The sequence below is a fragment of the Uloborus diversus genome, chromosome 10, assembly GCF_026930045.1.
Source record: "Uloborus diversus isolate 005 chromosome 10, Udiv.v.3.1, whole genome shotgun sequence".
NCBI classification, from domain to species: domain Eukaryota; kingdom Metazoa; phylum Arthropoda; class Arachnida; order Araneae; family Uloboridae; genus Uloborus; species Uloborus diversus.
The window spans coordinates 86,425,644-86,497,732 of NC_072740.1; the positions used below are offsets into that span (position 1 = coordinate 86,425,644).

Below are 72,089 nucleotides of genomic sequence, written 5' to 3' on the forward strand. Positions count from 1 at the left end.
TAAAATTTTGTTTTTGAATACCGACGCGACCTAGAAAGAGTCGTCATAAAATGAACCAATCATATTTTAAAGAGAGGGAGAATGAGAAAAATAGTTCATGGACAGGCTTGATCTTAATCCTTTTTACTTTTTAAAATAATAGTTTTCAATTGATAGCACAAGACACTTAAATTTTACCTTTCAACTTATCTAAGTACGTTGTTTTCTTAACTATATGTATTGTCGAATATTTTGCAATATCATTTATTTGTCGTTTCGCAGCTCATAGATCATATTACAGATATCATAGATCGTAATTCTATAATTTAAGATTATACATGAAGGAAAATATTTTCGCAATAAAAAGAAAAAGAAAACTGAAACGAGTAACCTATTGTTGAAAAGATCCTTGACTAAATGTATCCAATTTTGCTGCCGCTTCAAAATTACTTGTTCACTAATGCTAAAATCTGCTCCAAATGACTCTTCGATTCATGTAACAGCAGTCGAACCTCTGCCTCTGTCATCTAACTGAATAAAATTTATGATAGTTGTCCTCCTTTGTCTAGTAGAAATCCGTTGCTACGAATCCCCAAGCATCGCAGATCCTTATCACTTAAAAAGCATCTTAAAAGGCGTCATTTAAAGCCATAAAACAAGTGTGTGGTCTAATACATGTATGCTCCCTTTTTTCTGCTCACCATAAGATAGTTAGTTAAAAGTTCTTGTACAGTACAAGAATGCTTCGAAAGACCCCCCATAAAATGCTTTAATGGTTAGAATTTTTAGCTTTTATTCAGTGAAAAAAAAAGTGCTCTTTGTTTTTTAGGCTTTATACTATCCTGATATGTGAAAAACTAACTTCACAGAGAAAACGAATAAGGTTACTTTGATATTTCAAACAGATTTCTAATGTAGTCTTTCTTGATTCTCATTAATATTTGTAATACCAGTGGCGTACCTAGCATGGGCGACACTCGGAGCGGTAATTAGTGATGTTTCACTCTTTCCCTCCCTCTAAACGCAAAAAAAAAAAAAAAAAAAAAAGTTTTTAAATTCTATGTAAACATAAAAATCTTACAATTTTCAGAAACAACTGTATTTGTGAAAAACAAAATTTTATGTGGGATAATAGACAAAAGGCAAATAAAAACTATGAATGCGTTATGTAACTTGCTCTATTGACACATGTGTACGTCGAGAGATCAAAAAAGTAAGGGGGTCTGTGAAATTGTTGGCCCCGTAATTACTTTAAACGTATCTCACACACAGAGAAGTATGATGGGTTTTCAGTTTTTTGTTATAAGAGGACACTACTAAGTCTAAGTATTGACAATATGAACCAAATTCTAAGTATAGTAGTATGTATTGACTCCATGGTGAGGGGTGGGAAATATTGGGATCCAGGCGGTTCCACCCCCTGTAAAATTTTCAAATTAGAAGTCTTAAAAATGCATTTCAGTTTCTTTCTTTTTTTTTTTTTTTCTAAAACTTGCAATTCCACTTTGGGTATCACCCCCCAGACAGTCAAACCCGAGGCGGACAACACCCCCCCCCCCTCCCTCGCGACGTCACTAGTAATAGTTTTTTGAGTTTTACTTATTAACAACATCGATATACATTCCTTCTTCAAACTCAATCTTCGTTTCACTCATAATGAATTGTATTGTTTCATTGATGCAAAGTTTATTAATGATAACTTTCCCAAGTCAGCAGGATAGCGAGGGGGGGGGGGGGGGGCGGTATCGAGCTTCATCTGAGAGAAAACACAGATTTAAAAAATTCTCAAAATGATATAAAGGCAGCATAAAATGTAATAATATTATGATTTTACGCAGGAATTCAAATATTAATATTTTTAAGGTAGTATTGTAGCTTTTTTACATAAGGGCGACAACCCCCCACCGCCAGGTCAATGACGAACCTCCTCCAAATGCTACGCAGTCCCCCCCCCCCCCTCCCGAGAACGTGACCCCTAAAATGAGATTTAAAAAATCTCTTAAGTTAACCCCTAACAATTTCAATGCCGAAAGTTATGCCATGACCCCCTTCCATTGTGCACACCTCTGGCTAAAAAGACAGTGAAGGAATTAATTCCAGTTAAAATAACTGGAATATGTTTTGAACACAAAGCTTGCCAACGGCAAAGATCTTGAACTTTTGTTATAATTTTAATTGACAAAGCTTAGTTTAAAATCGAAAAATGTTTTATCTTTAAAACTGTTCGGCATTTTTGTTGGATTTAGTCCAGTGATTCCCCAAATGTGCCCCGGGGAGCCCCGAAGACCATATCGAAAATTAACTATTTTTTCTGAACTAATTTAGACTTATTATTTATGAAAGTTTTTTCTATTTTTTACAGAGCCTCTGCAGGATAAATAAGGGCTATTTAATGCAGATACACGACTCGTATTTATTTTTGACTGTCAGTTACAATACATACTTTTATTTTAGGAAGGGCGCCATGCGAAAATCTTAGTTCCAAAAAGGGCGCCTTGACACAAAAAATCTAGGAATCACCGTACAGTCCTGTCCTAATAGTTTTTTTGTGAAGCGACAAAAACTGGGACATCTGTCATCGTGTTCACCCATCCACTAAAATATTGCTTTTATGCCGCTTATTTCGACTTACACTATTTTTAATGCGCAGATTTCAAAAATTAACATTATTTGTCTTCTTACTTGCTTCTATTACACTCATGATTGTTAAGAACAAGGAGTCATATCCCTGGTCATATCCGCTCTTTTACAGCAACTTAAGTAGAGTCAATAAATCAAACCATTCTCGTATTCTTGACCATAGATAAATGCTGTCACTTTCACCCTCACGTCCCTCTTTTACTGGAAAACACCATTGGTCCGCTTTTGTCCTCAGAACTGAAACTTGGAGCAAAAGATAGTAACAAACAGTGGTAACAAAAGATGCCCTGGGAGCAGACCGTTTACGAAACGAGAGGGGATTAATTGCTTTTATGAGGGTAATAAAAGGGAACGTTTATATAAATAAGAAGAACACTGCTTTTGCATGTAAAAATATTCACATGCAAAATCACTTCTTGGTTCAACATAATTTATTTCCATTTTGCTAAAACATTGTTTTGGAAAATAAAAAAAGAACAGAAGGGCGCCTTTCGAGAGGGCGCACCGGGAAAAGTCCCGGTCAAGTATATGGCCAGTCCGGGCCTGGGAGGGGCCTGTGCCCCTCATGCCCCTGTGGTAATCAGGCTCTGCTCTCACCATCAACATTCAAGTTCGTCTTAAATTTTGGCTTCAATTTTTGAAATCTCCGAGGTAGAACCCCCGAAAACTCCTCAAACTAACACCATTGGAGGTCGGCTAAAACTACGTTTTTGGAGCTTCAATTTCTAAATGTTTCCAGAAAGAGCCTCGAAATGCGTTTGGGAAGAATAAGGGACCACCCTCCCCTCTCTCATATACAGTCACTCACCAGTCGTGAAGTTCTGCATGAAAGAGCCCCTAGTAAAGTTTAAATTTTTCTTTCACATTTTCTTCCTTAGTTTCTTTTTCGTTCTTTTCGTAAATGTACAAATCAAGTTTATTGTACACAGATTCTTCTGATGTTTCTAAACAATAATTTCAAAATTGTTTTCTTTTTTTTTTGGGGGGGGGGGGGGGGGAGCACTGTGTCTAGTTCTAGAATGAGTACTATTAATGTTTTATGAAGAATTGATAATGTTGTTGATCTTATTGAATTTTTCTGAACGGGCATGTAGGGGGAGAGTAGCATTAAAGTTCACCAGGGGCGTAGACCCTGTAGGTACGCCACTGGCAAAGGTGATGCTTCTTGGGGGATTCAACGGAGGGGAATATATCCCAGTAACCGCAAAAGGTTTAATATTTTGACCATACCATACGACTAAGACTAGCCATATCCCTCCCTCGAAATTTTTTTCTGTCTACGCTACTGGGGTAAAAGTTATTTTCTCAAAGAAAAACAAATTGAAAAAAAAAACAACAAAAACCACTCTTTCGTCTCTTTTTAGAAATGCATTGATATCGCCATGCCAGAGAAAGAGGGCCAATTGTCTTCGTGATTCTAGTAACGCGAAGGATATTTATGCAGATCAGAGGAAAATATTTTTATGACCTCAGTCAGTGGTCTTAAATGAATAGCGAAGGTATTTTTATCTTTAGTTTTTCTGGAGACGAAAAAACGCGATAAATCCTAGTGAGCGTTATAACGAGGGGTTACAGTACTGGGAACATCTTATCCTAAGCAGTGGCGGATCTAGCCGATCATTTTGGAAGGGGCCATCCAAAATTTTTGAACAAACTCTCGAGAAACTTTATTAAAATGAATGATTCTAAAGGGAGAGTGTGTGTGTGTGTTTGGAATTCCCCCCTTCCTAGAAATATTTTACCTAAGAGGCTCTAAAAATCTAATTTTAAGCTTTTTTTGTGCGTATTAGAGAAAGCGATGGAGGATTCGTGAGCTCTCCCTCCGAAAAATTTCGAAATTAAAGTCATAAATACGCAAATTTAGGCTCTCTTTGGTCTCGTGAGCAATAGGTGACTCTGAGGACAACAGCATTTAGAGAACGTCCAAGTGTCTAAAGTTGGAACCAAGATATGATGTAAACGAAGGAGCAAAATTTTGGGAATGATAGTTCTTTTTCAAGGAGAGGGATATAATTTCTCTCCCAAATAAGGCCAAAATTTCTTTTAATGTAAAAAAAAACATGTCTTAAATTTTGTTATTTTCTCATAATAGTTTCGTTTTTTTATTTTTCTTTTTAAAAAAATCCTACAATCACAAGGCTTTGGGAGGGGCCATGGCCCCCATGGCCCCCCTCTAGATCCGCCCCTGATCCTAAGTTAGCTTTAAATCGGGAAAGAACACTTTTTTTGATTAAAATTTAAAAAAAAGCAAAAAGAAAATGCATAATATTCGCCAAAAAAAAAAAGAATTTTTTCCCAATAAAAACTTTTCAGCCTTTTTCCCTCCCACGAAAAAAAAAAAAAAAACAGCTATTAGAAAAAGCCATTATGAAAAAAAAAAAAAAAAAAAACTCTAACCTCAACTAAGAAAATTAAACATAGCTAACTTTCAATCACATTTCTGTTTTAAAAAGTCGCACTAGATGGCGGTAGTGTTATTCACCATCCTTGCTTCCTCGAGGTTTATGACATCTCTCAATCCACGATCCAACATCCAGATTCTCGCAGTATTCCTCCAGGAAAATCACAAACTTGATTGACGTTCACGCTCCATCTACGCCCCCCATTGGATATTTTCGAGTCAGCTGTGCAGTCAAAGCTCCGCCCCCTAGAGCGCGCATGCGTTTCTCCCGCCCCTCTCCAGTTGATATGAAATGAAACTTACCGGCAAGCGGCCACCCAACTCAGTGTTCTTCATCTGCTTCAGCCGCGAAGTAGCCGTTAGTTTCTCCGTGCATCATCATCATCCCTGATCACCGCGTTTATCAACCACCATGCCTGTCAATGCCAAAACAACCAAATCCAAATCGGGCAAGAATAAACGAGCGAAAGAGATAGACAATGAAGAAATTCAGTCGCTGTTGATCAAGCTGAAGGAAATAGTTCCAAACATGCCCAGAAATCGACGGCTTTCAAAATTGGAAATTATTCAATACGTAATCGACTACATAGTAGACTTACAAATTGCCTTGGAAAGTCATCCCCCAGCATCAAGCAGACCCCTGTCAAATCCCCAGGCTCCTCGTCAGCCCCTTGGAGTTATTTCTACAGAATCAAACTCCGTCAACACCTTTATTAATGTAAGTACTTTTGGTTTTTATTTGATCCAATCATGTTGTGTCACGTCCTAAAATGCAAATCTGTTCCCTTTCAAAACACAAGTCACTGTGTTAAATTCAAGATTTTTTTTCATTTTCTGGAGGGCATACAGTAAGGCTTATATTTTTACAGAGGCATTATTTTTGATAAAATGTAGTCTTATGTTTACAACAATGTGTTGTGGTTGTCGGAACAGGGCCGCCGAGAGCCGAGTCGGGCCACTTGTCAGTTTGTCGCCAGGCTCCCGGGCCTACATGAAGGCAGGGAGTGCCCTCGTATAACTTCTCAAATGTATACTAATCCAACTCCGAGCTGGGCCCTTTCAAGGGACAGGTTCCTAGTTTCTAACCTAGGCTGACATGACCTCGTTGCCCTGAGTCAGAATCTTAAGAAATTTTTTAACAGAATTAAAATGTAACGGAAAAAGATGTGGCTTATGATTAATTGAAGAAACCAGGAAAAGTAAGCTAATGCTGAATTTACTGCATCTATCTATCTATATATTTTTTACTTGTTTTTGCGTTACAGATTTGCATTGGACGTGCACTAATTTTCAGTAGTTGAAAAAACCTATGCTTATGTACAGGGATGCACAACCTTTTTGAAACAGCGGGCTACAAAGACCAGAATTGATAATGTTGAGGGCCGCTTCAAAAAGTGTGTGGGGTAAAGGGGGGGGGGGAATCATAAAAACTTATGCTTGACATGTTAATCCCTGCATTTGAAGAAAATATGTTTAATATCACAATAAATAGCTATTTTCTGCACTCATGCAGAGATAGTGCAATCAATAAAAATTTGCACATAAAAATAAACAATAAGTACAAAATTAGCAATGTATAACTTAATATATATATATATTTCTCTAAGCACAGCAGCTAACTAAAATTAGTAATAGCATTAAAAAAAAAAAAAACTTATATATCTGAGAATGCAAAATAATTCATTGATATTATATTTAAAATTGTGGCAAATTTTCATTAAAGTTTGTATAGTGCTTCAAAAATGCAGTCGTAGCAAGGTGCATTCAAATTATATTCCTAGTTTTGGACTTATTCAAATTCATGACACAAATGTGTTTGTAGATGTACGCGCTACCAAACACAGTGGCATAAGCAACTGCATTCAAAGAAGCAAGTGTTTAGGCTACAAATAAATAAAGGGACCAATCTAAGATTTTTATCTTATTGACAAGTTTTGTGAAAATTTAACATCAGCATTTTATTTCTGTGAATTTTTTTTTCAGATCAGTATTACAGTATTCGAAGGGAAAAAAAAGTGCAAGCTCATTTTAGAAAAACACAGTTGTGTCTAATAATTGAACTATGTCAATAAGTTTTTTTTTTTTTAATCAGTTATACAAATCTTATTTAAGGATAATACCAATACGCAACAAAAAAGGAATGAAAAAAAAATTTTTACAGTAGAAAATTTTACTGAGAAATTTCAAACAGGAAGATTGCTGCACAATCACTAGCAATACGCCAAAATTAGCTAAGCCTAATTTCCACGTGCAAACGAAAAACGGACTGTAACAGAACGAAAATGTCGTACTCATACTATGTTCATTACTCAGTTCAACATTCTATTTCATTAATAATTTTTGTTTTGGTGAAAGTGTCTTTTTTTATCTCTTAATTTTTGTTAACGTTTCAAATTTTGCAAGTGCAATTAAAAAAAAATATTAGTTATAAATGGCAGTAAAATCGACCTGTATTGGACCTTGAAATTTTAAACCAGAACGATAAATGAGCAAACATTTCGGAAATGAGTTTTTAAAATATTAAAATATATAAATATATATATATATATATATATATATATATATTTTTTTTTTTTTTTGACTATCTTTTTTGCATTTTTCAGAATTTGCCGCTCTCAATTCAACATGCTTCGTGGGCCACTTTTTGCCCTTCGGTCATAGGTTGTGCACCCCTGCATGTCAATGATATTTCTGAAAGCTAGTGTTTAAAAGCAAATGCGCAAAAATAATATTTCAGATGATATTTGGAATTTGTGTGGGGGGGGGGGTACTTTTTTAAATATTATATATATACCAAAAGTTCTGCTTTCAACCTTCTGATTTAATTTTTTAAAGATTCTAGATATCTCATTTGGGAAAAACTTGTGTTTGCTTTTCCAGATCATGTCACGTGCCGCATTCGCTTTTTAAAAATTGGTATATGCAAAGATCAGTTTCATGCTTAGGTTTTTCATCCTGGGCTTCTTTTGAAGTCCGGCTCCGTAGGCGGTTCGTAAGGGCCGCAAGGAGGCTTCTGCCCCCTCATTTTCGAAAGTAAAGGGCCTGTCCCCCTCCTTTTTTATAAGTTCAAAATTGACGATCTGTCGAATAATGATGTAATTGATTGAACCATATGTTTAAAGAAAGAATTGATTTGAGTGAATAAATGTGCGTTTAACATTTATCTCATTTATTTATTTCATTAAAATTAGAATTTTAAATAGGAAGGAAGGAGTCGACTGTGGCCTTCTTTCCTGATTTTTGAGGCCATGTCCTGAATTGTTTTAGAGAATGACATTCAATTAATAATGACTAATTTTCGATTGCTCATTAAAAAAAAAGTCTGCTTTAGGAGCACTGCCCCCCTTTCCCGCACTTTCTTGACCTATACTCTTTTGTTTCACAACCACCTGTTCTGGTTCTATTGCTGTGACCTGCCCCATTGGGGGGGGGGGGGGTGATCTCTTAAATGAAACTTCTCCCCCACCTCAACTGCACAGTAAAGACTGGAAAAATGTGTCATGGTGTTATAAGAACCCAGAATATAAGAGGGTTTTTTTAAATCAACCTTAGATACATTACTGTAAGCAACCTTTTCTTGGTAATGATTTATTTTTAAACATAATCTATGGTTTATATATTATTACCCTATTGCATTGAATCTATTTATGCATAATTTATTGAATAGAAGTGTTTCATTCTTTTAACTATTCATGGAAGAATGCTTAAACTAGATTGTTTGTTTTTTTATGCAAAACTTGCCCTCAGGTCCTAATCAAACCCAAGTGATACCCAGGCCTCTGAGCCACATCACAAAAAAAAAAAAAAAGTTATATTTTCAATGTAGTTATGTATTTCAAAACTAAGCTACCATTCATACTATGAAATGATTAAATATATCTGTGTAACAGAATAATAATATTAAAATACGTAACATGTAGGGGAGAAAGAGGGTACATGGTGTATGTGTTTTTGTTTTGTACGAAAGTCTATTTTAATTTCATTTTCCCATTTTTTTTACTAACCATGATTTTACACCCAATCTCTTTAAACGTGCATACTCAAATATTTGGAGATGACAAAAAAAAAAAAAAAAAAAAAAAATTGCCCACATGTGCCGCTAAACGGGGTACATTTGTACATGCTTGGAGCACATTTGAATACCATAAATAAAACAATATCAATAATTTAAAATAGCAAAGACAAATGGCTTGAATTCACATTAATTAAATTGTTCTTTGTCACTTGCAGAAGTTACTATTAGACTGGGTAGGAAAATTTAATTCCATGTCAAAATTTAGAAGTTTGCTTGGAATGAACTTATACCATGCCATAATATCTAAACAATTTTTTGAAAATGCATCAAGATTTTTCGCTGGCCAAATTTTCATTCTTTAGTCGTGAAAAAGAAAGGTTTGGACCTTGCTTTATATAGCTATTTGTTTTCCTTCATCAGTTGATACCAGCCATTCTATTATTTTTCCAAGCATTGGAATATGTTTTGTTTATAGCTTCTGCACAGTTATGTGCAAGCATCCTGGCTCAAACATAGGACAGGGACAGGTCATATTGTAACCTATTTGAAAAGATTTAATTTGGTGTAATAACTTACAGGTATAAAACATTAGAGGCACATTTAATCTGTTCATAAGTGCCCCTAGTGTCCAAATGGGCCCCATAACTGGATGTTCATAATTTTGTTTAACCTAGCCAGGTAGATTTTTTTTTGATACATTTTGGGGGGGGGGGGGGGTCATTTAACATATGTCTACAATCAGTTTGCTAATTTGTGCTTGATATATATAAAGTTGTTTGCTATTGGTTACATTCATACTTATATTTATTGTACACCAATCCTGGTACATATTGGTGCCCCCCCCCCTTTTTCTTTGTCCTTCCTGACAAGTAGGTTCACATGAAAATATATAATTTTGTAAACTAGTTGTATGCTAGAAAAACAATAAAAATCCTAGAAATATTTCTATAAAATATTACATTACAGAAAAATTGGGTGAAATTGGATGTATGTCTATTAAACAGAATTAAATAGAAGAAAGTGGATGCTCTGGAACACTTAATTAATATTGGATGAAATACATTGTTATAATTTCAGACTTAAAATGTTAGATTTCATTTTCAGCATTGGATAATCGTTTTCAAAACTATTTGAGAAATGAACTGAGTTAAATGCAAATGAAATATGCATTTAGTTTTTAATACAAATATGGCACTTTAAAGAATAATAAAAAAATCTCATAGTTTGAGTTATAAAATGTTTGCACAAAATTTTAAGGAAGTTTAATTCATCTATTCCACTAACTTTGCTTTTATGTACATTAAATTTTGTAGGAAACTGAGAATTGAGTAAAAACTACTTAAGAGTAACTATTAGTTAAGTTTTGTAACAATTTTGTTATAATGATAGAATAAAAGCCTTATCTTTATTTATAACTTACAATGGGTATATAACAGTTTGAAATGTAAAAAAAAAACATATACGTAAGAAATGCTATCAATTTTTTCACTATCAAGCTTTAAAAAGGGTTTTTCTCAGCTTTTGTTATGCAAATTCATCTACTGCATAGTTAAAATTTACTTTAGATGTTGCAGAATTCTCAGTAGTCAATAATGAATAAGTGTGCACTTTAACAAAATTTTGAGTGAAACTATTATTAACTTTAATATTTATCGCAGTTTACAAAAAAAACAAAGTAAAAAAAATCTTTGTCCTTGATATTGTCATAGCTACTATTCTTAGATCTTGTCAATTTAAAATATACATGTATTGCATACATTTCAATCTGCATCCTCATCACCTATAGCACTTATTATAAAAATGTCACATTCTTTTATCTTTCATTTTTCTGTCTTTAAATTGCTTCAACTTCTTTATAAAGACCTTCTTTTATTTCCTTTTTTTTCTAGACCCAGATATTTCTGTAAAGTAAAAGTAAAAAAAAGTAAAGTTTAACTTCTGTAAAGTAAATTTCTGTAAAGTCTGTATGTAAATTTACTATAATTTCCTGTTTTTATATTTCTTTCGCCTGAAAAGTCTTCGCAAAAAAAGTTATCTAAAGCCTCAATCGATACATAGTAGTTTTTGACTTTTAGAAGAACGCCATAATCATGATTTTCAGCATTATTAGAGCTCTAAGCTCTAAGGATATTGAATATCTTTTTTCTTTTCGATCAATAAATACATTTTGCCATATACCAAATAAATTTAATGATGTAAGGACAAAGTTTATTTTCCTGCTTTTCTAATTTTATTTTAATTCTTAACAATGAAATAATTTTTTTAATTTGAGTTAAAGTTGCATTGTTTTCTATTTTCCAGTCATATAAATAACATTAACTTCCGTGCCAAGTTTTGTGATTTGCTTCCACACATGTAAAAGATTCAACAATTTTAATTCAGAGAAAAGAAATTATTGAAAATACTATGTGCTCTTAGGAAGCGATTGCTAAACACTTTAAAAGCAAAAATTTCGATTCCTGGTGAGGATGCAGGACGGAAGAAATTAGACGAGAAAAAAAAGGGTTAGAGACAAAAACAGAAAGAAACGAGCTGATGTGTGCATCACATAACTTCCTTTTACTCCAATTTTAATGTCATTTTCCGAATATTGGCAATTTTAATGTGATTCAATAGTTTACTCTCTAAATATCACCACCAGTGGCCAAATTGAAACGATTAAAAAAAAATAAGTAAATAAAATCGCCAAACTTGTCGCCAAGTTGGCAACAAAGCTTGGTGACCAAACGACTGGCGATATATCGCCAAGTGTCCGCCAAATTACAACACCACTTGAGTATACATCGAAATTAACAATGATTCCCCCCCCCCCCCGAAAAAAGGGACAAACACCCTTTTAGAAACACCCGAATGCAACCAAAAGGGGAGGTGCACAAATAGACCCCACTAGAAATCTACGTACCAAATTTCAACTTTCTAGGACTTACCGTTTTTGAGTTATGCGACATACATACGCACGTACGTACATACGCACATACATACGTACGTAACGGACGTCACGAGAAAAGTCGTTGTAATTAACTCGGGGAATGTCAAAATGGATATTTCGAGTGTTTTTACGTTCTTAGGCACTTATCCGCGTGTGGTCGGGTTGAAAAAAAAACTCAACATTAATTCGGGGGTGAGCAAAATGGAAATTAAGGCCGAATTTTGAGTAAAATTTTTTTCGCGAATACAATACTTCCTTTTTTGTAAAAGGAAGTAAAAACGAGCGAACTAAAATAGAGTCGAATAACGTGGAGGTATGCGATTGTTTAAGATTTGGCAATGAAAAACAAAAAACGTGAACGTGTCGACAAAGGGTGATAAGTATCTAATTATAATAAATAAAAAATTTTATGGAAAAAAAAAAAAAAAACGCGTATCACGGATTTGGTTAAAAAAAAAAAAAAAAATCGCAAAAAGTTAGGAAGAACCTCGACCGACAAACTGAAGTACAGCAAAATGCGACCAGCAACCACTTATTTTTAACCTTCAAAACAAAGTTGCATATAATTTGAATTTGCACATGTATTAATATATACCTGCTTTATTATTTCAAAATAATGCATTTGAGATGGGTGCGTTACCTACCCTGATTGTTGACATTTCTGAAAACAGTTGTCAACAAATTTGACCAAACCCTTAGTTTAAATTATTTTTGTTTACTGTATACTTGTACTTAAATATGATTTTTTTCTTTTATATAGCATATTTTAAGAGAAATTTCGCGATAAAAATGACAAATTTCACAAATAACGTTTTGTATGCGTTTATACAGAGAGAATTCAAATTTTTAGGGAAGCATGAATTTATCAGTATAAATAAGAAAGAGAATGCAACGTTGCAATGCACAAATTACAAAAATTCATTGAAAATCCCTGTTTCGAGTTTACAAGGAACGCAGCCGCAACGAATTGGATGACGTAACCAAAGGCAGCGTTAAAAGAAAGGGACATCAATAGGGGACAATCATAGGACGCAAACATGATTATAAAAAGGTTTTTTTTCGCGTCAAATTGCGGGGTTAAAAATAATTTGCTTCCTATAAAATATGAGTTTTGTCTTGCTGAAATGCGAAAGGAAAAAAAGATATATCAGCGTTCCAATGTTCAGATTTCGTAAATTAAACCATAGACAAATATACGAGAGGGCGCCATTTGAGCTAAAAGTGGATGGAGAAAAATGGTTCTGGTTTCGGTTTGAGTTCAGTGATATAAACAGAAACGAGGTGTTTTTCCTCCCCTCGCTACCATAGCACGAGTTGCGGCCCTCGTGTAATAAAAGGTTGGGCACCGCTATGCTTGACACGCAGAAAACATAGATTGTTGTTAAGGAATTGAGGAGGAAAGTGAAATTTTGTTTCGTTTGACTTCCTGTTCCAGGGATAGGAAAGATAAAAGTTTTTTCAGGGTCAATCCTCCCAAACATTTGAACTCGACCCATGGTGTCAATCCTACCTTGTTAATATACATACATAGGGTGCTGTCCAGGCCCATCATTTCGAGTTTTTCCGTGTGTGGGGGGGGGAGGAGTGGCAAAGAGTACATACTCAATGAAACTTTTTCCAAAGTACAAGAACACCACGCCCTCTTATACGTAAATTCGTTTTTTTTTTCAAAAACGGGGGGGGGGGGGGCTGACCCCTCTAAGCTCCTTAAATGACGGTCCTGGTGCTATCGCAAATTAGCTTGGTCCCGCTTATCTTGCTCTTTTTCTTGTGCCAAATCATCCGCCTGGGGTGGGTGGAGTAAAGTGACATTTTTAGTATTATTTAATACTGAACTAATAGTTATTATGAGAACTCATTAGTTTTATGGAGAGAGCGGGAAGGGGGGGGGGGAAGAGTCCATTTTTCTGTGGGTGGTTGAAATTATTTTTCGACCATTTCTGGATGCCCTTTCTGTTTTTTTTTTTTAATTTTTTATTTTAATTGTTTTAAATGTTAGTTTTTCTGCAGTTTAAGGAACAAAGGAAAAAACGTAATATTTCAATTTTATTTCCGTTTTTTTTATTCCGAAAATTTTGCACTGTTGCTACTCCACTCGAGCAAAACCGTTTTTTTAAATGCGAATTGGTTTAGAATTGTCACAATCTTGAATATTTTTATTTTCTACGCATGCAAATTTTTACCAAGCTGTCCGGACAAAAGTAATTTCTGATATTATTTGATAGAAACGGATTTCAAAAGAAAAAAAATAAGGGGTGGGGGGTTGAAAGAGAGGGAAAAAATGAGTTCTTCATACTTTGATTATTTCACAAAACATTAAAATAAAAAAAAAAAACCCGCATGAATCGTGAAACATCGAGCGCAAAAAAAAAAAAAAAAAAAAAAAAAAGCGTGCCGACTACAATTGACTATTTTGAATTTTTAAATTTTCTTCTTGTGTGAAATAGAATTACACCCCTCCCCCCTTTTTGGCCATTATTTTGAATGAAAAGAATCTACAAAAAGAAACACAAACGAAAATAACCCATTTTTAATTTTAAACTAGTAGAATAAAACAGACTCGAATGAATAACTCATTATATAGATACAAATAATAATTCATTTTCATCTTTAATTTACTAATAATCCTTATATATTATTTCTGTAGCCTGTTTTTGGTTTCTACGCCAAATTTCCCTCAATTCTTGATCGATTTCTTTGATTTACGGCTTATTTTATAGCTTATGGTGCTGGCTACTGACGAAAAATAGACCCAAGGTCTGAAAATTGTTTCTTTTAGCCGAAAAACCTGTTTTAAAGAACCAGAATAAGGTTTTCGGTCAAACTTATAACTTTAATTTGCGCTATGACCGACAGAGCTGAATAGCTTGATCGGCAGAGCGTTCTCTTCGTAACCAGGAGATTACGTGTTCGGGCCCACGTCCGAACAATCTGCAACAAAACAATTAAAGAAATATCGCGCGTTACATGAACACTGAATTAAATGAATAACAACTATGAGGGAATAGAATAAATGAGAAGGAAATGCTCCTTGCTGATATGAAAACACTCCGTGATTTTGTGCTAAATTACTTCGAAATTGCACGTGTTTTTTTTTTTTTTTTTTTTTTTTTTGAAGCTTTGGCTCTGGAAAGAAAATTAAAGCATAATGTAAGCGAAAATATAAGTAACAGGTTTAAGATTTCAGGCTACAATAGAATTGTTTTTTGTTCAGAAAAAAAATAATAAATCGTATATTGAAATATATATTCTTCTAATGAGTTTGTGACTCTTTGTACAAATAAATAAAATACTACCTCAATTTGAAGGGTAAAATATATATTTTTTCTTCTTTTTGCTAAAAAACAAATAGCTTATCATTTTTACTACATTCGAAAGCATAGTTCAATTTATTTTGTATTTTAACCGTGCTGTTAAATGATGAACACGTGCTGCCATCTAAGTTATAACGGTTTAAGCAGCCTGCGATAACAAATTGTAAAAATTTTCAAAAATAAAAACATTTTTCTTCAATATCTGATCTTACATATTAATCCCCTCTCATTTTAAAACTTATTAGGCTGGCCAATGACGAAAAAAAGACTTACGGTCGAAAATTCAAGTTTTCGAAATCGTCTCTTGCTGTTTCAAAACCTTGATGCTGCCTGTAGTTCTTGTGCATTTTTTAAAGCATAGTTCTAATGCAGTTTTCCATTTTTTACTTCGCTTTCGGCAAAAAAAAAAAAAAAAAAATAGCCTGTGTGTGTGTTCATATTTTAATAAAGCTTAACAGCACTGGACTTAGTTGTTCGGTTTAATTGATAAGTTTTTTTCGGTAGAGCGTTCGGGTATAAACTATCTGAACTTCGGGCAAGCTTGGGCTGTCCGACATAATATCAAATTTATATTAGTATTACGCATTACATGTGCTCATAACATACACACCTAATAAAATAAATGCAGTGGGAATGCTACTTGGTGTTTCGACTCCTTTATGCAGGCTACAGTTATCATTCGGATAAGTTGATTGTTAATCGAACTGTGTTCTTTGACTACATCCAGACAACTCAACAAAATGTAAGCATAAAAAAGTATTAGATTTACCTAAAGAAATCCTTTTTGTGCCGAAAAACATTTTTATTGTATGCTAAAATGTAGATGTTTCTAATAGCAGTGTTCGACCTTTTGTACAAATGAAAAAATACTACGCCCGATTAAAACTACGAGTTTCACTCAGTAAACCTTTAATTTTTTATTCGCGCGAATACGATATAAAGCATTAAAAGTATTATCAACTTCATTAGCAAGAAATTATTTTCTACTCCTCTGCTTTCTGCTGAAAAAAAAATACATTTTGTCTACGTTCGAAAAATTACACTTAAGAACGGACTCAGTTCAACTGGTTTTGGTTTTGAATTTTAAGTGTTCGATTAAAAGAGAAACATGTGAGGGCATTTAAGCCGTAACGGTTAAACAACCTTCTATGTGAAATAGTGCAATATTCAAAGATAAAAACACTTATTTTCAATCAAATTTATTACTTCTCTAGAATGTTTGTTTCAATCGCTACGTGAGATCTTCGTCATTCTTTAATCAAATTCCATGCTTTGCGAATAATTTTAAATCGTATCATGCTGGTTAATGACAAAACACAGATGCATGATCTTATTATTATTATTATTATTTTTTTTTTTTTGGCAAAAAGCTTTTTTTGCTGTTTTTTACTACGCATTCCTTCAATGAATAGCTTTCGAAAAGGAAGGCGCAATTGCGAGGTTTGTTGGGGTGTTGGGCTGTTAGTTAGAATGGCGCCAATTCGAATACGTGCCAATAAATATCTCTTTAATGTTTCTTTTTTTCCCGTCAGATGCTGACATGTGCAGGACTGTATTTGCCACAACCTGTTTTTTCACATGCACAGTTATTGCTTTTTCACGAGTCACCACTCAGCCACACTTTTAATGACATTTATGTTTGCATTGAAAATATGTACGATTAAAAGGGGAGCTATGATCAAATTATCACAACGTTGTATTTAACGAGGTTTTGTTACTGATGTCTTAAAATTACATGCCTTCTCTTCTGCGCTTACTTTTTTTTTTTTTTCGGTTCTTCGCCATAATGTTCTTCCTTTGAAATTCTTAAAGAGCGAAATGCCTTATGAAACGATTTGAAGCACAGTGCGGAGTTCCGCACGGGTCGACTAGTATGCTCTATATTGATGTTCAAATCGACATTAACTGAGCAGTATTAGCTCAAATTTTTGTCACACTTCTTCTCAGCCATATACTTATGCCTTATTTGTGAAAATTCATTAACTTATTCATGCATAAATTTGAGAAATTGCAAAGACGTTTCAAACTTGGGACACTTCCAAGTTCGAGTAGAAAGACATAAAAACTGTCTACGAGGAATATTGAGTAAATGCATTGTACAGTTGTATTTACTCAATATTCCGCAATATTTGACTGTGAAATGTCTCGTACGTAACGCTAAATCTCGAGATATTAATATTTGGTTCACTGCACGAAAACAAATGAGAGTTAAAAATAAACAAAAACTTCGTTATCTTATCTGTACAGTGAAAAAATATAAATATTTCGAGATTTAAGTTTATTTACGAAACATTTGATAGCCAAATACTGTGAAATGACCCTAAAATAAAATAATATTTTATAATTTAAATTCTTCTGGGCTGTTAGGCACCCCATCTCACCAGCTGAGGGTTAATGATAAAGCTAACTGAGGGTTAATGATAAAGAGGTTGTCTCGATTCCCTTATTTTTCTTAAAATAATTTTTAAAAGGAGTAACACCTTTTGTCATTTTGTTTGCTAGAGACAGAGGCGGCGATTGGAATGAAAGGGGGGGGGGGGGGCAAAAAAATAAAATAAAATAACGACAAGTAAAAGCCATAGGGTTTTTAGCGGCAGCAAAAAAAAGAAAAAAAATACAGTACAAAATTTTGCTAAGACTGGAGCATATGATTAGTAATTGATGTAAATCTAACAGAAGTACTCATGTTTTTCTTAAGATTTTGATGAAGTATGTACACAATAACTCTCCCCGAAGAAACACTTAGCCATGAATTAGACTTACATTATTTACCCTAAAGTATTTTGAGATGTCACAAACACTTGGTAATAATTTCATCAATAAAGTATGGCTTGTTTAACTAAACCAATTGATTTACTAATATCATACCTAAACAATGAGTACATGAAGTAAAAGTTACTGCTTGTGCTAAATAATGTTTTGTAAACGGATATACAAAGTAAAATTAATAATCATGATCTGAAAAGTTTGGCACTTCTACTTTTTTTAATAATTTCTCGTTTTGGTTTCTAAATTGGAAAATTAAATAAATAAATGAACCATAAAAAAAGGGGGGGGGTCAACCGAATCGCCGCCACTGGTTAGAGATGATCATTATTTTTAAGCGTATGAATCATAGTTGATACCAGACGAATCTTAAAAGCATGTTAGTTTTTGTGTATTCTTGCAACAATAGGTGTTATCTAAAACTTTTGGCTCTGTATTGTGTTCGCATTTGAGCAGTGGAGTCCTAGCTTTAGTTATTTATCTTTTAAGTGTCACTTGATGTGTTGTGTTGAAGTGCTTATTTTTCTCGAAGCTATAATGACAGGTCTTGCTCAGTGATGATTCGGCAATAATTCAGAAGTGTTAAAAGCACAACAAATAAATGTAGTCTGAATTTCGGAGATAAAAATAAGCGTGCCGTTGCGCTTCTTATCATTCTAAAAGTTTTTCCTCGTTTGTATATTTTACCCTTAGCTTAGTTGGTTTCTCATACCAAACTTAATTAAGTGCACATATCTGTTTTTACTAGAATTCCCCGTCTGAAAATGACTCTACTTTTTGCAATCTTGGGAAAATTCATCTCCTTTTCAAGATGGACTTTCCTCAAAAGAAAGGAGACTATGGTTGAAAATCAACAAAACTAAGTCCATATTGAAATAGAATATCATTATATTCTACGCTAGTATTGATTTACTAACTATAATCGTATTTTCTTCCTGAAAAATTGCTTTTTGAAATACAGAATATCAATTGTAAAAAATTATGTAACTAAGTAAAAAAAAATAAATAAATAACAGAAAGTTGCAAACACCGTATCTCAGGATATTCTGTCGTATTTCTTCACATCCATTAACTCTCATCGTTTTATATTGAAAAAAAAATAACAAATAGGAAACTTTCCTATTTCTATTGAACAAAACTGGAGACTCAACAATGTTTCCGAAAATCGATAAGGCATCGTAGTTGTTGGATGAAACGCTTACGTCACGATCTTTCAACCGGAAAAAAGTGTGAGAAAAATTATTTCCAGTTTTCGAGTACCACTGTATGACACATTTCTTCGTTCATAATCATAGTGTTACGTTTTTCAGTTCACCGCAGTGAGTTAGCTTTCATTTCTGAGCAAGAAGAACAACTTAAAATCATAGTTCACATTAAGAAATGTAATACGCTCATAAATTGTTATAGCCTTTTGAGGCACAGAACGTCGAATTACTGAGCTGAGGCAGGCTGAAAGCAGGTGGATTCTGTTGAAGCCATTGTGTCAGTCGGCTGAAAAAGAGTAGTAGGGGAAACTAGGAAGACTTGACCCAATTTTTTGTTTTTATTTTCCTCCTTTTTTTTCAGAATAGTTAGAACGAAATATATAAATAGTTTGCTATTTTTCACATTATTATGACAAAAAATAATAGCATAAGTCAAAGTAGAAATGGTACAAAAAATTGTGTTCCTCAAGTCTGCATATGGGTCAAGTGTCCCTAGAGTCTGGGAGACTTGACCCAACACTTAGGGACGCATGACCCCCCTCATGAATGTAAGAAGACTCAAATATTGAAAAACGCAGGTTTAATGGTGTTTTTTGTTTTAACAAGTGATACTTGAAGTGAATGTACAGAATGTTCACTTTTTTGTGAAGTGTTACATATGTTTTTTTAGAAATTAATCTTACCCCACATCAGCAGAAAAGCAGAAGTCAAATTCAAAAGTTTATAAGCTTAGACCTAAACAATATTTCAGTTATTATTTTAGTCATTTGTCAAATAAAAACAATTTATTAGACCAAAATATTACACATTTGAGTTATTTATTAAATAAAAAAAAATCAAGTCTTTATATTCACAATATTAGAGTTAGCAACAGCGTTAGCGTTGAACTGCGTATATAGATACGTAAATGTACGTTAGTGTTTTAATTTCTTATTGAAAGAGGTATAGTAATTAAAATTGCTTGAAAGGTTTTGAATTTTTAACTATTTTTGTGAAAATTTAAGAAGAATTTGATGGAAGCACATCGTGCGATTTTAATAATGTCAAATTATGTAGAGTCAGCTCGATGATCTTTTTTTTTCTTTATGCATGAAGATGACGTCCTATTTAGTATGCACATAATTCCACAATTTAGAACTTATTTTTCTTTTTGAATCGGAAAAACATAGAACTTTTTTCTTGGCACAAAATCATTGTAAAAATTGCATTATTTTCAGACGCCTGAGAAAAATAACACTGCGGGATACTTAGCAACAAATTTTTGCTGAGTTCGGTTTTTGAGCTCTTTTAAAGTAAAATAAGCATGCTGATTTCAAAATTGTAGTTAGTTTTCATTTACCACATCTGTTTTTTTTTTTCCCCTCTACACCTTATGTTGATGTAACCACTTTCCGCTCTCCTAATGGCTAAAATAAACCTTTTTAAAATCGAAAATAATTTTTTACTAAACAAAATTGCTATTATTAATGATAAATTTAATTTCTTGTTATTGCCGTGGCAAAATGTTAACGAATTGATAAGGAATGTGTAATCAGTAGCACAAAAAAACTTTTTTTTTCATATTGTGTAGGCAAAATTTAATAATTGTTGCTTACTTTAAAATACTTTTTATTTTGACTTATGTTTTTCAAAAATGTCGTATGTTTTGTGAATTGGTCGCTTTGATTCCTAATAGAAAAATTACTTAAAACCGATGAAAAACAATTCTAAAAAGAGAAAATTCTTCAATTTTTTTTCTTTATGAAAATAGTTGTTTTAATAAAAGATAGACCACTCGGCAGTTTATGAAATGAAATCATAATGATTTTTTAAAATCAATTTTAATGTATTTGTTTCAATTGTTCAATATTCTTTTTTTTTTTTTTTTTGAGAAAAGGGGGCAATAAGTTTTTCATCGTTTTAGATTAAGTTCTGCGTTCAAAACTCTATTTGTCTTATGACTTCCAAACTTAAGTTTTATATTCTGTTTTTTTTTTTTTTTTTTTTTTTTTTAAATCAATGCAATTTTCGTCATTAAACTCTTATTGAAACTAAATATTTATTTATTGTACTGCATTAATTTTGGTATCTTTATGCGATTACTGTGCATAGAATGCGGAGTGGAGTATCGCAGTTTTATCTCTTAATGTCGATATGAAGAAGTTTAGTCACAACTAAGTAATGTTTATCTTTGTGAGAAAATTGAGCAAAAAAAAAAAAAAAAAAGAGTTTTATAGCAAAAATTGGTAAATTAAACTCCATGCACGTGTTTTGGAATTATGGGAAACTCCTTCTTCAATGCTTTAAAATGTGAACTTCTGGATGAAAAATGACAGTGCTTTAAAAGCGAGAAATTTCGAGATCGCAACATTGCAAAGTTAGTGTTTTAATTAAAAAAAAATGCGTGCTTGAAAATGTCAACAAAAGCTTCTTTACGCATAAGAAAATCGGGAATGCCCTTCATTGGATGATTTTTTATTTTTATTTTTTTGAAATTCAACATGTCAAGCATTCTATGTTTTAGAGTCAAAATCGTGCTCATTTCTTCTTCCCCTGAAATTTTATTCTTAGATTTTTTTTTCTGTGCATTTTTTTCTGATCATTGTTATGTTCGTTACTACTTTCAAGGGTGCCCACGGGGGGGGGGGGGGATTTTGGCGCAAGTTGCGCCATCTAAATTTTTGGGGGGGATTTTTTTAAATTGTGAAATTTATTTACTTAAATTGATTTATTGATTTATTTTTAATTTAAATTGATTTATATTGATTTATTTTTAATTTAAATTGATTTATATTGATTTATTTTTAATTTAAATTATTTATTTTATTTTATTTCAGTTCATTTTGTTTGTATTTTATTTTGTTTCAGTTTATTCTGTTGGTATTTAATTTTAAGTTAACTTTGTTTATTTAGTTTGTGTGTGCGTGTGTGTGTGTCATTGGCGTAGCACAGAACTTTTCGAATAAAATATCAATAATAACAATAATTAAAAATAAATAAATAATATTTTTAAAAATATATAAAAATATTTAAAAATAAAATAAAAAAGAGAGCTGAAAATAAAACATAAAAGGCGGGGGGGGGGGGAGATTTTTGAGGGGGATTTGCGCCATTGAACTTGGGGGTGGGGATGGGCACCCCTGACTACTTTCGTATATTTTACTCTTCCAGAACGAATTTTACTCCTCTAAAAATGTCAAGCATTTTTTTCTTCCCTTGGGAAAAAAAAAAAAAAAAGCACTAGCACATCAGTACCTTATTGAATCGTTAAATTTCTAAGTTTGCGTTTGTAGGAAACAGACATTGGTGGTTGTATAGATTAAGAGCTACATCGAATTATTCTTGGTTGCAGTACTGTGTATGCAATTTTCATTGCATTTTTTATCTCTTTATTTATTTTTATAACTATTGGAAATTCATAAATTATTAGTTTAAAGTATTTACGAAATCAAAGTTGATACATTTTGTTAAAATATTTCAGTAAAGACTACGTTCCGGAGCAATATTTAAAAAGTTTATTTATTTTTATAAACACAAAAAATGAGGCATAAATAAAATTGCTTGATTTTTGCGAATGTACAAATTATTTTATCTCTACTGACTGACCAATTCTTATAGATAATGTTGCTTTCTTTTATTTTTAATATTAATGCGAGATTAATGAATGGTAAAAATTTGGAATCGAATTAATTAGTAATGGTCATCTACGCCAACACTTCGTGACACAGCTGAAGGTCATGAAGTCATGGCACAGATTCATTACACAGGTCCCCCCCCTCCCCCACACACAAACCTTTTCCCTGCGATGATAGGAATTTGACAGTGTGGTAAGTTTTATTTTCAATAGTTCTTCTGCACCATGTGTGGAAATGATCCAAATTCACTGGCACTTTGGGAAAGTTAACAGCTGTTTGAGAAGGTCCTTAAACAGTGCAAGCACGCACAACACACCTGCTTGCCACCTGTATCCATCAAAGTTTCAGTACTAAATACAGACGAAATTAGTATTTCTAGCTTGTGATACGAAGTGTGCGTCAAATGTCATAGGACAAGTAGAATTTGCTCAGTGTCAGCCTGGTGTCAACACAAGCAGGCTGTAAACTGGAACACAATTTGTGTTGTGATCATGACAATATAGAAATGGTTTAACACGTGATTCACTTAGCATAAGTATAGAGGAAGGAAAAATATTCCAAAATTTATTGGTGCAAAAATAAAAAAAACTTAGTTTCAGTAAAACATGAATCAAGTTGCATTATATTAGTGTATGAGATTTATTATTAATAACCGTTTAGTTGCATCACAAGAATTCAGGTTTAGAGGAGACCCAGGTGTTTACATAAGAGATCTTGTCATCATATTATTTTTTATTCAATCGCTAATTAACTAGATTTCATTATAGATTATGCTAATTAGTTGTAATTGCTAATTGTTAAATTTCAATCTGTTATCATAGAATAGCAATAGTAACATTTTTGATTCTGGATATTTTTAAAAGTGATAAACAACATCTAAATTTATGCATAAAACATATACAAAAACACATTAAATACAAAAAAAAAAAAAAAAAAAAAAAAAAAAAAAAAACGCATAAAATTGCTTTAGTGCTAAACAAAGCACAATTTTATGTGTATTTCGTTTTTCTGTTTTTTTGAAAGTTAAGTCTTGGGTCGTTTTTTCTTTTGTTCTTTCTTATGTCAAACGCCGCGCTGCAAATATGGAATATTTTGCTTAGGATACATTTTACTTAAAGTGTATTTTGATTTTCTTTCTTTCTTTTTTTTTTAAACACTAAAAGTGCGTACAAGTTACTGAAGATACAGTCATAGTACACAAAACGGTTTATAATATTTTCACTTTAATTTGAGAACGTTGGAAGTTGGAATCATGCTTTATTTAATTGCCAAGATTAAAACGAAGAAGTTAGTCAAATGGATATAGACCATGTTTGTTTTGCTAATTATACCTGCTTCTCGTACCTCTTTGACCAGCTCAAAAACTAAAAGGTTCTATTTTTAATTGAAGCGAAATTAGTTTCCTTTATCTGGCTTCAGTTGCAGTTCATTAAAAATAGATAAACCCGATAAAAATCGGTTAGAAAAACGAAAAACAAACATGTCAAAGATTATCTATCCATTATTGTTGTCCAGTTAATATACTTCTGACGTTTCGAAACTTGCCTGCACCAGGGAAAGAAATGACAGAAACAAAGAGGGAAAAAAGCAAAAGAAAACGAAGTTACGGTTTTGACGCTGACCTTCAGTAGAATGGGAAAATACCGGAAATAACACGTGCAGAGAGTAACCCCGTTTCTGTTTCTTCCTAATGCCATATCCCCACCGTTAAATTACTAAGCACACAAGTTAAACATACGTTGTTGCTAGTACAGGTGTTTAACAAGTGTGAGGTGTAATATTGCAACAGTTGGTGTGAAAAATCAAGGTTGAGTGAAAAGAAAACAAACTTCTCTAATCAGTAGTCTCTGATCTTTGTGGATTAAAAGATATCATTAGATAGAGTTTGAATTCGCGGTGTGTGTGTGAATTGTTTGGTTTTCTTTTGTATATATGAGACTGAATTCTAAATTATGCGTTAGGAGTTTGTCTATATTAGTATTAATAAGGAGACAGGTTTCCTTTTAATACGAAAAGCTATTATCTTATTCTAGAAGTTAGGCAATCGTTGTGATTTCAGTTTTACTTTTACTGCAAACGTAATATTGAAAGTAGAATCTTAAATATAGTGGTTTAGGTCAAAATTGAGTGGGGGAAAAAAAAAAACAAGTTTTATTAATTAGTGTTCTTTACTATAAAGTTTATACGGAGTGATTTCACATTTGAGTTTTTTTTTTTCCTTTTTTTTTTCAACTCTCGGAACAAATTTTTTTATGTTTTGAGTCAGAGTTATTAGCATGAAAAAGTAAGCAGTTTTGTATGAAAGATAAGAAGTTATAAGATTATATTAAGATTTAGTTTCATTGAGCCGTTAATTTCTAATGAAAATTGTCTTAAAACGAGCCACTTTTTAAAGTATTCCCCAGTTAATTTATTTAATTTTTATGAGGTATGACTTGTCTTCATAAACCACTCTTGCTGACCCCCCCCCCCCGAAGTACGAAAAATATTTATATTTTAATTTCATCCATCGAAGTTTCTTTCAACCGCACAAAATCTGCTTCGTTCTTCCCCCCATGCGAGAAAAAAAAGTTTTAAAGCTAGCTATAGTTAAATGTTGACATTTAACAACAGTATCTAAATGTAAAAGCTAGTAATTATTTTACTCATTATCTATAAATACAAAAACCTTTTAAATAATCATAAAATCCAGTCTACTTTTTTAAAAGAAAAAAAAAGCGAGTCGAAACAAGAAATAAATGTGTTTGTGTTCAAAAGTAAAATAATTGGTTCTGGATCGTAAAATAATGGCATTAAGGGAAAAAAACTGTGCACAATTTTAAATTCTTATTTTTGCTTTATGTATTTATTTGCTTACTTATTTTTCAATCAGACAAAAAAATACAGGTACAAATCTGAGGGTCCGGTCAAAGTTTTCCGCCGAGCCAGCGATTGAGAATCCCCTTTTTAAGTAAAGGGATGCCTTTCCTTTAATGTTTTAAATGAATTATCATGCGTTCTGAGCAAAAAAAAATATTTTATGACGTCTTGTTTATTGTAAAAAAAAATAATAAAAAATCAAACAAAACTGTTCATGCGTGAAATTTTACGATGTATAGCCTTCAGGCATGAGGTCTAATTCAAGGACAATGCCTGAATATACTATTGCGAAAACCGTTTGTTATTCTGAGTCTCTTTCTGTCTCTTTCTCAAGGTTTTGAATGACACACATGGATAATTTTAAGAAAGCAAAACGGCATTTTAATAGCAAGTTTAGAAATAATATTGAAAAGAAAAACTTAGCAGTTACTTAAGGTTTCTACACTTCCAATATTTATCTTTCATTCTGACTAAAATTCCCTGCACTGTACAAAAACACTTTCAGAGTTTAAGACTGCAGTAAAAAATATTATTTTACTCCACTTTTAAGTCTTAACTTTCAAACTGCGGAATGTATTTTTACCCACAAACTGGTGAGGTAGATTGTCTTACATACCGGAAAAATTAGACTTATGCATTCAAATTTGTTTTTATTATTCACATATAGATTTTCCTACTTTAATTTCCTAAATTTTGTGTACAGCACAATAAATAGGTGGAGTTACATGCACTCCACCTTACTTACGACTTACGTTACAGAAAAATTACCTTAACAGTTAATGGTTAACTAACCATGAGTTGTCTATACTATTAAAACTTGGGGCGCGTGTGTCTTTAACCCTATCTCCTTTGTACTGTGAATATCTACCAGGTCAATACTAGTACCGTTGCGTTGAGTACAAAAAAACCAAAGGGAAGTCATTCCACTCTGTGTCACCTCTCTAAACCTTTAAGAGGCCAGACTTTGTACTGACAGAGGATAGCTTCCCCCCTTGGATGTCCTGAGGATATTCGGAAGGGGGGGGGGGTAAATGGAGATATCGGGGGGAAGAGGCATTAAAATCATCAATTCTTACACTCCACTGGGCGGCATTGAGCCAACCGCAGATGGCGAACGGGGGCTGGCGAACAGAACGAGCAGGGGGAGGAGCACTCTAGTTATATTTTAAAGCGGATTTTTTTACGATATTAACTTTCGTCGATTAACTATCGTGTGAAAATGCTATTTGAAGTAAGCTAATTGAATTCATGAAAAAAAGAAAGGAAAAAAAAAGTTAAGAGTCATTCAGGCTTAGCTCTATTTACCTCATGTTTCTCTTTTTAAAACGGTTTCATAATCATCGGTGGAGAATTCGTTCCAGCCGCCTGAAGTTTACTAAAGTTGAAATTTACAAACTTGCGGAGTTACGGAAATTTTGCCTCGGTTGCGATGATACCTAAGAACCGATTTTAATTTTATTCATTTAGTTTAACCAACTGGATAAGATGATTACATAGTATATATTCAGTAGAATTATTCATTTGGATATTCGGGTAGGGTTTGTTTTGATAACCTTGGAAGGGGCAAACAGTGAAGTCGACTGGTAACTAACTGAATGAGAAAGTTAAACAACGTTTACAAAGATTACTTACTGATGGACTTTTGAGATAGGATTTTTCAATGAACTGTTAGTGTACTGATAACAGAGCGAGATAGATACACACAGGCTCAAATTGATTATTCACTCAGATAATTTTCTTGCAGATAACTTTTCAACAACAGTTGTAGAGCAATATAGTTGGAATTTTAATTAGTTTGCTAACTATGCCATTTGAGTCTGTGGTTTTTGTTATTTTTGCTTATACTTTTGAAGTTCCACTTCAATGAGTTCACTTTTACTAGCTATCGGTTACTATACCCGTCTTTAGAGCTTAAAAACTCGTTGTTCCTAAAACGTTTTTTATAATAATGGATTTTAATGTTTTTTAAATTTAAAGTTAAACTGTCATATCTTATGTTTGGTTCTTCAAATTTGTGTCTGCAATTGTTTTACCTATCGTCAGAAGCAAAACGGTGATGGAAATGTTTGAAATTTTGATCATAATCAATAAACGTTTGATGAAACCTAATTTTAATATTGAAAGTGAAATTTTTCATTTGGTATGTGCAAGAAAAAACAAAGTGCAACCGAGATCAGTTGTGAATTGATATTCATTATCTAAATGTAATGACACTTTTATTAATTCTTTGAAGACCATTGGACACGTGTTCTCTAAAGTTCAAAAGTTATGTTATCAATTACTGAATACAGATATTTATAAATTATATTATTGCAAAAAAAAAGGGGGGAATTTCTGTACTCTACCGTAAAGCTTATGGCCCTCAGTGGATTAATAACAACGATTTCCATTATAGACTGTAACTCCACGGCCTATAGGTAGCCTGGAAAGCCCATAATAGACCGACTCTAATGGATGTAACTCCACTTAAAGTATTGATGTGTAAACCGATTTTTTCATTGGAACCTTATTGCAGTAAGATTTGTTACAACGCTATTAATCCTTTGAGGACCACAAGCTTAATGATACATTATGGAAGTTTGCGGTGTTTTAATACATTTTGAACTTCGAAGACACATATTGCACCCTGGTAAGGAAAGTGACGCAATTCAAAATTTTGGGGAAACGTACCAGCTGTTTATTTAAAATATGAATTTAATGCTCTTTCTTGCCACAAAACTCGCATTAAGTAAGCTTACATAACTGGTACGTAGTTGCGTAAAAGCGATATAATTAATAGTGACATATCATTTTTAAAATTTCATAACTTAGAAGAAAATTTTTTGAACTTTTAAGTGCGTAATATTAATTTAGACAACAAAAGCTAACTAGTAAACATCGCAATAAGAATATTTTGTGCACATTGTAATATTTGAGACTAAATTGCTCAAAATTCCTATAGCGTAAAACTTGATTTTCTCCAATGCTGTTTTTTTTTTTTTTTTTTTTTTTTGAGTAGTGTCACTTTCCTTGCCGAGGTGCGATATGTCCCATAATTGAGTTAGTGAGTAGCAAAGGGATGTAAGTGGCAAAATTAAAAATTTAAAGATAACCAGTACAAATGATAGGTGAGCCTCTCCTCTGTCTTAGGGCAAGAGAACGAACTACTAGCCCTGGTAGGCTCTGTTATACAGCATGATTTAGAAAAAACTTTTCAATGAAAGCCTACCTAGAACCTTATCTTTAAACGCTTTTTACTCAAAACTTGAAAATGTCCACTTACATGCTTCTCACTCACTTGTCCTTAAAGGGTTAACTCCTTCTTCTTAAACCAGGACGAATAGATTGAATGTAAAAAATATTAAAAATTGCCGGCTTCAATGGGGGATAGATAGCAGCCCCTTCCCCCTCTTCCCCCTGAACTGTAAACGGATTTGTGACACATTTATGAAATGTTTCTCTTCTGAAACAGTCATCTAAATGCAAAACTTAGCTACATCATTGTTAAAATGTTTGGAAAATTGTCATTATTCTGTATTAATTATTTTCCTTTTTTTCTCAGCAGGCAGAAAAACCGGTTTCACCTGTTCCTGACGTGCTGTCGACATCCCGGTCTGTTTCATGTTAGAAGCATAAAGGATATAATATTCATATTTTCGAGACCAAACTGAGAAGTTCCACATGCAGCTACTATCTGTTTTGCTAATGGAACGTCTGGGACGTGCAATTCCACATTCTGAAGAAACTTTGATATTTTATACATAACGTCCTTTTCCTGGATTGGAACTTGTTTGTTTCCTCCTATAGAGAAGATGGCCTTCAGGGACATTGATGCAATGCAAATTTTGTATTACGGAATTGACTTGCTAAAGCTTGGATGAATTCCGTACACCATCTTGAATTTTGCACAATGGCACATGTTGTTGATTTCAATCGCATGCCATAATATAGATGTTGAAGTCATATTGTAAAAGTTGTTCCTTTTCGTTGTTGTGCATTGGAATACTTAGGCTGTGATTCCATTTTATTTTATACTTAAACACTCATTATATTTTGTACTTAAAGAATTCCTTTTATCTGTTTGTTCGGCTATTCCATCTGCTAAGCAGAAGTGACTGGTGGAGGTTGCTGTACATAATATTTTTCGACAATGTTCCCAAAAGAATTTTGGGTGTGTTGTATAAATGTAAAATTTTATTGAAGAAATAAATAAGGAAGCGTAATGTTTAATCTGTTTTATTTTATTCTGATGAATAAATTTACACTACAAAACCAATATAATAAATTTCATGGGGTGAAGACGAGATACAGTGAAACAAACTTTGCTGATTTTTTCTACAAACAATTTTGAGTGCACACAAATATGATTAATGAAAAACAACGAATAGTAAAAATCTAAGGTGTACCTGTATGTTGGGGTACACTTGAAAAATACAAAACTATTCATTCAATTTTCACCTAATTAAGTTTTTTTTTATGAAGAAATCTTGATTATTAGGGAAGGAAAGAGGGCTTGATGAATATACAAAATAAGGAACTTCTTTAAAATACAAAAAATGAACTTAACAAAATTACTATAACCCTTGATGAAAAAAAAAACAGTCAGAAAATTCCATTTGTTTAATTCTATAGTATTAACATAACGAAGTAAGTTTCATTTCATATTGAATTGGATAAGTCCAGTGTTGTCTTGGTTTCAGTTGGAGGTGATTTCAACCATGGAAAAAACCCGTTTCAATAGTGCTGGTCAAAATACGTTTTGACCATATGGCCAAAACTAACTCCAACTGGGATTTATACCAAAATATTGATTACAAAATAATTTAACTGAAAAAAATGTACAAAGTGATTTTCTTTTTCATAAGTATACGATCAATCGATACACTTGTCATAGTTTGAGGCTTCAAAATTTATTATTGATGGAGGAAATTATCTTACAGCTTACACACACACACACACACACAAGTGATTTTTGATGGTTAATCTATTGCCATGAAAATTCTATAGGATAACTCAGCTTGACTATCTTCCTCTGCCATGGCCAACAACTAGTTTTCATTGTATTTGAAATGGGCATTTCTTTCAAATCACTGAAATAGTGTTTTTTACAAGAACTGCAGTGAACATTTCTTGTACACTGCATACTTTTCAATAAGTGTACAGGTTCATGTTTCACATAAAGTTTTTTTCCCCTTGGTATGAATCGAACCTTACTGGCGCAAAATTTATTAAGACTAAAATTACAAGTATCTTGTTAGTAATAGATTGAATTTAAGAAATATGCAGCCTCAGAACTTGGTTAACGAAAATTAACCAGTGTCAATGACTTAAAGATCCTGAATTTTTAACAGCTAGATCAGAGTCAGATTTAACTTTCTGTACTACTCTGACAATATCCGTTAAATAGGTTGAGATGAGGTAAAATGGTCAATAGGCTAAAGTAATCATCCACCAAATAAAATCTTTCCTCCATATCTTTAAAGTAAATTGAGGATTGAGTAAAATTTATACATTTTAACAATCATGAATTACATTTTAAATTTTGCTACGGGCAATACTTTATTAAGTGAAAAAAGTCGCTTTGTTTGCTCATGAACCATTTTAAAATCTGAACTCCTCTATAAAATTCTCCGTGAGATTTTCATTATTAAAATTTTCGTCGGATTGACTGTACAGAAAGCTTTACATCTGTCTCTAGTACCTTTCCTCGTTAACAGCTAAACTAGATTCATTTTATATAATATTTTATAACAGTTTAAGTAAGATGGGGTAAATTGGGGGAACTTAACATATACACGAATAATCTAAATTCACTTAATCTTAAATTATAAGGCAGATGTCAATTAAATATTAATTCAACATATACTGTTTTTAAAGAAAATGAGATTAAATACAACTGAATTCAAATGTAATAGTATATAGATTGAAATTAGCATATGATTGTATTGCTATAATGATTGATAAATTCTTAGTACTTTTTCTGCAGCCTCAGCTTTCAATGTACTTTCGAAGAATAATTTTTGTGTCAGAAAGATTCTTGCCGAATTGTAATAAAAGAAATAGAAGCTCTAATAGAATTAAAAAAAAAAACATTTCGTATTCATTGAAGAATTAGATAAAGCTTGATGTATTCTTTTTTTTTTTTTTTTTCATTTTGAGTTACCAAAATAACATTTTTTCAGAACTCACTTTGGAAACAGCGTTTTTATGGACCAAACCACGATGGGTTAATGAAAAAAGTTGTATTTTTCGTTGCGTACTTCAAATGCCAAGAACTTATGAGCAGAAAATGTGCACAGAAGGACTAATAACAAGTTTTAAGTTAGAATTGCCCCATTGAAGAAATTGAAACGGTGCTCTAATATTCAGACAACTTCATTATAGCTTGACCACAGAGAGAAGGTGGATGAACTGGAAGCGGAAACGGCTCACTTTATTTTGTAATAGGCAAGACTATAGCGTGATCGCGCTAGCAGAGAACGCGCAAACAGTAAAGGTTTTACTGCTACCTCACTCAATCTCGCTAATTCTACCTATTACAAAATTAAGTGGTCCGTTTCCGTCTCCAGTTCATTCGCCTTTTTTCCGTGGCCAAGGTTTACCACCTGTTTCAGCTGCACAGTCTAGCTGGGCCAAGACAAAATAAAAAGGAATCCAACTAAATAATGATTGACTTTTGAATTTATATTTAAAAAAAAAAAAAAAAAAAAACTGAAAGTCTTGAAGTTTTGAAAGAAAGTCTTCTATTAATATGCACCTTAGTAAAATACATTGTATTTTACTTTATTGAAAAGTTAAAACTGTAAGAGCTCTGTGAAAGATGAAGCAGTAATTTAAATCATTTTTAATGACAGTGATTATTAAGAATAAATGAAAACCAACTATGTAAACTGCACAATTTTAGCGGAAAAATACCTTTACTATTTAAATGGGCTTAAAATAAATTCCGCCCTTTTATCCACTCAAAAATACAAAAATAAAAGCTCACTGAAGTTTTCGCAGCATATGAAACTAATGTTTTCATAACGTCATGACGTCACATGAAAAGCCAAAAAAAAAAAAAAAAAATTGAAAAGCAGAATAGAAGGATCAACAGTCGGGGACCATTCAAATTTTAGGGGTTCTTTGAATCAGAAAAGAATGGGTCCCGACTGCTGATCCTTCTATTCTGCTTTTGAATTTATGATTTGCCTTATCTGTGTACGGTTATAAAACTATTTCAACGGTGTAGTTATTCAATAGTACTTAATAATATTCTAAACTACTGGATTTATACATTTTTCTTTTTAGTTTTTTTGGTTTTTACGCAGTCGGGTTTTTTGTTTTTATTTAATATTTTTTTATTTCAATCTAAAGGCTATATCTATAAGCTTGGTTCTCACTAAAAACTGTGAAATAAAATAAGTATATGATTTCTTGGTTCCCCCAACACTTGATAATTGCAGTTAATCTTAAAATCTTCTTAATAAGATTAATTCTAAAGCAGCCAATAAAATTAAAATTAAAAAATGAGCGAAGAAGAAATATAGGTATGGTAAAAAACCTATTCGTACAAAGTTGTATACCGCCGCATTTTGTGTAAAATCTGCTCCAGACGTAAATCATGTACCCGGCCTCTTCTCGCTGTATAAGCGCCCTATATGAAGTATTATAGATGAAATATTATTTAAGATTTTTTGGGAAAATTTTTCAGAATTAAAGTGTTAATGTTTCTTTTAGTACAAATTCTGAAATTAACTTAGAGTGTCACCCAGCCACTAGATGGGTGTCATTCGGGGTTGACCACCCCTTCTCAAGACAGGTTTTTTGGCTTAGCAAAAAAGCTTTTTTACTCTAAAGTTGAAGCTTTAAAAAATTGAAAGTACACGATTTCATCAGCATCTATTTGTCAAACATTAAGGGGAGCAAATTAGCAAATTATTCCATTTCAATTTTTAAAAAATTTTAAGTAATCTCACTTTTAAAATGTATTAACTATTGGAAAATTTGATATTCGAATTTAATTTTTAACATTGTATGTATATTAGGTTTACAAAAAAATACAAAGCAAAAATTTCATAAAAAAGAAATAATACATATTTCAAACTTTCTTCAGAGGTTTTCTTCCCTTCCCATAAGGGGTGTGTGTGGGGGGGGGGGGGAATTAAAAAAAAGTGATAAAAATAATTAATAAAAAAAGTCGGAGTCGACCATTTCCCTTCCGACTACGCGACCCCGATTGATAGGGATGTTACAGAAGACAAAAGGATCCCTAGAAAAGTGATAAAAGGTATCTTTAGAAATAATTTTGGCGACAGAAAGCATGGATCGGTTCATTTTAAGGATTCGGTCTTTTTACCCGTTCTTTCATGAACGACACATCTCTAGTATACATAACAGCAAATTTAAGTATAAAAAACTCCTTGTTAATATTAAATAATCAGGTAAAAGTAGAAGAGATGAAATCCCAATGAACTGGTTGATTATAGATGGTCACATTACGAGTGAAAAGCTGCTCGTATTTGCAAAGACATATTGAGGTTTATGCTTTCTCTACAGGACACGCTTTTACCGCTAATAGTCAAGTGTATAACAATTCCGAATTATTAATTATCCCCACAAAACAACACGGGAAGGATTTACATCGCAAAGAGAGGAAATAACACCCAGGGCACCGGTGGGAATCGAACCCACGCCATCTTTTACTGCGTGCAGGCAGCTGTCGGAGCAAGCGTTTTCCGCCGCTCAAGCTACAGAGACCCAGAAAGAAAACTGTATCCCATGAAAATCCTCCATGTAGTCTACGCAAAAATTGCCAGACCTAGTTACCCACCATCAGAAGTGTTGTAGCATCCGAAACATAGCAAGAATAATTCCTCTTGAGTTTATTCAACTGGCACAAGACGTTTTGGCTTTTTTCGCTTTAGTCCCTGCCCGGTTTTGTTTGGCGATTTTGTCATTTTCCAAATAGTTATTTTATGTTTCTTCCATTGTCTGTTATAACAGCTCTATCTGTAGTCGTTTCAAATAAGTTGTAAATTACCGAGGCTAGGCGTAAATGTACGCAGACTTTTTGTTTTTTGAGTCTGATGACTCAGTGCTGGTGATAGAAATTTGATTGGTTGATCAACGCTCGCAGAAGCTTTCCTAAAGGTTCGCAATTTCTAATGTTAAATCCAACCGCTCCACAAGTTACGCTTGCTTGCTGAAAAATATTTTGAGTTGCTGTGCGTTTGTTTTTGTAAAGTTTACTCTTGTGCAGAAATTTGTAATCATGGCACCTCAAGTGAGTGGAAAAGCTACTAAAAAAGCTGGAAAATCCCCAAAAGCAGCCAGTACTAATGATAAACGTAAGAAAAGGAAAAAGAGGAGGGAAACTTTCAGCGTTTATATCTATAAAGTTTTGAAACAAGTGCACCCCGACACTGGCATTTCAAGTAAAGTTATGTCCCTTATGAATAGCTTTGTGAATGATATTTTTGAGCGTATTGCAAGTGAATCTTCTCGCTTGGTTCAGGTCAACAAAAGATCAACTATAACTAGTCGAGAAATCCAAACTGCAGTTCGTTTGTTGTTACCTGGTGAACTTGGAAAGCACGCAGTTTCAGAAGGAACGAAAGCAGTTACGAAGTACACCAGCACTAATTGAACTGTTTTCTCAAAGACTCTTTTGTGGTTTTCGGACAAAGATTACTTAATGGATCTGTAAGCATCTTTTATCATTTTTAACTCTTTCATAAAGTACTTCATAATTCGGCTTTGAAGCGCTCTTGAATCCGAAATTTGTCTTATCTTGCCTGTTGTTCATGAACCTTGAAATGAAGAAACCCGTAATTTCAATTTAAAATCTATTATGACATTCAATCGTAAAAATGTCCTTTAATATTGATGTATATCGCTAAATTGATCGTTAAGCCTGGATTCGGAGTTTGTGCAACTGTGCGCTATTTCCTCCGTAATTTGTCAAAAGTAATTTTCTTTATCATATTTTCATTATTTTACTACTAACATTTTACATTCCATTTACTGTTTCAGCGACAATGCACTTGTGTATCTGAAATTGCTTTTTGTTTAATTTCAAGGATGAGATTTAATAGTTTCAATAGTACCTACATTTACGACAAATAAAACTTGATTCAAAGCCCACATTGTACGTTTATCTTTATTGTTGTCTTTGTACGTTAATGCATAGTTTAAACAAAATTTTTATTCAAGTTTTAAAACGAGTTTTCTTCGTTCTAAACAAAATAAGAATGAAACAAATTCTTAAGTTCAGTTATGTTCTTGGCATATAAATAGAAACTAAACATTTCTAGTACAGTTCTTTTTAGTAACTATAATTTTCTTAAAGCGTATGTAAATAAACTATTAAGGGTCTATAGTTAATGGGAGAAGGTTTTAACTCGTTGTTATAACCCTTTCCTGAAGTTGGTTTTGATGTAAAATAAGTAGGTCGTCTCAAGAAAATTTGTTTTCGAGTTTATTGGATACAAATTTAAATTGATATCGCAGCTTAAAAAGAATAGTGACGTAACTCAAGCAGTTTTTTTTTCAGGAGATAAATTGCAAATCGCAGCAATTAAAAAAAAAAAAATTTCATTCATAACAATTCCTAATTATTGTAATGCCCTTTAAAAATGGTTAATACCATGATTCTTTTTGTTCATTTCATGCAGTTTTTGTGCTAGTCTTAGATTTTATAGAAATTTTAATCAAATTTTGGTCAATTTAGGTTTTAATCAGAGTTGCCATCTACGACTTGTCTTTAAGTTATGACATTTTTTCAATTAAAAAATCTCATTTTCGGTATTTTGAGTGTCGCTATTTTCAAGCGACGATATAGTGATTCGAAAGAGATGCAACTCCTTCGAAACTAAAGCATTGTCAAGAAAAGAGTTAAATATTTTAGTCATGTTTTTGCACAGCATTTCAGATTATTTTTCATTTAATTTGGTAACTAGTCTACACTTGGTAAATCGAATCTTAAAGAACTGGATTGTATAATATTAGCTCATGTATGTATGGAAATTAAAAGTAACTAGTAAAAACTTAGCAAATATATTAAGAGGCAATAGTATCGAATGCAGGGTCTTCAGTGTAAGATTTGAAATTTTATGGGAATATCAGTCAATGACGGAATACTTTTTGCTACAGGAAATACTTCTGTTTTTTCTATTTGCTGTATTTACTCCCCCTACTTTAACCGTACTTTTTAAAATTGTAATTCAGTGGACATGTATATTTTAGTTTTTAGACTAGTTATAGATGCAATGATATTTTAACGGAGGATACTTGGAATTTCTCTTTTCGTTTTTAAAGAATAATTTCAGCTTAAATTGCTCTGTGTGAATTTGATAAAGTATTTTCAAAGTCCGTTATAAACAAACTTATATTACGTAAAGTAATCATAAACTATTTAAATGAATAAATAGCCAGGTTGGTTTAAATTGTCAGTTCCTGGCTCGATTGTACGTTAAGATCGTTACAAAAAGTGTTGTAATATTTTCTCTCGTCTAAGATCCAAGAGGCGTTTAATTTTGTCCGCATGTTAGCCGCTGCAAGTTCTCATGGTTGCAAGGCCGTATCCAGAAAATTTTTTCGGGAGGGGCCCTGATTAGCACATTTCCCTAACACACACACACACATATATAGTATACATAGATACACCAAACGCATAAAAATGTTAACATAGAAGACTTTTTGTCTCGATTTTTAATGATTCCACTGTTTGGACTGTTGTTATTTTATTTTAATTTCTTATTATTTTTCTTATTCACCTTGTAGTGGTAAGGATAACAGGAGAGTGTCCCTTTAAGTCGGATGTAGAACATCCATAATTTCAGGGGGTCCGGGGGTTTTCCCCCGAGAAATTTTTGAAAAAAAAATCTGTATTTTGAGGTCTTATACTAGGTAATTGAGACTACAAAAATATGAAAAAAAAAGGCAAAGTCTTTCAAAAGTTATACATTCTTTTGCAAATCAAAATCAAACACAATAAAAATTGCTTTATTTTCTTGTGAAGATACAAAATTGAAGAACTTTTCAAGGAATTTCAAAAATTTAAATAATTTTCAGACTCTCGAACAGTTGAAATTATTTGAAGCTCTTTATTTACACTTTTCAGAAGTTGATTGCACAGTCTTACAAAATGATTATAACTTTGTAAGACACACCCGTTTTAAGTTAAAAAATAAATGCAACGAAATATTTCTCGAATCAAACTTTTTTTTTTTTTCAATCACGCAGAAAATGAACGAGAGTAGAGGAAGTGGTTTTTTTTTCCCCTCATACTTAAGGTATTGCAGTATGCAGTTACTTAACAGTATGCAGTAGAGGTAAGAAAAAAAACAAGCAATAACAAAAGAACTTCCATGATACTGAATTCGGCATTAAATAAATGCAAGACTTGAAACATATCAGTCACAAAAATGATCCTGAAAATTATGCTACAAAAACGCGAGAATCGTGATTTTTGCACTTTTTACTCAGGATGTATCAAGGAGTTGAATTTGCCATATTTTGGTAACAAGCCTAATCGGAAACTAGGGGTCCAGCCTTTGGGAGTCCCGGGCTCGAAATCAGTACAGTGTAAGTTTTATAAGAGTTATAGTGGGAAGACGGCAGGGTCCTGCACAGAGGGGAGAAGGGACACCTGTTGGCTCGGGCCCGAGCTTAAATGGGACCCAATATTTTTAAACCTAGGGTTGAAAATATGGGTAAACAATATGGATTGGGCCCAAAAAAGACATTTGTGACAGCCCCAAAATTTCTGTGCACGCCCCTGGAGGAGGAAGTGCACAGATGTCAGTTTGGTAGACTTGAAAAACAACGAACTGACAAAGGGCCTGCCTTAGACCTGGACTGCCCTGAATTGAATTGGGAAAGAGAGCAGGAAGTCCTAATTAAAGATCTGAGTTTCAAGTGTGCCTTGCGGCTAAAGAGAACTAGAACTGCTTTTTCTGTATTTCTTCAAAATATTATAAATTTTGAATAATAGCAAAATTAAGAAGAAAAAAAACTTTGTTATTTTCCTTTTCTGGCATTAGGAATTTAAAAAAAAAAAAAAAAAAAAGCTTCTGTTTTACGGTACAAAACATTTTGGGTTTCGGGGGGGGGGGGGGGCCGGGCCCGTCAGGCCCCCCCTCTGAATACGGCCCTGCATGGTTGCATAGGTTCTCGAACTTGAAATTCAAAACTTGTAACATCGGTGGTCACTAATGCTATTTAAGTATGAAATCGTTTAAGCCTATACCGACGGTAGAAGCAAAAAAACTCTGAAAATGTCGACTTGTGTTTCTCGGTTTAGTGAAATTTTTCAGTGCGAACTAAAGTGAAATTGTTTTCTCATACCTTTTCGTCCATAGGCAACCAGAAATTTCCTTCTGAGTGGATGTTTTTGGTTATAATATTCTTCAGACTGGCATGCGTTAAAACAAAACTTCCTTCCCTGGCTGCGCCACCGTCATAACCTCAATTAGCTTCCATCTTTCAAAAGCACAAGGGTGCACTAGGGCACATTGGCATTGAAAAATAGAGTAATCATGTAATAGATTCCGGAAAATCAATGTACTAAACACTAACAAAACCAGTTTTCTATTCAGAGCTGAATATTTCATTGAATTTGTGTAATTGAAAATCAAAATTTCCACTCTATCTTTCTTTCGAAGCTTTCGGCCAATGACTTTTTGTGAATGAAATTTTAAAGTTTAAAAGGACAAACTATACGATGCAAGAAAAATGCTCTTTTATGTATTAAACTAATTACGTCATTAGATGGTATTATGAAGATTTTCTCAGTTGACTAACTTGGTTGATAAATATTCGCAGTCATAACTGAATAGTTCATTTCAGAAACAGTCAAACGCCGAGAGTTATAGTTTCAAGAAGAAAATCACTATATCATTTAAACATTCAGTATTGATTACAACGCTTTTTGTCGAAAGAATTACATCTAAAATGCCTATTCCTTTTAGTTTAAAATATTGCAATGTTGACCGAAAAATTTTAAAGATGGTAGAAAAATGGTTTTCGATTTTTTTGAACTTGGCCCTTGACGGGATTCTGAAATAAAGAGTGGAATAGCATTTTATCCAGAAACGGGAGAGAATATTCTGAGCTTCACACAAAATAGAATGTTCGCAGTTGTACAACTTTCAGGGTTTTTTTTTTTTGCAGTTAGCACGTTTTATGAATTCTGATTGCAATAGATTCGTAACTTTAACACGTTGTTCCGATTGTTGGACTGGCTAATTTAGAAAGAAATGAGAAACCAAAAACAGTTAAACGTAAGTTGTTTAAGGATCAGATGATGTAAAATATGTAAAAAATAAATCTAAACTTAGGTTTAGAATGAAGAGCAAATATATTTTCAGATAATAACGTGGATTAAAAGTAAAGTCGTTTGCAGTGGAGAAACTGGAAACACTATCATACTTGTTACGATTTTTGAAGCTAAACTGTTGGTGAGTGAAGACTAACGTTTTGAGAGCTCTGCGAGTTTTCAAACAAGCGTCCTTGCTTGAAGATAACAATAAAAAAATCGTTTTTCTAGTTGAATGATCTTACATTTCCTCATCATCAGGTCTACAAATGCGAAGTACAGTCTAATCTCGATAACTCGAAGCTTATGACTCAAATAGTCCTGTACCTCAAAGTTTTCATAGGGTCCCAAACTCACGAGACTGTAGTGGAAATTTCCCGTGACTCGAACTACCAATAACTCGTACGTTTTAGCTGGTCCCTTGGAACTTCGAGAGTTGACTAATTGGTTTCAACTAGTTTTATTTGTAATGTGATGGATTTACTAAACGATTTATAAATTTCACCTCAGCTGTTTGGGGTAGCAGGAAACACCTAAATTTTAATCTTTTTTTTTTTTTGGAGGGGAGGGGAGATTAACTTTTGTGTGTATTTTACTTACGTTTTTCGAATAATTTAATTTTGTGATTTTTCATTTTAAATGATTTCAGATTATATTTTCAGGATTATAGCGGGTCGCATGCGACTCACGGGTGACAGATTGAATATTGTCGATGGAGTGTAACGTCAAAAATTCGAACTAATAGGGAGCATGGGTGATTATGATTTTCAAATTGTTCGGATTTACGAAAATAACCAAAAAAATATCAGTTAGGAAAATAGTTCGCCATTTAATCAAAGTGATTATGCAATATGTCAATAACACAATTCAGTGCATATATAATTCATTTTTTTTAACGAAAATAAACTTATTGTTTACCGAACATAAAGGAAAAATGTCACAAAACGCTGCGTTTAATATATCTGTCAATATTGGTCGTACTAATGTAGAACTTTGTGTCCGAATTTTTCATGCTCTTGATTTTTCCCAAATTCAATGTGAGAGATTTGAGTTACATAAGAAGTTAGATTTCTTATTTTTGCACAAAGTTTTTTCGCTACAAACTTTTCATGTTTTAATCCTGCATCTCGTTTTGACTAATTTTTAAATCAGAATCATGCATCAATGACTAACGGTTGCGAAAAAAAGAGGGAAAATAATCATGCATCTACGACGAACGGCTGCAGGTTAAACGGGTACACCCAGTATAAATAAAACTGAAACAGCAGGGTGACATACATATACGTATAAAAGCGGATGTATTCAACCATTAAAAAAGTTTGAATGCAAAAGTCGAATTCTTCTCGGGTGTTCGTAGTAAACCTCACGAGTTAAAGGTTAGATCTATGGTGAAAAATGTATAAACTTTGGTATTTGTATTTTTTCCCCGATACCAAAATAATCTATGCTCAATCTTAATTTTTTCGATTTTTAGTGCAAAAGGGTGCCTCTGTTTTGTTTCAAATGTCGGTAAGTCATACTTATTTACTTAATATGAACTGAAAATCTTGATTAGTTATGTAAAGATAGTTTTTCTTTGAGGCCTTTATATCTGTTTCTTTTTGTGTGTTTACAACTTCAACAGGGTAATGGTCACTGGGAGACACTTTCGCCCCTTAGTGATGTGAAAAAAAAGGGGATCGCTGCTATTGAGAATTTACTGAACTTGTAACCTTTTTCGTACAACTTAATTATTTAAATTTTTCTTATACGGCTAGACTGAAATTAATAGAGCAATGAGTTTTATGGGGGGGGGGGGATTGTTAGGCTTTTTCTTTCTTACTGGGACATTAATCTGTAACTGAAGTTTCCTGCTACTGTTTAAACTAGAATGCGAAAGAATATTGGATAGTACGGGGACTCTCTCATTCAGCCTAATGGGAAGTAAGAGACATTAAAAACTTACCAGCATTTTCACCTTTCCTTTGTGAAGACTGTATCAGAAAACGCTTTATTTCGAGCTATGTTCAAAATTGCACAAGTTCAAATTTTCTTTACTAAAAAAGAAATATTTTATTACACCGCTATTGCCGACTTACGAAAAATATTTTTATGAAGTATTTTTCCGTGGTTTGTTGCTGCCGAAAAATCCTTTGAAATAATAGAGTTGTCCTCAATAAAAAATACTTTATTTCTGCATACTTTTTTTTTCTTATATTAAGACTTATTTTTACTTCATTGAAATAAATTTAGTTTAAAGAAACTTGTTTTTGAATTCATTTTCTTTCCTTTCTACCAATCCAGTCTGAGTTTACCCAAACAGTTACTTTTGTTTTGAATAAAATAACATCCCAGCTAAAGGACTTGATCCTTCAGACACACAGTTATTACTGCAGATCAGCGACCTTCAATATTAATTCACTGAAAGATATTTCGAAAACCTGTTTCGGATACTAGGAAATTTTTTTGCAATTACTAAAACTCATTATTTCCACAAAAGTTTAATTCGTTTCTAAATTAAATTTAATCTTTTTGCGTTTCCAACAGTTAGCGGGTGGCCCGTGTCCAGGATTTCTAAAAGGGAGGGGTTCAAACTTTTTCTTTTATAATTTACATTTCAAAAGCAAACTGACAAAACAGGTTGAATACAGTAGACCCTTGTTTTACGCCGGATTTATTTAACTCGGTTTAAGATTTGACACATTTATTTTACGCGGATGAGGCAATGCAAATAGATAAAATTTTCCCCTCTTTCAAACTCCTAAAGATTGCAGATGACACGAAATGAACTGCGTTTTGGCAGGCTAATAATCGAACTTGGGGCCCCTGGAGACATTTTATTAGATTGGTTCCAGAGCTCTTTCCAGAAATAAAATAATTAAACGCACACAGTTCAGAACTCACTAGAAGAACCTTTAGGAGTGACAAAGGAGGAAAAAACCAACGAGGATATCGACATCGATGACCCACAACCAAAAACGTTCTTATTGAAAACTTTGAGCCATTCCTAGACAATAGAAATGATCTTTCTGATTTGTTAGTTCTATCATGGAAATGACGCAAGTGATAATGGATGCATTAATGCTCTGCAAAGAACTACAGAGAAAATTTCTTAATGACTGCCAAAAGACTATCCTAGTCTGCTCCTTTTTATAAACAGAACACGAAATTAATTTTTATTTATGCATGTTGTGTATGGGAATTGATATAAGTACACATTAAACTTATTATACAATTAGTCATCACTAGAATGAAGTATTTTTTTTTGTCTACGGAACCTAACCCCTGTTTTAACACTAATAGTAAGTCTTAATTTACGCGTTTTGGATTTCCGCGGAACGTAACCCCCACGTAAAACGAGCATCTACTGTAGTTTGATGATTAGAGTTCTTTTTTATTTTGTGTTAATAAAATAGTTTTTTTGTACAGTTCAACATTTTGCAAAAATAGGAAAAAATGCTACCCATATTCCTTTTATGCCACCTAATAAGTTTCTTTTTTTTCCATCAAATAAAATTAAATAGGAATTTAATAAAAATAGAAATTTTTTCCAATCAATTGCTGTTTCCTATAGAGACAATCTTCTGATAATGTGAAACGACAAATTCATCCAACATCAAAGGGTTATATCCTTTCCCGAAACCCAAAAAGATTTTTTTTTTTTTGATCTCGAAAACCTAATAGTACACAAAGTAACCATTTTCCCTGTCCCTCTGATTTTTTTTTATTGTTTAATACTCTACTTAAACTTTCCCCTGCTTGCTTAGCATTGCCGGACTTTTCGGCCATTTCTTCATCGGTTTTTTCAAACATTTAGCAGCGAAGGTGCTAGGGAATCCTACAATTCGGGGAAATGTTAAAGATTAGAAAATATTCGAGGCTGAACACTATATTAGTGTGTTAACTCTAAAATTAATTTAAACTTAAAATGCAGCTTGGAAAATCATTTAATGATTCATTGCTTTTTTTTCAATGAGAGGTTTAACCCCTAAAACCCTACCCTTTGACACGGCTCTGCGGTAATACATCGTATGTTGGTTTTCAACAATTTTTTTTCAGCACAGAAATGATGAATATAGTCCAGAGAATGAATCGTATATGTATTTAGTTCGTTTACACGGTCAGAGAATGCAATAGTTGGCATTGGCCTTGTAAATAAAGGTATCAAAATTTATGAAAGAAAGTTGCAACCTACTTCGGGGTCCTTGCAATAGCAAATGAGTAGGTAATTGAATGGAAAAACGTTGTGTGTGCTCCGTCGCTTGTTTAGTATATTGCAGTAAGTGAAGTATAAGAATCATGTTTCAAATATTTTTCTGGAACAAGTCCATACCGTTCCGTTGCTGTATTTGTTTGGTAAAAGTTTTCCTTTGGCGTTAAAAGTCCAGTTAATTCCCAGCCGCGTTTAAAGCATTTTCAACATTTTTGTAACAATTTTACTTTTATTGTACAGTCATTGACTGTAAAATGAGATGTTATCCAAAATGTGTTTTTCCCCCTTAAAATTGCACGAGTACTTCTTAAATTCAAAAACATTGGCGTGATTCGCTTGTCTTCGGAGCTTGGGCTTTGAGGGGATCATGGCGCAGACTATCATTGAAATTTTTAGGGGATGTTTTCAGGAAAATCTTTCTCTTTGGGTGTTTACGTGGTATTTGAGGAGGCGCCACTGGTCTGCTGTTGGAGGGATGGGCGCCCCTGAGCATTCTGTCAACGTCATTTTTACTGTTCTGTTATATTCGTTTTGAGGCTTACCTAGGGAGCAGTTATCACAATGTGATGTTTTAAAATTGATTTTGTGGAAAAACTATTGCATTCAAACGCAAGATGTAGATTGAAACAAGGACACTTTCAATCCTAATGCGGCAGTTTATATCCATATGAGGGTCGTTTTGCCCAATTCCGAACGCTGTAGTATTTTAATTCTGGTAGGGTTAATGCCAAGCGAGAAATTGAATTTTGTCTTTAATTTTGTCAGAACTGCGAAAGTCGCACAAGCAGAAATGTATTAAATGGTCACCCACAAATGTCGGGCTTTGTAGGTGGAGGGAGGTTCATAAAATTGTGACAGTTTGACACAAAGGGGGGGGGGAGGTCAAATTTTGCGAAAAAAAGTGGGACATTTAGGGACAACTCCTAAGGCTGTGAAAAAAATTTGCAAACATAAGGACGAAAATAAAAAAGAATAGTGTCCAAATCTGAGTTTTTTAAATTTTCTTTATCAGTGAAAGACTTTATAAACACTTTATGCCGCTACACTGTTAAAACTACAGGTTGCATTTGGCACCTTTCAAGGATGAAAAGCTTGTTCACCAGCGGCACCGTATACGGTGCTGAAATTGCATCCTTAACACGAGTGAAAAACTGGCACCTTTAACCCAGCGTGCACCGCGGTGAAAAATGGAACCCTATGGCAGAACATTGGCACCCTTTCTGTTTCCTGTTGCTGACCCCCCCCCCCCCCGGTGTTGTGTGTATTTTTGGATACAGTTGTGTACATTATTGTTTTGAGTTATAGAAAACTAAGTCTTGGTACATTTTCCACATTGAATAGTTCTGAAAATGATTTAAACTTGTACTTTAAAGCATTTGATCACATTTCAACTTTCGAACATAGTTTAGAAGTGTTCATGACTTTAATTTGTCTTGTTCGTGCACTAATTTTCGTACATCCACTTGGATTGCTCAGTAATTTTAATATGCTTATTGTTTATTATTGACATTTACAGCAGCACAATCGTACCGAAAATGAAGAGCGTAGGTACAATTTGTAAATCATTTACCCGAACAATAAACACTCGATTATATTGTAATCAGAGAAAAATAAAATCGTTTCATAAACGTTCAAAATTTTAATCAAGAGCAACATATTAATACGTACGTATATGATTCGACATTTGAACATCCGTATAGAACATAAATAAGCACTTTTTTTCAGTGTGAAGTCTTTCGACAAACTAAAAGCCAAAACAAATTATAACGATCTAGTCATTCTTACTATTACTAGAGACTTGACGAAAAAAGCTCAGTCATTCGCTTCAAGCAATAACGCTATCATGACATAATAAATAAAAAAAAAATAGAGACGGAAAAGGATTTTTTTTTCAAACTGCTTTTTTTTTTTGTGATCTTCTGTTTTGTTTATACGCAGCACCGTTAGAATATCCGTTCACTTACTGATTGCATCACATTGTTAACAATAAATCTCTTAGTTAAAATTCCACAAAATCCTTGACAATAGAAGCAAATAAAACCACGTATTCAAAATTAGTAGTTGAATTAACTTTTCAAATAGCATCTTAATTTAAGCGTTTTGATTTTAAATGTTACTTATCCAGTGCTGATAGCTAGTTTTAGGTAAAATTTATGCATGATAGAAATAGCAAATGTACATAACGGCAAACTGAAGAATCGAAGTACTTTGAAACACTTTTAAATATGTTCGTAAGCCTTCAAAGCTACACTATGATCAAATGCCTGTACTTACGCGACATCTTGAAGAGTAAATTGCAGAAACCTTTAGTTTTAATCCAATTTCGTACTTGATTCAATGTGGAATTGCCTCTACGTTGTTACTTCTTTAGTCCGCCATTGATTAAGGTTGAACTATGTCAGAATCAGAGCTCATGCGCCGACGTCTCACCCTTGCGTTTAGGAGGTCCGTCTTCCCATTTATTAGCGCCATTCACCTTGTTCAAAATTCCTAGCCTACGTTGCACCCTGAGGCACAGTGTTTTCACCCCAGGGAGACAAATAGCTTTTCAGAGGCACCCGTAGTTTTGACAGTGTAGATGCTACGTTATTCAGTCACACGCTATTTCAATTATAGTGTGGCTGTTTTAAGTCGAAGCGTTTACTTTGACCTTGACAACGTTTACTTTTTTGGGTATCAAGGCAGGGTGATTGACGTCGAGTCAAGGTGTATTACTTTCGTAGCCGTTCTGCGAAGTATTCCAACTATGATCTGTGCCAATAACATGACCTTTTCCCCAGAATCCCCCCCCCCAAAAAAAAAAGTAAACACTGTCAAGGTCAAGCCACAGCTTTCCTCACGAGCTACACTATAATTTACTATTAATTAGGAAGGTATTATTACAGCCGCTATATTAAAAGTGTGTTTATTTTGTTAGAATTCACGAGACGAAAGCATTTTGAGCTTAAAAGTAAGTTATTTCTATTGCATATCATTGATCCTCCTTTGTATCCATTTCTTCAGTTTCAATGTTTATATAAATAAAGTACTATTTAGAAGTTTATTCTGAAATGTTTAATAATGTAATGAAATGTAATGGAGGAGCTTTTTAACCCTCCCCCCCCCCTTTGTTTGGACATAGTGAAATGCTACAAGGTGAGACCTGAAATACTGATACGTAGGACATTGAAAAAATGTCAAGTTACTTAGGGTCAGTTGTGGTAAATGGAAGAATGGATTTAAGGGAAAACAAACTCTTACCTCGCTTATGATTTTTGAAACTTAACTATTGGTGAGTGGAGAGAAGACATTCTGGGATTTCTGCGTGTTTCCAAATAATTGTGAACGCATCATCGTTTGAAGATGACACAATAACACTATGAAAGAAGATATTTAAAGTTTAGCGATTTACCATTTTCCTCTCCAATAGGTCTGCAGATACGAAATATACGAATAATACTGGTTTCAACTCGTTTTATTCGTTAGGTTAGTAAAAACATTCATTTATGAATTTCACCGTCGCTGCAATTTTTGATGTGAGAGTTGGGTGTTTCCAGTAATCCTATACACGCTGTGGAGAAATTAAAACTAAGTTTGTCATTGCTTTTTTTTTTTTTTTTTGAGGAGAAATAAACTTTGACGTAAATTATGCGGAAGTTCGACGAGGGTAGATCCATCTAAGCCAGATATTGCACTGTTAGTAGTTTCTGGATTGAATCACAATTCGAAATTTCTATGTATAAATTTATAACGATGAAATAAAGTTTAATACTGTTACAATTAGGGATGCACAGATTAATCGACTATGATCGGTCACTTAGCCGATTATTTATAATCGGTCAAATTTTGCCGATTAATCGGCGGAAAGAAATATTTTTCGAAATAAATTTTTTAAAGCATACCTTCAAAAAGAAACTATGATGAATACATATATGAACAATAAACAAATGTAAAATGCTGCAAACATTATTACAGAACTGTAGAATGAAAGTTTCAAAGAATCAAAACAAAGTTTAGAAAGTGCGTTAAACTGAATGAAATATTAAATGAATAATTCTCACGTCTTATATTCACATGAAACTGCAAAGAGTAATTAAATTCCAACACTTTTAAATTGGAATGCGAAAAAATATTTATCCCATCTAACCCCCTCCTCTCCCCCCTACACTTTTCATATCGCCTGCCCTGCAGCTACTTTTTATTGTAATGTTTTTAATGTTATTTCTATTTATCTTTTGAAGGACAGAAATGTAACAGAAATAAACATGTGTATATAATCTCACTGGAAATCTCCCCTTAACTCCCTCCAACGAGAAAGAAAAAGTTTCCAAATGCTTTCGTTTTATTTCTTAAAGAAAATCAGGATAATTTCCTAAAGTGTACGATGATACCCTCACTCCAGCTTTTGGTGATACAACTTGATTTTTTTTTCTAGTTATTTTGTTCCTCATAACTATACATATGATTACATAATACATTTTACAACTTACTATTTAATTTATCATTTTTTGATTCAAGAAAACGAATATTTTTTTGACTATCATTTTATGTAAAGAGAAAAAAAAATTGTACCTTATTTTTTATACAAACTGATGGTTGAAGTAATATTTTTTCATTTAATTTTTTTATTTTGAATAAATATGCACATACATACAATGTTGCATCATGTTTCATGAGTCGATACTTTTTCCCTTTAGAATACTGCTTTTAGATAACTTTAAAATTTTTTATTAAAAATAAGTCTTGGATTACGAAAAATTTAAAAATACACTTGAATTAAAAAATGCTCCTACATTTTTCTGATGACCACAGGCTGCCCCCTAATATTTTAAAATTTTCATGTCTATTTAACATTATGTGAACTTATTAACATTAACATGAAAATTGGCTGAAAGAAATTGCATGAAATTTTGATATTTTTGGAAAATTAATAAAGAAGAAAAAAAAGTCTCTCGGAAATAAACTGTTAACTTTTTCTAATGCCCTGAAAAAAAAGTGACGGAGGAATTGGTAGCATTAAAAGTAATCATGGTCATTAAGCGACCCGAGTCGATTAATCGGCCGATTATCAACGGCCCATTAATCGGTAATCGACCAATTTGCTTATCGGTGCATACCTAGTTACAATGAACTTCAAGGGACCTCAAATTTTGTTCGTTGCAATGAGAATTTCGTTGTAATGGAATTCAAACAATGTAATGGCGATTAAAATACAATTATTGTACATATTTATTTCATTGAAACGGGTATTTCGTTGCATTGGTATTCGGTGTACTGGGATTTTATTGTGTAAGCGGAAGTCTTTTTTCATGTGGGTAATGTTAATGATTAGGGTCGAAAGCTATAAACGTGGCGTCGCGTCGGGTCATCAGATCTGTCAGGAAGAACTCGTTCATTTTGGCAAAAAATTTAACAATATGAAGGTTAAATGAGAGTGAGAAGCAAAGGTATGTAAGTGACGAAATTAAAAATTGGGAAATAATCAGTAAAAATGGTAGAAGAACTTCTCCTCTGGTCTTGGCGCAAGAGAAAGTACTAGTAGCTCTGGTAGGTGCTGCTATGCAGCATGATTTAGAAAAAAAAATCAATAAAAGCTTACCTGGACGCATTTTACTCAAAACTTAAAAATGTCCACTAACATCTCTTTGCTTCTCACTGCCTCAAATATTTAATATGAACTTTATAAATGGTTTTTAAAAGTAAATTTAACTTTTCTTCTTGTTATCTTAAGATTTAACAGGTGATCCATTCTTTAGCGAAGTTCTTGATTTTGTTTTAATTATTTTTCATCAATGTTTTGCCACATACTCTTTTTTCTCCCATTACTTTTGATCTGTTTCATTTTCATTGGACAACCTTGCAAGTTTCGCTCTTTACATTATTTAAATTGATGGCTATTAATTTTGAACATCCGTCGGGAGCAAACATTGAGCTTGATAGTAGATTAAGCCCATCCCTCCTCAAGAGTGATTGATGCACCCCCTCAAGTGCTACGGTGAACCCTCAGAAAAAAAGTCCCTAAAAGAGCAAAAACCCCTTAAAACAACACCTCGAAAAAGTTCGATGGCGCAGTCTGCTCCATGGTGGGCTAAAGATCGAGGGCATTATGGTGGGCAACCCCTGGTTTGAGAATTGTTTCGAAGTTTCAATCGTTATAAGTTCAATGAACTAATTCGAATGCCAACTTTTTACAGAGTTAAACTCAAATGCAAAATAAGCTTGGGTCTTATTTGGAAGCACTTGAAGTTATATTTCCTACTTCCTAACCGGTTTGTTTCATGGTTCTGTTGGCTGGCTATTAGAGCAGAAAAAGTTTTCATAAGAGCTCTGGTTTCGCGAAGAATTTCTTTTTCTACCTTTTTCATTGCGCATCTCTGGCAGGTATATTGCTATAACGAAGTTCAATGGCATTTGTAAAATATAAATGAAAGCGAACTTAGAACATGTGTTATAGTAACTTCTGTAAAACATCATTAGATGAATAGACGTGTTTTGTTTGTAAACAGTGGCAATTGTTTGTGCGCTATTAAATACAACGCATTATTATTTTAATGACTGAACTGAAATTTTAAACGGACGAAAGAGAAAGTATCATTATTTCTTAGTATGAGAAAATAAACTGAAAATTAATAGGAATATTTTATTTATTGCTCAGTCTTTTCATACTGGCATATGGTTAAAAAAATAATTTACTATTTAAAAAGCTATTAAATTATAAAAAAATATGTTTAATTCCAAATGTAAAAAGAAAAAACGCTTTCTGATTTGAGTTAGGTGTTATTACTAATGATAATCAAGTAATGACTGGGAATAATTTAAGCCTAATTAGAACCGATTTAAAACTTATCAGGCAATAGGTAAAACACAGTAGTGCGACATCGATAAAAAAGTATCGATGTTTCAAAACATCGATGGTGTTGATGCATCGACCCCAAAAACATGGATATTTTTAAACATCTATAATCTGAAACATCGAACTTTTTAATGTACATTCCTGTATAACAAACTCTAATAACTGTTTTAATGCTAGAACTGAATTCACAGCCAGTATTTATTAAGTAAAAACTAAAATTTTGTACTGTTATCGAACAAAATATCACTGTATAAGAAAAATTAATAATTTGATAACTAGCATTTCAAATTACGTAATACAAATGAATAAACAACATATCGTCGCCTCAGAGCAACAGTAAGATATCTGATCCCAGAAATAACACTAAGATATCTTACTGTTGCTCTGAGACGACGATATGTGTATTAAAAATAAAAGAAGTTGAAACATCAAAACAAATTAACAGGAAATATTTTCTAACATCTTATAATTTTCCTCCTACATAATGCAAAAACTAGAGGTAAGTTATTTAATGATTAATGCGATTCAACAAGAGAAATGTCTTTTATTTTCAAAATAAATAAAACACACACAAACGAAAGGAAACATAAAAATAATTTTCCACCTGAATAATGCAAAAACTAGAGGTAAGCTATTTAATGATTAATGCGATTCAACAAGAGAAATGTCTTTTATTTTCAAAATAAATAAAACACACACAAACGAAAGGAAACATAAAAATAATTTTTTCTAGTATAATTCTAACGGAATTTCATGGAAGAATTGTATAAATTATATTTAAAACGCAAAATATATTCATGTAGCTATAAACATTTAAAAGCTTTGAAGTCGATACTAGTAACACCATAGTCCATATTTAATGCAGAATTATCATTTTTTAAATCAGCGACTTATTGAGAACGGGGTCTATATTCTGTAATCTAGATTCATATATATCTTAGAGGAAAACTGGAATAGAAACTCATTCTTATAATTGGGGGAAAACTTTAGTAACACTAAATATTCTAGTTAACAGTGTGCTAGAAAAAAGGATTGTTATTCTTTCTGAATTTGAGTATACTTCTATAGGCAACCAACTATAGTAAACATTTTCCAGTGTGATAGAGGTAGCAATAACTAATTAATAATGAATCTTGTACATTGCAATATTTATGCATAATATTGTAATTGCAAACATATTTCTCATTTTTTAATTACATGTTTGGTTAAGCTTAGGGGCGTGCACAGAAATTTTGGAGCCCACCACAAATGACTTTTACGGGCCCCCCTTCATTTGTTTTACCCCTACGTCCCTACATATATTTCACCCCTCGTTAAAAAAATCTCAGGCTCCCTTCAGGCTTGGACCCGGGCCAACAGGGATTCCTTCTGCCCCTGAGCACGCCCCCTGGTCAAGCTATAAAACATAGATATCGAAAAAACATCAAACCATATTTCTATGAATTTTCAATTTCTTTTCTTATGCTAAGAAATTAGTTTCAATAGTATCAAAGATTCATTATTAATTAGTTATTGCTATATCTATCACAATGGGAAGTATTTTCTATAGTTGTCTATAGAAGTATGCTTGAACTGCGTTGTTTTAATTCAATGATCAAGAATATTGTTTTAATTTTGATCAATAATAGTAAATAAGAAGATTGTTCCAGAACTAACCGAGCCTACTTTTCCGTATATCAAAATCGACTTTCTAGTATCTGATCAATATTCTCAAAATGAGCTAAAATCGCAAATTATTTCAAACGTAACGTTTTAGCAGTTTAACCTGATTTCCAGAAATAAAATATGCCTTGTTCATCTGAAGAAATAGATGCGATAAAAATTAATAAACGAACAAATAAAGTAGTAGCACCTTTTTAAAAAAGCAGCTAATAGAATTTTTTCCATTAAAAAAAATCATTAATCGTTTTCGAAAAGACAAAAAAGATAAATAAAAAGCTCATTAAAATATGTCAAAAAAAAAATAAATAAATACTAAATAAAATAAAAAAATCGTTTGCTTTTCCCCTTTTGCCAAAAAATAATGTACTTTCAAAACAAATAAACAACAAAATGTCAATCCAAAGAAATAATTTTCATTATCAGAAAAAAAATAAATAAATAAAAATCGTCTGCGCATATCTTTATGTAAAAACATAAAGGACTCCGAATTTCTCCGCAAAACACTCAATACATAAATTAAAACTTTAGTGGGAAAATAAAAACAAATCATATCAACAATAATTATTTCAAAGTAAAAAACATGGTTGCGAAGTCGGAGTCAATCTCATTTTGGGGTAAGAGTCAGATTCGGGAGTCGATGATTTTTAATTTAAAGACTCGGAATTGGTCCTTTTCTCTTAAAGTTCGCAACTCTGCCAATGTTTGCGGATGGGAGTTGTATTTATTTTGGGGTAAAAGAGTAGAAGGCTTTAAATTAATAAGAGTCGGAGTTAGTCATTTTCCCTCCATGCCTAGTGTTGTGCCAAAGCTACGGAGAATCGGAGTCGTAGAGTCGGAATCCGACTAATTTTTGGGTGCAGGAGTAGGATTCGGAGTTGACTGCCCTAAAATTCTAGGAGTTTGAGTCGAGAGTCATCAAGAGCTATTTCCAACAAAATTTGATTGAAGTAAATCCGCCTTTAAATTCGGGATCTATATTGACTTTTAAGATTCGCCGTAGGCGCTAATGTTAAGAGATTTGAACTGTTCAAAATTGAACGGAAAACTGTTCAAATCAAAAAGACATTTTCTATACATGCTCTTCTTCAAAAACCTTTTCCTACGAAGTTCGTTGGAGGCAAATTCGCCTCAAAGTTCGGGATTTATATTTGCCCTGAATTTCCCCATAGGCGATAATGGGTCATCCTTCAAAAAATGTAACTTTTCTGTCACACACCTTTTACAGTAAAACCTTTAAGGAACAATTCGCTAACAATGTTTTTTATTTTCATCAAAAATATATCTATTTAAACTTGCCAACAATTTTTTTAATAAATTTTTTTATTATAATATATTTTTGGTTCACAGCATGTGTGAATTCGCACCTCCGTGGCATTTCACGCACCTGGTGTGACTGTATATACTTAATAACTTGTTAATTAAAAGTAGTATATATATCTATATATCTATCTCTATATATTTATTTCACAAGTGTCTCATACTAATCGTTTAAGTATATTTATAAAATTGTGTTTTTATTCTTTTGAGAGGGGTAAGGAATTTCGTCACAAAATAAATTCTCACTTCCGTTATCCAAACACAAAATGCCATTTCTCATTAACAGATGGCCATGGCAGTAATGCCATCACATTTTTTTCCCTACTAGCAAACATACTTTGGCTTTGCCTGGGTCAGTAATAATATTAAGAAGCAATTTATACCTACCATTATTTATTTTTAGCTGCGCCTCGCGTTAGTAAGATAACAATGTATTAAACTATTTTAAAAACATCACGCTATGATATACATATATGATATATATAGTAAAAAATTACACGTCCTTATCCACATTGAGGTTTTCCGTTAAACAAGAAAATCGCAAAAAAGAAAAAAAAGAAAACCCTTGATTTATAAATTAATTTTTAACTGAGCCTGGTAATAAATGCTGAAAATCTTTTCGCCAGGAGCCGGGTTCGAACCCCAGGGTTGCAGGCCGAGCGCTTAACCCACTGATCTATTCGGGCAACAAAAGTTCGAGCTATTGATGAAACAAAAAAATGCATCATGATTATTATTGATTTAATTTCAATTTATTGCTGTTAAACTCCTATTAATCATAGCGTGATGTTATATAGCTTTAGCCTTCCTCAATAAATGGACTATTCAACACAAAGAATTTTTCAATTCGAACCAGTAGTTCCTGAGACTACAGCATTCAAACAAACTCTTCAGTTTTATATTATTAGTTTAGATGATACAAGGGAGTCAGTCCCCTCATAAATTTTCAGCCATAAAGAAGTTGTAAGATTTTTGTTGAAAAGCAAGAAAACAGATTTTGTTTTAAAAACAAGGAGTGGTTATTGGGAATTCTCACCTCCATGAACTCGAATTTTAGGGATGAAAATTAATGTAAAAAAAGAAGTGCACGTGTTTTCATATGCTTAACGTGTACAGATTACAGCAACGAAGAAAAAATTTCATTCCCTGAAAAATTTACCCTTTAGGCCTATATTAGCGGAAAATTCCTCACCTCCGTGATAGACCTTATGACATTATTTCTGAGGTGAGAATACATGATGGAGGGAAAATGCATCAATTGTAGACAGTCTACCATAATTATAAATTTCCAGAGTATATTCTTAAATTTACTAATTTGGAAACAATTAATACTGTACAATTTTTAACACAAATTTGAATTAAAAGGATAACTAAAATTTAAGCCATGCTTTAATTAAGATAGCTTTATATTAAATTCACACTAATTATGAAGATAACTCATTGTTTCCGCAATTAACAAAATTACTTCCTTGATATTAAATTGGCCTCCATTTTCAAACACTACGAGTTTTTTTTTTTATTTTTTATTTTTATGAGTAAAATAATTGGAACTTAGCAGGGCCAATGTTTGTGGTTGCTTCTAGTAGGTAACACTATCACTCAAGGATGGGAAAAAAAAGGTTTTGAAATTGAAAAATATTTTCGTTCAAAAGTTGCACATTCTGGAAAATGACCCTAATGTTAAGTTTTTTTGAAGTGTTCAAAATTGAACAAACAATTGTTCAAATAAAAATGGAAATGATGTGTCCTCGCAGAGATTTTTCGAACGAAAAAAAATTTGTTCGAATCGGACTATTTATTTAAAAGTTATTGGGGGGGGGGGGCGGAGTCAGACCGACCGACAGAAATTTCTCCCCATCTCAACACCTTCTTTGTAATTTTCGCGATATTTTTAAGATACATCAAGCGTACTTTCATGCTTTTTTCTTCTTTCTCTGACTTTTACTGAGAAAGTAGGCTAAAAAGAGTTGATTTAACTACTAGTTTAAATCTTATAATCTTTAAAAATAAAAAGCTATGGTCTAACTAATAATGTGTAAGTTCGTATACATAAACATATTCAACAGATTTAATTACAGAAAGTTTCAAAATTCCTGAAATAGTTCATAAAAATATGAAAAATGTATTTTTCTTAGGTATAAGAGCAATTTCTTTTATACAGCACACGTCAGCAATGCAGAAACGCCAATATTGTACTTCAACCAGATGGTCACAGTAACGTACAAATAACATCTTTTCAATGCTTTAAGCATTTCAGGAAGTTCCGTTTGCAGGTGTTGTCTGAAACCAACCATAACGCAAGTAACTTTTTTAAACAATTAAAATTTTTGTAACGAGTTCTCCAGATTATCAACGTCAACGCGGCTCTAAAGGTGGCTCGCAGCGGAAGCACTTTCGCTGCAATTATTAATTATTGCTTCAAAGTGTCTTCAACGTTAATATTCCCCCAGCGTAACATACACATCTGTTTCTTTCCAATGTTAAGCAAACTGAAACGGCGGTACGTGTTTCCTCACAAAGTCGTAGTTGTTTTATTTCTGTTCCCAGTGAACGATATTTTATTGAGTGGTGGGTTCATTAAATGTCTCAGGTCCACTGACCGCTAAACACTACCAGACGATTTTTGAGGGAGAGTGGGAGGGGGAGATTTTCTATTTCCGCATCTCTACTCTTGCACGAACGTAGACCGTTGCTCAGAGAATGAAGTGGTAGCTCAGAAAGTTTCTTACACCTGTGTATTCCTAAAGTCACGCTTCAAAATGTAAATTTCCTTGCAGATGGCCGCTTGACAAGTATGGTAATCAGTTTGTAATAATCCCTTTTACCTGGTTGCTGTCGGACGCAACATGAAAATAGATTGGTTTTTAATACATTTGGGATAATCATAGTAATATATGTGAGCCTGTTTCTCTCCCCCTTTGCGTATCTCTTTTAACTGAACTTAGAATATTAGACGTTGTCATTTGTAGCTTCAGAAATCTGCATAAGTAAAAAGTTGGAATTTGTTTATAACATGCATTGAATTTCGTCTTTGATCCTTGTACTCTGTCATGAGCATAGACAGATTGCTTCAGAAAGTTTTTTTTGTTTAAGCAATGACGCTATTTAGCCCCCTTCCCTGTTTTGCAACCAGGTCCGCCGAGAGGCAAGGCGGGTTCCTTGTCAGTTTGGTAGCCGAGCCCTCCCCCCCCCCACCTCCACCCCGAACACTTGCCAAATTTATAGTGTTCCGAGTCGGGCCCAAAGTTTTCAACTACCAACAACTATAGTAATCATGTTTTCAATAATTTCGTAGCCTAAATATAATTGGAACGAAATAACAAAATTCTGTAACATCATTGATGTTTTCATTAAAACTTTTAATTACAAGAAATTAGCTTTTAAATGCTTCTCTTCTGGAATGTTGTCTGAAGTTCGATTTTACTGCAATGTGACTTAATTTGGCTGCTGTGATTTTCAACGTATTTTTCGCTGCTTTTAGAAAATATGGCATGCTATACAGTGGTTACGTACGTTTCAACTGAATTTTTTATTTCAAAAATCCAGTGGAAAATTAAGTGAAATGTAAACAAAAGGGATGTTTCAAAAGTAGATATTGTTGGCCTATCATTTAAAATTATTCTGTGGGAGGGAGGCAAAGGTACACTCAATGCAAATTCTATTGGAAAACTATGAAAACCATGCCCACTTGTAAGTAAAGACGTTATTTCTTTAAAGTCGGGGAGCAGGAATAGAATTGACCTCCGCTCCTGTCCCCCCCCCCCCAAATTACCAGTCTGATTTTTTTCTCAAACTATTAATAATTGTCTTATCACAACATTGAAAAAGCATGAGCAGTGAAGAAATGCGAAAACTATGCTTTATATATATAGCTTCCTTATTATAAACTAGCTTTAACTATTTTTCTTTTTTAGCTAAAAATATTAAAGCAAAGTTTCTCACAAAACTTCCTAACTTTTGCAAAAATATGAAGGAATTTTAAAAGCAAAGATATAAAAATTGCATTTAATTGTCACAATACTTGCATTTTTAAAGCTTCAATGATGTTTCGAAAATTATGATTTCACTAGCGAATCATAATGAAATCGGCATTAAGCCAGACAAATTTCCTGTTTTGCTAAATTAGGCTATTCTCTATCTACTGATATTGTCAACTAATGGATATTTTTGTTACCATTAACACGATGTGCAAGTTGCTAGAAAACTTGCTACTTGAAAATTGTTAATTCAAGAAAAGTAAACTTGCAATTTGTGTATCTTCTACAGTGCAGCGAGGAAATATTACTGCATTATGAAGATCGAAACAAGACTGTGTGTTTGTATATTCTAGATTTGCGTTTTCAAAATGCATTGTTATTTAGTCAGAAAATAAGCCAAGTCTTTCAAGTATCCACCATGGTGGGCCCTGAAGAGCTGACATCATGAACACTGCTGACAAAACGACGGCTATCCTCGTGATTCAGAACTAAGCCAATTGTCGCTCCCCTATCAACCTTACGTAACCTTTGGAGTAACTGAACCCCAAACCGTGTTTTTGCCAAACGATCCCATAAGTCATACCCTCCCCCCAGTGTAAATTTCTTCAGTAAGAAACAAAATGCCTCCTCATTTGCTTGTGTAACTAGAGCCTGCTTAGTTTGGGCCAAGTCGGGGAAGATAGGAATCCCTAAGACAAACCCAAAGCCATAAATTCAAATTCCAAACTAGAAAAGCGGAGAACCGAACCTCGAGCGGCTAGGTTTTGAGAAGGTATATCTTTGAACTTTCAGTGACAATCCTAACCCTACCATAAATCGCGAGCCTTCTCAGTAGTGGGGGAAGTTTTCCTCACTTCCGTTACTCTTCTGATGGGAGTTTCAGAAGACAGTTTTATGTACGTAATGCTTATCTATGTGTTGCTGCACAAGATGGAAGAAACGCTACTTTCTTTAACAGATGGTATTTTGCAACAGTTTGGCATCGGATCTGTAAACAGCCCCCTAAGGAGCAGTGTAATTAATAGTTATAGGATCGGTGAGAGTTAGTAAAACAGAAATAAATGGGTGATATTTTCCAAGATTACGTATCTTGGTATGATCAGAACAATGAAGCTTGAAATAGGAGTTGTTTTTAGAATTTGTCACCTCTCGGGTGAGAAATTATTCTTCAACCGTTGCGATTAGTGTTTCGCATATGGTGTGTTTAAAGGATGTATTTATCTGAATTTCTAATATTTTCGCTAATGTGAATCTTATCGATGCTTATAAATTGCTGCATTTTATTCCATTAATTTTTTTTTTTTTTTTGTTAACTTCTTGGAAAAGTAGAGTGAAGATCAGATCATAGAGCTAGTGAGAATTTTCGATCACAGAACACAAAATGTTGATTTATGTGCAAAGAAACAAAAAGTTTAAGATTCATGATATTTTTTTTACGCGTAACCAATAAATTGGTGATGGTATATCTGCTACTTGCGCACACGTATCGGTGATTTTAAAAAGTAATAGAGAAGGCCAAGAGAGAATGCAACAACTTTCCATCTTGGTTAATCGTTTTCACGACTGTAGAAATTAAATATGGCAAACAATCAGGGAGCTGCGTTCAGCTTATGAATTTTTAACTACTTTCCCGCTTTCACGCCTTTCAATTTTTCCATCGTACTCTTATATTTTCATGTTTATTTACTTATTTGTAATTAGAGTATAACCCCGATTTAACGATTGATAAGGGACTAGACAAAGTTATTGTTAAATCAAGGATATCGTTAAATCGAGGAGCATAGACATTCATTACATTCAAATCCAGACCAACGAAATATAAAAAAAAAATTGAAGAAATCGTTAAACCGGGTATCATCGGTAAAATCGAAGTTGTACTGCATATTTTTTTGAAAAATCCAATTGTGAAAATAGATTTTGTGTGCGTCATGCAGCCAGTACTGGCGCAATGCTCATAAAGGCAGAATTTTGTATGAGGCTACTATTAGGTGCAGTCTTGGCCACACTGCCTGCGTTTTCTAATCCTCAAAGTTAGGTTAGCAAAGAACACGCAATTGTAATTTTTTCCTATTATATTTTCCGTACCAACGTTATGAGAGACAAAAGAAGTTCAGACTCTATCCGGTATCACTATTGGAATGAATATGTTGTACAAGTACTATCTCTTGTCCTAAGACAGAGGAGAGGTTCACCTACCATTTGGTTATCTCCAAATTATAATTTTGTTACTTACATCCCTTTGCTTCTCACTGATTCATTTGTCCTTGAACTTTGGCCTGATGCCATTTTCAATTACTATTAAGTTACAGCTATATAACTTAGCCTGTGAGAATATTATCTTAATATACTTCCATAACAAAATGTAATATTAACTGTCTTAAATGAAATCCAAATAGAGACCTCTACATTTTGTCCCAAATCTAAGTCCCATTTTCGAGTTCGAAAACTACTTTTGATGTCCGCTAAAAAATCATAGATCAGGATTAGAGAAAAAAAATTTAAAGTGGTTTTAAGCATCGTTCATATGCATTTTTGAAGGATATGAGTTTCAAAAATAAAGAAATAAATTAACTATTAAATAAAAATGGTTGAGCACAGCCATCCCATGAATCTGTACGGGGGGGGGGGGGGGGCGATTGACCTAAACTTAAATATGCCGCCGTCATTGCATGAAGGTAAATATTCTTGGATTACAATGAAATTTTGTTCGAATGAGTCGAGTTAAAAATATTACATGAATCAATGAAATACCAGATTTTTGGTTTTCTCCTCATAAATGAGTTTTTGGGTGGAGATTAAAACATACAATACATCTCATTTTTAGCTATCGTCATTAGGTATTTTCTTTCTTTTTTCTTTTTTTAAATTGTTATACGATGAAATATGACTCAAAACCAAAAAACAAAACAATGTAAATTATTTTTTAACCGACTTCAAAAAGGAGGCGGTTATCAGTTCATACCGTATGTATGTTTTTTTTTTTTTTTTGTCCACTCACAGCGTCTCACCTAGTGAACCGATTTTGATGATTCTTTTTTTAAGGGATAGGGGATAGCTCAACTTAGGTCCCATTACTTTGCTTGACCATATTTGTCCTTTAAAAAAAAGTTATGGGCAAAAAACAACAAATTTCATGCAATTTCCCTATTAAATGATTAAATATAAAACCATTGTTATGAAAGTTTGGTGCCATACGACAGTAACATTAATAGTAATTGTAGCGATAATTTTGAATGAAGGCTTCTCTGAAGCAAGCATCAAGTTTCTTCAGGGGGATATTTCGATAATCGGGAATCTGGCGCTGTCGTCTCATTTTTGGCATAAATATTTTGATTTTGGTAACTCTGCTGATTTATAGTAAGCCTATGTGAATTATCGAAATCTTCCCTTCTTCAGTGCTATTGCTCCATAATGGGTGTAAATTTAACCTGGAAGCGAGGTGATGCAGTGATTAGGATCTGCTTAGCCTTCACAATGCTACCATTTGGTTTGCCTCAACTACACAGTACTATTTTTATCGTTATCATCTACGCCAATAAAAGATGATCAGGGATAAGTAAGAAAATACAGGATTGCATAACAAGCAACTTGTATGCTGTGAAATGGAAACTAGTTATGGAAAACGTAATACTTAAATGGTTATAATTAAATTAACTACACATGAATTCGAGAGAGGAACTAAGATAAGTTTTTAGTGCCAATCGCCTAAAGTTTAATGCGTGTTTATAGTTTTTTTTTAGTATGGAGCATTTTTATGAAAAAAATAAGGCGAAGTTTCTTGATGGTAACTTATTACTATTTCTGAAATACCTACATTTACACTAAAAAGAATGAAATAAAAAAATTTTGAAAAAAAAAAAAAATAATAATACCGACTTCAAAATTGCTCTAGAAAGTGAAAAATAATTTTATTCTTTAAACACCATCGATAATGCTTTTAAACATAATTTTTGAAGTTGGCGCAAAAACGATAGATAAAGTCATTCACAGCCGTAACTCAACTATAAATTTAACCAGGCCCAGTTTCTTCACTATCACATACATTATGAATTGATGACAGCATATTTGAATAAGGATATAAATCTTTCATTCGTAACTTTGGATGCTTTTCTGGAAAAAAATATGAACGAAGCATGGTTACACTGGATTTTACGTTTTGTTTTTGCGCCAACTTCAAAAATTATGTTTAAAAGCATTATCGAAGGTGTTTAAAGGATAAAATTATTTTTCACTTTTTAGAGCAATTTTGAAGTCGGTTCTATTTTTTTTTTTTTTTTTTCAAAATTTTTTTTTCTGTACAACTATCATTTTCCCTTTTAAAAATTGTTAAAGGAAACTGTTGTGACTATAAATTTAAAAGGTTTGAGGTTTCTTATTTTGTCAAATCGGAAAATAATATTATTTTTACTTTGAAATTCAAAGGGCTTTGAAACGTCTGGAGTTTTAACTCTTTAAAGAACTACGAGTGGTCCAAAATTGTGACCTTAGCAGATGAAGACCCAAAGTCAAAGTGCTTTCGCTTTAAATGCCCCAAAGGAGCGGGCGAAAATATGTTGAATTAGTAGTTTGTTAGCAATTGAACGTTTGGTATTTTTTAACATCTCTTCATGCTATAACTTTAACCACTTATTCTGCAAGACATAAAACTCAAAGGATTTCAAAATCCTTTGAATTTCAATGATGGAAGAACATTTTTTACACAACAAAACAGAAAATATGCTGAAAAGGACCAATCATTTTGAACACAGAATCAGACAACGAAGTTTTCCATGAACATTCCAAAAATGGGAAAGTGACAATTGTTCAGAAAATAGCAATTTACTATTTTTTTTTCCTTTTAAGTTTTACTTTATTAATTGACGTAATTTAAAAAAAATCTAATGACGACCAAAGACAAGTTTAATTGTTTTATTTCCTGGCATAAAATGCAATTATGAGGAGAAAACTGAAAATTTTGGATTTCGTGCACAAGATTTTTCATTTTATAATGAATATTTTTAATGCTTGTAATTAATTTTGAAAAATAAGGCAACTAACGATGATCACTAATTGCAACACGGATTCATGTCAGAGCGTTAAATGAACTTATTCGGGCATCATTTTCTGTAATCCAGGAACTTTTACTTTCGACTGTATATTTTTGTTTAGATTTCCCGAATGTTGCCCCTTTTATAAAAAAAATAATTGTTTTATTATACTTATGAGTTTTAAGTACTGAATTTAGGACTCTTGTCAGTTTTTCATTTTTACTTAAACAAATTAACCGTAAACTCCGTTAAGTTATGAGTAGAAAAACTTGATGGGCAAAATTATAAACTCAAGTTACTTGAGTTCATAATTTTGTCCAGCAGTGTATTTTAATGCGTGCCATTAATTTTGAAAAATCAGCAACTAACGACCAACATTAGTGTATCTCAACCGTAGTAGACCATGCCAACATTAATGTGTATCTTGGCTTCAAATTAACTTTTTAGAACCAAGCTTTAACGTAATTTCGGATTTTTTACTTTTGAGCTTATACTTTTGTCTACGTTTCACTTATTGGTAAATTGATAAAGTTGCATATTATTTAATTCCGTTATTTTTTAAATTTATTTGATGAGCCATATTGAATTTAAAACAATTTTTTCAATTTTTCATTTTTATTTACTGAAAACAAGATAAACTTAGTTAAATTACGAGTATGATTAAATCAAACTTTTGAGCCCATAAGTTTGTCCAGTGTAATAACTAAAGCTAGTTATTTCCCTTGTGTCGTTGTTTAGTATTAGCGTCTGGGAGAATAAAAGTTGCAACTTTAATTGCTGCTAAAATTGAAATAATGACTTATTGCATCTGGTTTTGTACTCTTTTACGTGGTAAGAGTTTATTTCTAATATTTATATGAAACTCATTATTAAATTTTTTGATGCTACAATTACTTTCTTACAATAGATACTTTTAACTCTGAGCATTTCTTTACTTAATTGAACTATATCAATAAAAATAAAATAAAGAGAAAGAAAGGAAGATAATTATTTGTTATAGCTTTAGTTACAATTATCTAGGGGTGCCCAACAAGGGGGGGGGGATGAAGGGTCATGGCGCAGACTGCGCCATTGAATGTTTTAGGAGGGAAGGGTGTAGTTTTGAGGGTTATTTTTCTCAAATTTGGAGGGGGCACTTGCTCTTTGGGGGATCTGTGTGATATTTATAAGGGTGCGCCTTTGCTCTTAAGGGGGGGGGGGGCACCCCTGAATTATCTCAAGAAGATACAGTCTATAAATGTGTTGACAAAAAGCAGGTTACCATTTTGAACTAATTGTTGTTGCACCAGGCTTGTACATTTTGAACTAATCTAGCTAATGTTATTTAAAATCTTGAAGCTGTATGTTTGCACACTAGAGATAACACTGAAAATAAACATATAGATAAATAAAAACCTGTAGGGTTAGTTAGCTTTACAATGTAAAAACGATTTAAATTGATCATTCAAAAGTTTTTCAAATGCAGCTTGCCAAATACGGCCTACGTAAACTTTTAAGACAAAACAATTCTTTCTCTCCAATCAATCCTACCTTTCACCTCATTTGTTTCTGCAGGTGGGGAAAAGCTAGACGTAACAAATCTCTTTCTTCAGTAAAAGTCGATGACTTCTTAGTAAAGATAGGGTTGGTAAGTATATACGTACTTCCATAAATAGTTAGTAGGGGAATGTGGGGAAAAGTGGAATATTTACTCTGTTTTTAGCATCACCTGTCTGGTAATATTTTTAGAATGTCGTAGGGATGTGTCGTACATGAACGAAAGGGTTAAAAATAACGACTCTTTAAAATGAACGGATCCGTTCATTCACCTAAAAAAGGAACGATCGTTCTTTTGAACGGTGAGTAATTTGGAACATTGCATTGATTCACTTGTGATAAAATCGCATTTTTTTTTTTTTTTTTGAATTACATTCATCTTTAAATTTTTAACTTTCAATCAATCTCAAATCTCCTTTTTCTCAGTGAAGTACAATATATTCATTTGAAAATTTTTTAATCAGTTTTTTATTCATTTTTCTTTAACCGTTAAAATTCATTTGCAATTTTCCAATGAATCCATTAGTAATGTTTTGTGTAATTTGTTTAGGCTACTAGCAAAATGTGTGGACTTTCTACTTCCTGTCCCACGCACCTGCTAAAATCCTTCTCATGTTTTCTGTTGCCAAAATTATTTCTAAAAATACTTTTTATCAGTTTTCTGGCGATCCTTTTGTCTTCTATAACAGTCCTATCATATGAGGCAAAGGGATGTAAGTGGCAAAATTAAAAATTTGGAGATAACCAGTACAAATAGTAGGGGATACTCTCCTCTGTCTTAAGGCCAGAGATAGTACTAGTAGCCCTGGTAGGTGCTGCTGTACAGTATGATTTAGAAAAAAAATCAATGAAAGCCTACCTAGTACGTTGTCTTTGAACGCGTTTTACTCAGAACTTGAAAATGTCCACTTGCATCCCTTTACTTTTCACTGACTCATATGGTCTTGCTAGACGTCACGGTTTCACCGGGACAGTCCCAAGTTCAGACAAAATCCCGATGTCCCGGCCGGTTTATTATTCCCGGTAAAAGATTAAATTTATAACAGATGACCAAAAAAGTGTAAAAATGATAAACTGAGAAGGATTGTTTGAATAATAACTTTGCCCTTTCTGTACTTCAGAGTCAGACATAAGGTTCAAAAATTGCGTTTTTCCGTTTGTTACTGCACTGTATGTAGAATCATACTAAAAGAGCGCGCGTCCTATCCTTTGCATGCGCCAGGCAAATGTTGTTTCTATCTCCTGTGAAGTAGCAATTAATGTAACTTAGTCTGGCTCTTGAGTACAGATTTGCAACATTGACCTGTAAAATTAATATCGGTTTAGCCTGTGAGAGTTTTTACAAGATTAAAAAAATAATCTATCAAAGTCCTAGCCCAAAGTTTCCCAAACTGTGGTCCGCGGACCCCCGGTGGTCCGTGGTGCTACCCAGTAAAACGTTAAATATAATTGAGACAGAAGGGCGAGTGACGATATTTTAATTCAAAAAGAAAGCACATTTGAGAGGAATAAAAAAAAGTTCTCGCTTAAGTACATGCAGTAAGCAGCCCCCCCCCCCCCCCCCGTGTAGTGTGCCGGAATTCTCGGAATTAAGCACATTACACATTACCGTATATACTCGCGTATTAGTCGATCTGATCTTGCGAAAAATGTCAACCTCCCTACCTTTAGAAGGAAATTCGGGAAAAAATCGAAAACCCACGTGTAAGTCAACCCACGTAGGGGAGACCGGGGCAAGATGACGAATGTCTTAATTTTTGCGTTTTCCTCTAGGAAACAGCATCAACTGGATACTGCTGGCTCTTCTATCGGCTGTTCGTTCAACAATAGTATAAAGACGCTGAAATTATCATATTTGTGTTAGTTCTGAAGCTCTGATTGCTTACCGCTGCTACTTTATAACTTTTATGCATGTGTAAATAAGCTCTGCTGGATATACAGGAATGATAGATTGTTTCTCTTTAGTATTTATGAGTAACTTAGTTTATATACTGCCTATTACCATGAACAAACGTCAGTTAATCGCCTTCCTTTATGGCAATGAAGACGAATCCTTTCAAACAAGCAGTTCGGGGCACGATGACGGGCCGAAACACGGGGCAAAATGACAGTACTTCTTCTTTACAATTCCTGCTTATAAAGAGGAATATTTTGACTCTCCAACGGAAGAATGGTTCTACTGCTGAGGCAATGCCAGAAATGGTGGCTTCAGAAATGTTCCAATTATGAAAATGGCCTTTTTATTTGTGACTATTGTTAGTTGCACAATTAAGCACTTCAACGTAATTTTGCAATTCATTACGCTTAATTTAATGCTTTGTAAGATGTAAAAACACAGTAAAAATTTGTTAAAATATGTAATATATTCAAAAAATAAATTGTGTTCAACCTTTTTCAGTGTTGTCATCTTGCCCCGAGGCCAAAGTCATCTTGACCCAATACTGGGGCAAGATGACGATTTGTTAAGGTTATGAAAAAATAAAAATATCCTTCATCTATTTCATTTGAAAAATTAATTGGTACTATATTTAATACTACAAAGTACCACTCTAACAGCTCATGTAAAGGAAATTTTACTATCCGTAAAAATAAATAAATAAACAACAAACATTTTTAGCATAGATATCTTACCCCCGGTCTCCCCTATAAGTCGAGCCCCTACTTTCAGAAAAAATTGGGAACATTTTTAAGGGGACAGCTTGTTTTGTTCACTAACTTCAAAAGTTTATTTTTATTAGTAAACTTGTTGTAGAAATTTGGGGATAACGTTTTTATTCCCAATTGAATTTCAAATAGAAATTTACGTCCATAACTCAAAATAGTAGTGTAAGGAATGGAAACCGGACAAGAGCTCTGAGAAAAATATACAGAACAATGAATAAATAAATTTAGAGGGGAAAAAAAAAGCGTAAAAATATATTAAAAAAAAAGATTTAAGTGTGTCAAATATTTTTTTTTTACTCGCGCGGGGGGGGGGGGAGGGGGGGGGGGTCCGGGAAGTTCGTAATTCTTCCCGACGGGGTCCGCGAGGTCTGAAGTTTGGGAACCTCTGTCCTAGCCAATGCAAAGAATATGTAAATATTGTTCAAATTTTTATTCCTCTCATTCAAAGTTTTTCTTCTTACTAAAGTAACTTTAAAATATTAATCTGTAGGATATTTTCTTTAAATGTGTCTACTTGCGTCATATTTTATTTATTACCTTTACCTCTGGTTTAGGGGGCTTTCCATGACTCAAGGGATGCAATTTTTCCAGAAAAAAAAACATTAATTTTTCTTAAGAATATCAAAATTATTGTTTTGTGAAAATTAAAATGCAACCATCTGATTTATGCTTTGGAAACATGCACCTAAAAATTCAAATTACAGTGAAATATAACTAACTCAGCTACTATTATAATTAAAAAAACAATTTATACAACAATGACTAGTAATACACACTACACATGAAATAATTAGGGTTTTAACTTAATTATTTTGATACAAAGGACATACATTTATTATCATTATTATTTTTTTTTTTGGAAAATATTTTTTGGATTCCAACAAATCATACAATTTTTTTTTTTATTTAGGTAAGAATTTACATAGTAGCCATTTATTCATAGCAATGAGAATGAACCTTCTGATACCTTCTGTCTAAAACACTCTAAAAATCAACCAGAGGTGTGTACTCTTTTTAATACTTGCTACGCTGGTGCGGGGGGGGGGGTGAGTATTCCTGTGTCCCGGTTGAATATTTCAGACATCTGGCAAGCCTACCTATCAACTACCATCTATGTTTAATTTGGGGTCAAAAAAGATCAGTTTCGGCAACTTTTTTGTTTTATTTTCTCGTGTGGCCATATTAGACTTGAAGATATGATAATTCTAAATAAATATAATGCACTATTTCACGAAAGTTCAATTTTGCAGATTTTCTGGCATCACAAACAATTTATTATTTTTTTATAGCAAAATTAAAAAACTTAATTTTGTGGTATGCTGAAAAGGAATCTGTGATTTTTGGAATGGAAAACATATCTTATCATTCGGCAACTGAGAAATATCTTACAAATTGAACTATAATTTTTTTACACATCTAAACCCGAATAAAGATTTTTTATTAATTTTTCATAGGCATATTTTCTTACTTTTAGATAATTTCAGTTATTTTTCCTTCGAAGAATATTACTGATCTAAGGAAACATTTCGAATGTACATGAGTATGTCGTGCAGAGAGATTACCTGCAACTTTTTTAAATGAATGAAGTTGTTCAAATGAACGAGTTGAATGAACGGATCAAGAGAATGAACTATCCTCTGATGAACGGATCATTGAAAAGAACGACATTGCCCACCTCTTCTATGTAGCAACACATGTAGACTATTCTAGTCGAGGAAAAAAAAAAAAAACTGCTCTGAACATCAAAGCATATGGTAGCACAAGCAATTTTCAAATATTGATTCTCAAATTGCAACATTTTGTCAGAAGTCAAAAATTATTTTTCTTATAATAACATGATAAACTTCTTGTTATTAACACTTTGCATATTAATTGGAACCTACTAATATTTTAAGCAATATATATTTATCTAATATTAAGCTTATTTTCATTTTAAATGTTTTGTATGATTGGGTTAAGTTCACGCGGGGCAAAGTGAAACAGTTCATTTTGTCCACTAATTTAATCATTTTATTAATCAACTAGCTGTACCCGACGCGCGTTGCTACGCCAACAAAAAAATACATCATTATACTGATTTTCATGACAATCGGTTGAACGGGGCAGAAGTTGCTACTCTGCAGTGCCACCTGGTGGCGAGTGGCTTCAATGAGCATATTATGCACCTTCTCCGTGGAAAAATACATATATATATAGCAATTTTCATAATAATCGGTCCAGGTATCAAGTGAAGCCGTGACTATACTCAAATTTTGTACTCACGCAGTTTGCAAGATCAATCAATCGCTAAAAATATCAAATAGAAAAAGTTTTAAATCTCCGTTGCATGAAAAGCCATAAAATAATAAAGAAAGAATTTATTTGTTCAAACTCAAGAAAAATGGCAACAGCTAACTTCTTATCAATGAGATCTTTCACGCGAATTAATTTCTGCAGCCGATAATTTTATTCGTATTTATCCAATGGATTGTGACTTAAACTGGAATAAAAAAGGAACTATCGATCGGATTTTTTTCGAACTGGTCGATAAACATTCCCAGTACCAAAAATAACAAACGGTGAAAGTTTCAGCCAAATCTACCGGGTAGTTTTTGAGTTCATGGATGACATACAGACAAATTCATTTATATATATATATATATAGATTACATATCAATTCATTAATTAATTTATATTTCATTTAGTATTTTATTTATATATTCATTCATTCACTTATTTTCATTTTTATTCACTATTTTAATCGCTCGTTTATTTATTTTTTTCGCAAATTAATTTGTTTTTTGTATTATTTCATTTGTGCATTCTTTCTTTTATTCAGACGTTCTTTTGTTTAAAAATATTTTTAAAAACCTCATAAAAAATGGTTCATTAGAAAAAAAATCACTTTGTCCCATGAAAAAAAAAGTAGGAAAGATTTTCCACTAGTTTGGAAAGTAAAACTTGCTGCCAAAATAATAATACTATCTCAATACAAGTTTTATTTAAAAATACATTGTTCTTTCTTTATGTACTGTAGTTTTGAAAACAAATTCCAATTTTTTCGTTTTGAAAAGGCAGTCTTAATTTTCATCGCGCCCCTTCATTGAAGTAAGAATTAAAAAAAAAAAAAAAACTTAAATATTAATTCATTTTGAATATTTCGATGGTCTTAGTTAAAAACCTGCATACAAACGATTTCATTTTTTTGTTTTAAAGTTAATAAATGATTCCCACAACTTCATTAAATAGTAATATTTTACTTCAATATGAGTTTGAACTGGTGCTCACGCAGTGGCGGATCCAGACAATCCTCTTGGGAGGTGCGATTGAGTAATGCATTAAGAGGGAGGGGAGGGGGGAGCGAATGAAAATAATTTTTTTTTAAAGTTTAAGAACTGAAGCATGTTTTTTTATTTTTTCGAATAATGTGCATCGTTCAAAGAGTTTGAATGAAGTTATAAGTGTTTCCAGTACCACACACACATACACACAAGAATAAAAAAACTGAAAAAAAAAGTTTCTACTAATATTCTCTCTGGATCTATTATCTAAATTAAATCCTTCAACTTTTGATTGATTTGAGGGCGTTAAGGGAAGGGATGGAGTTAGGAGTTATCCTTCAACTTTTCAATATTGAAACTTCAAAAACGTAATGTTAGTGGGTCTTCATTGACGTTAGGGGAAGGACTCGAGATCGAGGGCTCTCCCCCGGAATTTTTTCGGAATTGAAGTTCTAAAAACGTAATTGAAGGCCTTCATTGACGACATTTTCGAAAAAGTTTTCGATTCCGGCGATTTTTTTCGAATTTGAAGCTCCAAAAATTCAAAAGTTTTGACGATCTTCGATGACATTGGCGAGAGGGGTTGAGAAACTCTTCCCTGGAAAATTTTTGGAATTAAAATCATAAAAATATAGTTGTAGACAATTTTTTTGCGATGTGTTTGGGGGGGGGGGGGAGGGAGAGAGAGTTTAGTGACCTTTTCCCGGAATTTTCTTAAATTTATAAACCTGTTGGGGGAGGGGGGGTAATCACCCCAATAGATTCCCCCCCCCCCAACAGTGCCCTGGATCCGCCACTGTGCTCACGCCCTTCTTTTAGAGTTACCACGTTCTACTAGGACAAAGCACCTTCCTCATAGATTGAGAACTGCTAATGTAGTATATATTAAGAAATATTTACTATTCCTATTTTCCTTTCACATTTAAAACATTAAAATTATATTTTCTAATAAGCATAAAAGAACCTTTTGTCAACTTTAAACAGTTCATTAAAATTGGCTATAATTTGAAGAATTGTTTTCACTTCTTATGCAATAAAATGTTAAAAATATTAACTTGATGTGGCTTTAATATTGAATTCATTAAAACTACTCTCACTTGAAGCAGGGGAAAAAATTGAAGATACAACATAAGAAATTATGTGGCAATTTACATCATTTAGATTTAGTTGTAGATGCTGCAATTTATGAAATAATTGCTATGCATGTACTTTTGAGTACATTAAATGCTTTTTTATTATTTAAAATTAAGAGAATGAAATACAATGAAAGCATTATTTTTCAGCAACTTTTTCACAAGCATTCCAGCAACAAAGAGTTTTGTACCTTGATATCCTGGGTTAAAAAAAAAAAAAAAAAAAAAAAAAAACTAGTTAAGATGTATTTTCTTTCTGATTTTTTTAGATTTAAAGGACACATCGTGATTGGTGTTTCTACAAGTTTCAGAAAATAATTTGACGATTCATTTTTTTGCAGCCCATTAAGTTTGGCTAAATTTTGAGGATTTTTATTTTCTTAGCAAAAATATAAGAAAATGTATATTTAACTTTATTTAAACCTTAAATTTATATTTCTCATGTAAATAACTTTAAACCAGACCGCAATTGTTGAATTTGAACCATTA

At 33.0% G+C, this 72,089-nt stretch overlaps 1 protein-coding gene across 2 annotated transcripts; it reads left to right on the forward strand.

The window, feature by feature from the left end:
* The first annotated feature begins 5,314 nt into the window (after window positions 1-5,314).
* Window positions 5,315-29,918, forward strand: LOC129231476 (DNA-binding protein inhibitor ID-2-like). Of its 2 annotated transcripts, none has more exons than XM_054865803.1 (2): window positions 5,315-5,738; window positions 29,267-29,918. In XM_054865803.1, exons 1-2 carry the CDS (start codon window positions 5,433-5,435, stop codon window positions 29,327-29,329), a joined length of 369 nt encoding a protein of 122 aa, XP_054721778.1. In that variant the 5' UTR covers window positions 5,315-5,432; the 3' UTR covers window positions 29,330-29,918. The 2 variants fall into 2 exon arrangements, with proteins under 2 accessions (XP_054721778.1, XP_054721777.1); XM_054865802.1 differs by having other exon boundaries at window positions 5,322-5,738; window positions 29,264-29,918.
* The last annotated feature ends 42,171 nt before the right edge of the window (window positions 29,919-72,089 follow it).

Coding starts and splice junctions, on each gene's coding strand:
- LOC129231476 (XM_054865802.1), top strand. CDS start 5,433: ATGCCTGTCAATGCCAAAACAACCAAATCCAAATCGGGCAAGAATAAA. Junction 5,739..29,263: donor CCGTCAACACCTTTATTAAT/GTAAGTACTTTT, acceptor TTTTTTTCTCAG/CAGGCAGAAAAACCGGTTTC.